Below are 60,948 nucleotides of genomic sequence, written 5' to 3'. Positions count from 1 at the left end.
GAATATTTACAGGTAACAGATTAAGGTTTATTGCTTCACGTTAGATTTACGTTAGACGTAAGTCTAATGCGAACTTCACGTTAGACGTAAGTATAGTGAAAAACCTATACTACTCAACAGGAAGCCCTGAGGAAGTGAGTGCTGCAATTATTGAAATGCGGTAGTTGTTGTGATGTAAGACAAGAGCACGACTTTTCAAAACTGGAAATTGCCCGGTGAGGTCAGTATAAAGAGGTACAGAATGTATCAAAGCAGGCATAAAACTAGTGAAATAATAGCACAAATAAAACCTTCAAGTTTTTGATGCACTGCTCATGGAATCAGTATCCTATATATCGTAATAATAATAAACAAAGGGTATTGGTATGCATCTACATCAGGAGATTGAAATTCCAACGGAGGACTTCTTTGGTAACGTGAAAGCACATGGTACCAAACAATATGGTTGGGCATGCTGATTATAAAATTAATAAAATAATGCTTGTCGCGATTGATGAACTTGAATTGTTCTAGTGACCATAAATGCAGTATAATTTTTGTTGGCAAGATATACGTGACATAGGAAGAATTACATGAAATAAAACTAACACATTGGAAACGACCACAAACAGGTGGCGCGTACATTAGGAAACAGTTCTGAACACTAACAAAATCCTCAAGCTCGGAAAAGCGTTAACAAAAAAAAGCACCGCCCATTGACCAAAATACCTAATGGAAAGCCCAAAACGACATATTCTTACCAGAAAACAATGGATGGATTTTGGGGTTTAACGCGCCGACGCAACGCAGGCGATGAGGCGCGCCGGATTAAGTTTGACCACGTGGGGATCTTTATCGTGCGCCGAAATCTCGTACACACGGGCGTCCTCGCTTTTCACCTCCATCAGAAAAGCGGACGCCGCGGCCGGGAATCGAACCCGCGACCTTGTGCTCAGCAGCGCAACGCCTTAGCCACTGAGCCACCGCGGCGAGTTACCAGAAAACAAGCTGCCACCGATATAAATGGGGGGCAAACATTCTAGAAAGGGTGTTCCGCAAAAAGCTATTTTATTAGTTCATCACTGCGTAGTAGCGTACGTGATTCAACTGGGGTAATGTTGTAGCGGGCAACAGGTTGAAGCAGGCCCCGGCACGGACGAACCTTATCTTTCTGTGGTTGGCGTATGCTCAAATAAACGTGAGTGTGTTACATGATAAGGAAAATATTTTGTGAAGCTGGCATTACGGAAAAATAGCGCACGTACGGCGCCTTGATTCTCGAAGCAATACATGACAAACACAAAAAGTTCTTTGTTAGTGAAACTCTCAATAATTTAACTGCGCTGCAACTGATAAAGAAGGGTACGTGGTTTTGCTTTGATTTCAAGCGTCGATTCACTGTTTAGTTGGAAACCCACATTTTTTAACGTCGTCAAGGTCAAGTAGCATATGATTAATTGGAAAACGAATATAGGCGGCATTCAAAAGTGACACTTGATGTGCCAAGTGGCAGTTAGCAACCATGATGAGAAAAACAACCTCCGCTATCTGAAATAGTATGACGTGTACAGTAATGCGCATGTTCCTAACAATCATTATTTTGTGCTATAAAATCTCTTCGACTGCAGCACAAATCGCCAAATACCGCTCGACAAGTACCACCATGTATCCTGTGCTTCAGGCTAGTAAAATTTGTCACCAATAACCTAGTGTCACAAATTCGAGCGTACGACGTCCAAAAGTACCGTATAGCTTTTTCATAATATTGTACAGTGCCTAATTATTGTTGCAGTCGTCCGATTCATTCAGTTCGGTTCTATTCGCCACGAGAAAACACTGGAACTCTCTCGAACGAAGCGGCAGTAACGCCGCTTACTCGCCCGCCCGCCAGCGAGTAAGTATTTTCTGGCCGTCTCGCCGGCCAGAAAATACTAAAATAAAAGCTCCGCCGCTCAGATTTCACCGAAGCTTCGAGTTCTTTCGGGGGAGCGAGCGTAGCTTTGCCAGTGCTGAGGCTCGCCGATGATTCCAGAAGGGAGAAAGAGGGAAGTTGTGCGGTCGACGGCGGCTGGCGCGTTGTATGTTCTGTCCTCTCTCTCCGTGCCGGCGCAGTTATAAAAAGAGAATCTGCGCCGAAGCAAGTCAGCTACGTTTGGACGTCGTGATGTGACAACGGCTTCTGCCAGTTTGTGCACCACACCATCGGTGACCCGCGCCCTGGAGGACTCCAACGTACTCCCGGGCCTCGAATTACCGTGATCGTCTCGGACGGCCTGGCCTACGACGAAGCCACGCTTCACAGGTAGCCGAATCGCCTCCGACAGCGGTGCATCGTCCGACCCGGTCGGTGAATGTTGTGGGACTCTATCTCTCATATGCATCGAACTGCTCGTTTTCGTTTTAGTTAACTGTTCTACTTCGTAATATCTATTTGTAAACGCTCGTGATTGTACATTTTAAAAGTATTTGAACTGTTTCCCACATTTGAATTCGTTCTAAGTTACCTCTCGTTCACGTTACATGTCCTCGTGCTTGTAAAGTATTTTGCCTGTTCAAATATACGTTGTTGGAACTTTTCCTTTTCTGCGCTGTAGCAGACGACGCTGCATAATCATCAGTTTCATGTGACAAACAAGCGGTGGCACGCGCTCGCGCTACACGCGAGCCAGTTCCATTAAATCCCTCATTATCATTCAGATGTGCGCTCTCCGCTCACTCTCTCGACGGCTTGGCAGCCGGAGGACCTCAAGGTTCATTACATGGTGCCGGAAACCCGGGATCTCGCGACAAGGACTACCTCATCGGCGCCCAGAGCCGCGCAAGCCCTTTGAACCGACGTGGCGCTGGCGACCTTGGCCCCAGAATCCCCGGCCGCCAGCTGATCGCCATGAACGGCTACTCTGGCGTCGCTAGAGCCTCCGCTCTCAGCTGGACGGCGCAATTATCGAAGGGGAAGTAGCGTTGCGAGGGCAACCTGGACTTTCGGCTTCCGAGGTGAGCGTTCTGGTTGAACGAATCGAAGCGCTCCACCAGCAGATAAGGAAGCTCGACCACCGAATTTTTGACGAGACGCCAGACGACCTGCTGGATAATGAGACGTCGGACGCTGGGAAATACGGCGATAAGGTCGTGAACACGACAGCGACCCTGCGTTTCGAGCTGCAGAACGCCCTTGCATCCAGACTACACACACGACCGATGAGCTGCCCAACTCCGGCCACCAGCAAGTCTAAGCTGCCTCAGCTTGACTTAATAAACTTCGACGGGAACCGGAAGAACTGGCAGCGCTTTTGGATGCAGTTCACGTCGGCCGTGCATAATAACGACGACCTGAGCACTGCAGACAAATTCAACTATTTGAGCACCCTCGTGACTGGAGCTGCCGCATCGGCCATCTCTGGACTCCAGCCGAGCGAGGATTGCTACAAAGACACGATCGATATTTTAAGAAAGCGCTTCGGTGACGAAAGGCTCATCGCACAAGATCACCTGAGAAGCCTTCTGGACTTGATACCAGTTTCGTCGTCGTCGAACGTGCATCAACTTCGACTGCTATACGACGAGATTCAAGTACACGTACGAAGTTTGAAGGCACTTGGAATTAGTACTGGTAATTACTGCCTAATGCTACGGGAGATCCTCTTCAGAGTACTGCCATACGACATGGGTCTGAAGTTTCACGAGTGCTTCAGCCCACCGACGCCTTCAACAACAGTATCCACCTCACCTCAAGTAATAAGGGACCGACAGAACCAGACGGCACAGCCCGAACAAGAGCTTCAACAGCTTCTCCAGTTAATCGAGCATCAAGTTCAGTGTCGAGAATCCGTGGAGCACCATATAGGAGTAAGGACCTCAGACGTCGCTGGGATCCAAGAAAAGCCACCTAGAAAGCAGCAACACTGTGACGTACATAGCATGTCGGCTCTACACCTTTCAGCGAACAACACTGAGTGGTGCCTGTTCTGCCAGTCCACAAAGCATTGTTCAGAGGTCTGCGACCTCGATGAATGGGCCATCACGCGAAAAAACAGCTGCTCACCATGGAAGGTCGATGCTTCCGATATCTGAAGAAAGGCTACTTGTTCACGGACTGCCGAGGTCGACTGCGCTGCCACAAGTGTGCTCGAAAGCATGCAACCACCATGTGCGCTGCAGACCCCCCGAGCAGCAGCAACGTGGCCTCTACTGGACTCACGGTCCTCCTCCAAACTTTGACCGCGACAGTAGCAGGCTCCGCATCCTCGGGACGCCACCGAATTTTTTTCTACGGTGGAAGTCAACGCAGTTTTATTACTGCCGATGCGTTGCCGATGCGTTGCAGAAACTAGGCTGCGAATTCCTGGAAGAGGAGACTTTAACTGTGGGTGTATTTGGAGGCCAGAAATCGACAAAAACAATAAGAAAAGTACGTCTCCTCATCGATTCCGAAAACACAGAAAGGCCCGTGCAAATCAAGGCACTTGAAATAGATGCTATATCCAACGAGCATATCCCCGTGCCAGATGACCAAGTCATCAAGACGATGGAAGCAATGCGTTTGGACACACGCGCACTCTGCGCACGAGGTTTCGAAGAAATCAAAATATCGACCCTGATTGGTGCGGACCATTACTGGGATGTAGTGACCAGCAATCTAAAACCACTGACCACTTCGCTCAAAGCAGTGGAAACGTTGCTGGGCTAGACTGTACAGGGCCCGCTGGCAGCAGGAGCAAACGTCACGCACTGTGCCAACGTTATCGTGCTCCGTGCGTGCGTGGGAGCCAACGAGGTGTCTAAGGTTCGGAACGGTTCGTCGCACGTTGGAGGCATAGGCGCCAAATGCAAGAACAAACAAAACTCGGGCACAACCAAACTGGCTATGCCTCACTGCCTCACGTGCCTCACTGGAGAGGCATTGATGGTGATTGGTCGGACGACCGCCGACGAGGCACTAGATTAACAGAAAGTCAAGAAGGCCGTGCTACTGTGCTTCATTTTCGTGGCGCAAGGATATCAGGAAAAGTTTAGGACGGCACGGGCCCAAGATGGCGAGACCGAAAAGAAAGTAGCTCCTCGGCTGTCTGGTTATTTGAGCATTGGTTTGAGATGGCCGAAGTACCGAAGACGTATGAGGGTCTCCTGGAGCACACGATCTCGGAGCAGTTCCTTCGTTGCTGTTGCTCGAAGCTCTGCTTTTTCTTAAAAGAGCGGGACTGCAAGTCTCTTGCTACTCGAGCAGCGTATACGGACTGCTTCCCGGAAGCCCAGTGTTTACACAACGTGAGAGAAGCTGCTGATGATGCGCGAGACACAAGCCAAAAATGACCTGATGGGAAGAAACGGCCACCTTCAAGGTGCTTCCTCTGCGATCGAGTGGTTCTTTGGGCTGCGGAGTGTCGTAGTGCACCAAAGGGCTGGCCGCCGAAGTGCCCGCATGGGATGAGTTCGTTGCTTGCGCGCTGACCAAGAGTTTTACCGCTCGACATGGCTGCCAAAAACTTCAGAGCCCCCAAGAATCTCGGCGTCCATACAGGCAAAAACGGCAAACACACGTGGCAGGAAAGCCCCATCTTCCTCGTGGAAGGCATGCTCGTGGTTTGAGGATATGCACTCGGGAAGAAAACGAGTGCTTTAACGGACACGGGAAGTAACACGGCTATCTTCCGAAGGACCCTGGTTCCAGACGACCGCCTGACCTGGCAGACCAGCCAAGTGCGTCTTGTCAATGGTTCAGTGAAGACCCTGCAGAAGGCGGTGATCCACATCGACACGCCTTACGTTTCCGGAAAACCCTAAAACTAAGTGCTGCTTTCATAGACAAACCTATTTAAGGTCTTGTCCTCGGCAATACAGCAGGTGTGCGGGCGCCTCCGAATCAAAATCCGGGCCGCGATGACAAAGGCACCGCGTTCAATAGGCCAAGAAAAGCTAAGGCTGATGAGCAATCCGCGTCTTAAGACAACCCCGTCATAGTTTCTGCCGTTGTCAAAGCAAAGACCTACCTAAGGCCTTCAAGAGTAACCTCAATAAGTGGCGTCGACGCCTCGAAGGAGCAACTCGCAGTACAACAGCGCAACGATTGCATCCTGAAAAGTTGCTTCCGAAAGACAAACGGACACTTTTCCTCAAGGAACGGCAATCGCTTCACTTTCTTTTTAGACGGCAACGTTTTGTACTGGCAATATGAACTTGGGACCGGACGAACATGCAAACAACTACTGGTCCTGAAACTCTACCGGGATGACATCCTCCGAGTGGTCCACGAGAACGCCAGATATGGTCACCTGGTGATCCGGAAAACATCAAGCCGCATTCTGGAAGAGTTCTATTGGCCGAGTGTGCGAAGTGACCTCAAACGATTCATAAGGTCTCGCGGTGGTTGCCCACTAACCCTCACCGACGAGCGAAACTCAGGAACTTTTCGCCAGATAGGAGACAGCTACGTCCTCCGTACTGTCCCTTACGGTAGCCGCAACTTCCCTGTGACAACAGCTGCAATGACGTAAAAAGAAATTCTAGTGTTATTAATGCAGTAGGAATTGCACCAATAAAAGTCTCTACGTTCGCAGGCATGTGAAGAGCTTTTGTTTGAGCGTTTGAGTTTACTTTTACACTTACAAGCGTTGGCATTCGCCTGCTTGTGTACTTTCAGTAAAATAGCTTTATCTAAGTGCTATACTTGCAACTTTCTCGCCTCAGAGAGTTGTGATTAGCATAAGTAAAATGCCTGTGACTTTCCCTATTTAGGGACTTCTGGGAAGGACATTGTTTGTGGTGTTTTGTGCTCCATACTCTACATATTCACCGACCCTCTTCAGTGATGGGGATAGCGAGTGAATAGTTCTTCATGTAAAAACTTTCGAGATCGGAGCGTCATTGTGATAATGTGGCCGAAAGGCGGCGACAAGCAGTACGTCCGCGGGCACTCCGGAGTGCCCGATCGAGAGGAAGAAGCCAGGGGTGTGGATCTGGCGGAAGGCCTGCGGTGGAACGTCTGTCGCTGTGAACGGTTCGGTAGGGAAGACGCCGGTGTCGGGAGAGATGACGAGTTCTGGAAGCAGCACAACAGGCTGGGCATACAATTCGGAAATCCGGTATGAGCGTCACACTGGTTCGAGTTTTCCGGTGCCTGGTGGTCCATGTAGCTCCGGGGCAGCAGTCGGGGCCGGGGCCTGCATCACTCCTGCCGCGAGGGCGACAACGAGAGATCGCGCTACGACCTACGAGGCGACGCCGCCGTGTCGACAGTACCCGGCTGCATCGCAAGTCTCATGTAGGACGTTTCGTTGTTTCGTGTGTTTTAGCTTTAGTGTTGAGTGAACCATCCCGTGCCGTGTTATCGTTCCTTGTGTAAAATCTATGTCCTTTCGTTTGGCTGCCTAATATAATCGCCTTCGTATACCTATGCCCGAGTGCCTGTCTAAAATCATCTGAAGGAAACCTAACGTGGCCAACCTTTTTACAGCTACGAACCCCTCGACGTAGAAGGTTGCGATCAAGCCTAGGAAGAACTTCAGCATTTTCTCGCTTCCAACGAAGACATTGCAGCCGACGCTCGTCAGCTGCGAAGGAACGTCTGTATTTACTGGCTACGCTTACCACAATCGCACCAACTCACTATCAGTATTGGTGTCATCTCTGGAGGCTGTCCAGCGACTGTGTTCCCCGAATTGTATTCCTCTTTCACCTGAGAAGATGCTGTCTATACAAGCGTACCTGCTATCAGGAACTGACATCAGGTGCAATGTCGTTTCCGGTTTGGGACCTAGGAGAAAGCCCTGAAGACCTCTGGTCTGGCATCCGGTGCGCCAGCCAACAGGGCTCCTTGTTCACTACATGGGCTCTGGCCGTACGTGCCTTGTTACTCTATAAGGCCCGCTGGAGACAACTGAACGTTTCCTGTACAACGGGTGCATACTTCGTCCACGTCCATACAAAGCCCGAGTAGTGCACTGTTATCAATGCTTTCGTCAGGGACACATGAGCAAGTCATGCCCATTTCCCGTACCAGTACCACCGGCTACCGATGGATTGGATCCTCCAGAAACGCAGTCAGCTGCATCGCCACAGACCGAGTTTAGGTGTGGTCTGTGCCTCTCAGATGACCATGCAATCACGGACAAAAAAGTCCCACTAAATGCAAAGATATTCGCGCTTACTGACGCGCGTGGCGACGCCAGTCTGGGGCCAGCGGAATTCCTATGTTTAACCGGTTTGGGTGCTTGGAGGATGAGGAGCCGACAATGAAAGACGACAATATGGAGCCTCCGAAGAGCTCCCAGTCCGTCACTACAGCATTGTCCCGGCCGACGTACTCCGACGAGCTCTGCCGCTCCCTCCGCCAGCGGAATAAGCAAAGCCAAAGTAAAAAGGAATCTCCGGATGTGGACTACCTGGTTGAGGTAGACCATCAGTTGTCCTTCGTGCAGGCTGAGGTCACTAAGCTCACGCAGCGCCCTGCTGGGGTAATTTGTCACCCGAAATGCCGGAAGCCTCCAAAACATCAAGGTCATTCCAATCAGTCTAGTTTCTGGTCCTCCAGCCTCTCCGCGTCACAGCCAGTCTCCTCTGCCCTAAACCACAAGAATTCCTACACCGTGTGGTGCAGCAGGTACAGCACTTGGTGTTAGCAGCCTAACTCCATTATGCCTGCACCATAATACGTAGTGCAGTGAAACTGTCGCAGGCTCAACAAAGAGTGGAGAACTTTGGGAACGTCTTCGCCTGGCAAACTTTGTGCTTGGGATCTCCTCTTACAACAGACTAATTGTTTGCCTCGCCTTCCCAATTTCACCGCTTGCGTTAATCCATCCATACCTGATCGGCGCTGTGGCTCCACCATCTCTCCGCCAGGCAAAGCCGCTATTTTTATACTTGCGTCTTTACCCCAAACTCCGATCCCCTCACACCCCTGGTGCACGGCATGGGAAGAAGTGGCTGCGGGTAAGGTGCAACTGCCCCGGTGTGCTGTGATTCTTGTGTCGTGCTATGAGCGCCCACGCAGCGGACGCGCATTTCGGCTGCGATTGGGCTGTCTATCCTCTTTGCGCCGCTCGAACACAGCCGGTCCCCTTCTTGTGGCTGAAGACTTTAATGCTCCTCAATGTAACTAGGGGTACCCCACCTCAAGTGAACGCAGGCGTGTGTTACTGGATGACTTTAGTAATAATAACTTTACACTACTTAACATTTCATGCCCTACGCGCCGATATATTCATCCTCAGATGTCACCGTACTCACCTGACTTTGCATGGTGGTGGGGGGCATACGGTATCATGGCAGCGAGAAGCAGGCTGCTGGAGCTGTGACAATCACCCCATTAGGCTTGACATTACCCCGGCTCGACGCGTCGACTTCGGCGTAGCTGTATGGGGGTGAATTGGGATGACTTTCGGGGTAAAACCAACACAAACTTGACGGCGTCCAGCCCAGATCCCATCGCTGTTATTAGGCATGCCCTGAATGATGCTTCTCAGGAAACTTGGGTACAGGAGTCCAGGTAAAACCTGACTTCTGCCCTTTGCAGAACTAGGCCCAGCGTATGCAAGCTGAAGTGGCTGCCTTACGAGATCCCTCGTCTGTGGAGGCTCTAATACGTTTACAACGTCTCACTGGGGCTGCCAGGCGTGATAAGAAGCGTCTATCAAGGCAGAGATGGCTCAGCTGGTGTGAATTTCTCTGCCCATCGGCGACTAGATCATCCATCTGGCGCACCTTTCATGCGATGGAAAGTAGATGCCACACTCCAGATGCGGCAGCCAGTGCATGCCTGGCATCCGGAAGCACTCCCAACCAATTTGCCACCGATGTTGCCCGCGCCTCGTATCCTACCTACGACATCCTTACAGCCAGCAGCCCGTGCCCATTTCCGCTGTCACACCAGGTTGGTTCACCGCCCTGTGACGACTCGTCTCACGGAATTGAACCAGTTTCTGTATGGCTGAGTTCCTAGCTGCGATTGACCACGCAAAGCCGGACGACTCCAGGACGGGATGGCAATACATATGAGGCGTACAAGAACCTGAACGAATGAGCCCTTAGCCATCTCCTCGACTTCATCAAAGAGATTTGGCTCTCTGCCCAAATACCCGAGTAGTGGCTCAACACCAATATTGTGCCTATACCGAAGCCAGGGAAGCAACCCGACCATCTTCCCAATTAACTCCCAATCGCCTTGACGTCCATGGTTTGGAAGCTTTTAGAGCGCACGGTGGCAGCCCGCCTTCAATGGTGGTTGGATGCCTTCCTATGGTACCACCCAGCCCAGATTGGGTTTTGACCTCGTCTGGGTAGAGAGGATGGGCTTGACCATTTGTCTTCAATGGTTTTACTAGGCGGTCGTTCATACAAAGTGTGGACAATTTTTTCCATGGACATCCAGAAGGCCTACAATACGTCAGCCACGAGGCTATTCTGGAAACTCTCCAAAGCCTTTGTCTCCCAGACAAGCTGTGGTTTTTCATCCAGACCTTTCTTACTAAAAGATCTTTTTCTATGCTAATTTGTGGGAGAAGCTATGGCAACTTCACACCTGTTCGCGGAGTACCTCAGGGGTCAGTATTTCCCCCTCCTATTTATTATTATGATGTTGCCGCTTGCCTGGCATGTGGGCTTTATACCGCACCTAAATTTCCTCGTCTACGCGGACGACATAATGTTATGAACCGTCCACCCACATCTGCATCGCCAAAGCGTGTGCTTTCAACATGCCTTGAAAGACACGCAGACATGGTGTCAATACGCTGGACTGACACTTTTAACAGACAAAACAGCCGTTCTGCCTGCGGCCAGTGCTTGGGGCAGTAGCAAACGGGCGATTTCTCCTCTCACACTCCAACTTTCCGGCCAACCCGTACACATCGCCGCATCTCTTAGCGTGCTAGGGTTGGACATTTCTGCGTCTGTGTCGGCTGCCATGTGGCTTCGATTTGCTCAACAAAAAACAGTCCGGATGTTTCACCTGATTCGACGCATCTCGCAGAAGTCTGGTGGCTCCTGCTCCAAGATGGCTCGTCTTCTGGTGAGGTCAGTACTGCAGTCTCGACTGGTTTATCAGGGCAAATTTCAGTACATGACTCAGACGGAGTGGGCCCGACTGGAGGCTATTAACAGAGCAGCAATGCGCACCATCACCTGCCTCCCTAGAATGACCCGATACCATCGCTCCAAGCTGAGGCTCAACTGAACACACTTGACGAACTTGTCGAACAACGTCGGTCAGTCCGTATGCATAAACGTACTTTTTTTGCGGAAGCAGCGGCCTTAGCTAGTTATATGGGGTGTTCCCTACCTGCTTCACCAGATGGCCCTGTAACCAGGCCGCCATGGCTCTATCACCAGGTTACCGACAATCGACCACTGACTCGACTTAACACTCGATCTACCCGAAAAGCATGTGCGAGAGGATCGAGGCTGACGGCTGAGACCCAGTGCAAGGTATTAGAGGCTTTAGTGGACGCTGGGGCCCAAGATGACGTTTTATCTACTGCGATGCAGTGTCCCGTCTACCCTGAGGCCTCTCAAACGTGCCTCTACCAAACCATTTGCACCCTGCTATCTCTACTGGTGGAGCTCACAGCCATCCGGGATGGCCTAAAGGCACTAAGCCGGCCCTACAGCGCGCCCCATGGGTTCCATCATGCATCTTTATAGGGACTCTACAGCGGCAATACGAGATTTATGCCGAGTATCCAACAATTGTACTACATCAAGGGACATCCACACACTACTACACACGTACCCCTGCCCTCTCCGGCTGTTGTGGGTTCGGCGGAATACGCTCCCCACTCACACTGCAGCGGATAGGGCTCATCAGCCTACGTATATTCTTCGGCCACTGCCAATGTTAACAACCAGTGGTATTAGAAAACTTCCTTCAACCGATGGACAATCTGCGTCGCACCACACGTGCCCTCATCCCACCGAGTGGAACGAACCTCCCCAGTAGACTTGCTCGCTGGGAAGAGGTGTTGCTTCACAGACTTCGCGTGCTGTGACCCGGTCATGGCCACGACGCTACTATGTCCTGTTAGATGACACCTGCCCCTTCTGCACAGATCCTGCCGAAGAAGCTGATGCGGACCATCTGATACGGGTGTGCCCTTCACTGAACTCAGCCAGAAAGCGACACCTAAGGGGCACAGGCCTACATCATGGAAGACCCCCCGAGCTCCAGCGGTGGCTGTGGGAACCCAACCACCGCTCCCTTATTGTGCTTTCCTTGGAGAGACGGGTTCCACCTCTGCTTGGAAATAGGTTATTTTAAGCCAATGGGCATTTTATCGCAAAAATATTAGCAGCGCAACACGGAGAAAGAAACTCACAATACGAACGTTGGACATCAACTTCGTCCTATGGGCTACTCTGTTCGTCTGTGTGTTCTTTTCGCAGGTAATACGTACTCAAACCAACACTAACTCGGCAAATTTCAGCCTTATTTCTAAAGCTTAGCCAAAGGAAAAAAGAAGAGTGTGATAAAACAATCACCAGAGTTTTCTTACAGAATTAGGTCCTGCATCTCATCCAGAGCAGCCGCTGTTTTGGAGTGTCCGCAGAAAGGCAAACGGCGGACAAGTTTTCGCACTGTGTTGGGCCTCACATCAAATGATTCACCACTCCTTAAACTCATGGAAAGCTTCTTGTTGATATGGTGCAGTTGTCGTCTGAAGGCATCCATGTTGCGCAACCGCCGCCGGAGCAAGAAGTCTGCGACGATATTCGTGATGCAAGCAATCGTCAGATCCTGCAGGTGTTCTGGTTGTCCGCTTGTAGCTCCAATGCGGTCCGTGAATCGGCTGATTTCCACCTGATCGGAATAGAAACAATGGTAGGGGACTTCAGTTATAAAAGCTAAGCTGCTATTATAAAATATAAGCAATAATTTGTAAAATATATCCGTATGCACTATACTACATAAATACTATATTATATAATTATTGTAAATGTTAGCTTCTTTATTAAAAGGTATTATATGCTTGTAATTGACTGAGTGAAAAACACCTTGTTTTAAGAGTCGCGTGTAGGGTAAAGGTAATGGATGTTTAAAATTGGCATAAATACTAGACATGCAATCTCTCAACTATTAAAATAACTCTATCGTATTTTTGTTTCATGTATACGAAGAAAAATAAGGAAGAAGGTAAATATATCTGAATTCTATGCACTGCCCAGCTGTGAAGTTTTAAGAAGTTTTATATTTTCAGTAGTAATGTCAATGCTTGTACACAGGGCTTTATTTATCTTTGTTGTACGCGATGTTTTTTGATGCACAAAGTCACACTGCTGCTTTTGATCAGCAAATAGGTCATCTATACCTGACTTTCTCGTTCGGACCAGCACTTACCGGTTGAAACCTTTCTCGCAACAGAAAGAAAGTATCAAATGTTTTGCGACTATCTAGATATCCCCTTAACACTCAAATTTTAAAGCAGGTAACCCAGAAAATTAATTTCGGCTAACTTATCCGGTTTTAAGGGTTGTTCGTTGAGAAGAATATGTTTATGGGGTTGGATTTGTCATTGCGGCATAAAAAGAGGACAAACGCAATCAAACACCAGCACTGAATATTGCCCAGTTAGAGTGGCTTCATATCTCCGGGAAAGTATTTATCGAACACGGCAGCGTTCTCGGAACTAAAAAGGTCTGGAACACACGGTTGAAGAGAGAATGCAGTGCTTCGTAAGTTGGCGTGCTGGCATTGACACAAGGATGTCGCCGTTGTGATATTAGCTTCATTGAATAATTCATGTAGGTAACCGTCAAGTACCGGACCATCTTCACTAACGTGAAACGCGGGGAGCGGCGAAGTATACAAAGATTGTATGTCTCTCTCTTGCCCACTTGCATGCCCTGTTATACGCGACATCCAAATTACGAAGACGGAGAAGATGTGAAATTCGAACCGGAGAACCACAAATTGTAAAATTAAAGCGAGTACGGAGCGAAAAAGAAGCAAGGAAGCCAGCGCGACCGAAAGACCAGTGTATCGGCGTGTTGTTTTAGTAACGCGTTTTTGCCCACGAAAATAGAACGTTCTAGCGCAGAGCATTGAAAAACGAATTTCCTGGTGTGTTCTTTTAGTACGCGTTACGTACTAGCGCGAGGGATCGGAAAACGAGTGTGGCTTTGTTTTAGTACCGTCACCACACGCGAACACGACCACATAAGACGACGACTGCCCGAGCCCCTAATGGGCGGCGGCCATAAAAATGCGAACCTTCACATTTATTCAGCTTTCACGTCTTTCTGTCAAGAAAGGGAACGTATAAACGTTAGAAGTATGAATCTCTGAATTCTCTTCTGCATACAAGCTGGTTTGAACATTCTACCTTTTTTGTGCATAAAGCTGAGTCACAGCGGAGCATAGGAGGCCATTGTTTTGGGCGTAGAGGCTTCCAGTATCACGAACTGCTTTTGGCGCGCGTTTATCATCTGCAGCTAGTCATCATCATTAACCTGTTGTACCTTGTTGGTACGGAAAGGGTCTCTCTGCTTGAGCCCGCTTAATAAAAAAGCCATTGTCATATTGGAGCAGGTAGCATTGAGCGGCCGTGGCGGAGAAGGCGAAGGAAGGAGAGATAGGCGCGGGTGATTAGCGCTGTCCGCCTATTCTGGTTGACTTGATTTGATTTAACGCGCCGATGCAATACAGGCGATGAGGCGCGCCGTAGTGGAGGGCTCCGGATTAAATTTGACCACATGGGGTTATTTAACATGCACCCAAATGTCGTACACAGGGCCGCTTTTGCTTTTCGCCTCCATCAGAAAAGCGGCCGCCCCGGCCGGGAATCAAGCCCACGTCCTCGTGCTCAGCAGCACAACACCTTAGCCACTGGGCCACCGCGGCGGCTTTCACTTACTCTACAAGCACTCGGCAAGCAGCTGCCTGAGATTGGTGTCGACTTTCCATAGCTGCGAAAACAATGGGTGGCTTGTTCGAGTGGACGACCTAGCGTGAGTCTCGAGAAGGGGCTTTGCGGGGCGGGCGAGTTTGAACCTCTGTGAGTCCTAGGTCACGTGCAACCACGGAGGTCCGGGTTGCGCACCACCAAACACTGCTGTTGCGCCCGCCATCGCGAGCCGGATCACCCTTGGTCTGAGGACGGAAGGAACCAGTGTCTTCGGCCACCAAAACGACTCCAGTGCCGACAGCCGACCGAAAAGTACCGCCCTTTCCCGTGCTAGAGCTAACCGTCGTCGCGGAACTGTTCCTGCATACGTAACGGGCATTCTTTGACGACGTACGTGTGCAGAATAGCGTGCTCTATGTGTTGCTTGTTTCGCGGCATGAAGTGCTGTGTACCGTGAGCGTTCAGCGTGTCTTGCACAGAGTAAAATGCTTGTCGCTTTGGCTTTGTCATTGTAGACCTGTCTTCTCTGGCTAACATACAGGCAGCCGGGATTTTTATTGTACCTTGACAGCAATAACTCCGCAGGAATCAGGCGCATGTAGAGAACGGTGAGCGCGCACAAATCGATGCTTATCAATGACACTACCTTAAGCTAAAACGAGTGCTTGAATTTGAACGTGCAGAAATAACCCTACGGAGCAAGTATAACTTCACTGCAGGAAGCGCGGTGATAGCCTTCATTGAAGAAATTTTCATCAGGATTTGTATACGAATAACGACGCCATTGCAGGTCCTTCGTCCAACTACTCGCAGTACGTCTTGTCGCACTCCTAGCCCCTATGCACGCAGTTGTACAGGTTTGGCGCTCTTCTCGACTGGGTGCCACACAATGCTTTGTACCCAGCCTTACTTTCTGCGATGCTCCCTGAAGCTGATATTACAGGCCAATCGCCCTCTATTGAATCGTTTTCAGTGTATGCACCATTCTTGGGTCTGTTGAAATTTCCAATTCTCGCAAACTCCATCACTCTATCTTGCCTAGAATTGTCTCCCACGCTTGCATCACGCCTCGCCTTCCTCCCATTTCGAATTAGAGATTGCATTTCTTGGCATAACCCTGTGTACATTCTCTGAAGTTTTCTTTTCGAGAGCGGTGTCATCTCAGCCCAAGAAGACAAGGAACATTGAAATGATACAATTATAAGTATGGACGATGAAGGGCCAACATACTTCGCAAATCACGAATGTTCTCGCAAGTGGACTTATTGGCAGTGGCTAGTTCATTCAGTGCTCTGGAGAGAATTCATCGAACCAAATCGGTACAGATTTAAACCGTCGCATATACCATGGTATTGGGTTCTTTCCCTTTGCATATGGGGAAGACGGTTTAAGGTTCTGTTTGTTGGTAATTCTGTGCCCGTTGATTCTTGCACTCACCGTCATGCGTTCTTCTCCAGACGCTGTGGCGAATCCAACGTTCTTAAGCGTGCTCATGCAAAATTTCTTGTTTTCAGCCCATGCCTCATCATTGAGAGATACGAGTCCTAAAAGCACCAAATTGAGTTGAGTTATTTCCCCAGTCGGTTCAGACCCTTTTGCTATTACTGTCAAAAAACAAGCGCTTTTGCAGGCACACTGAGGCAACAGAGAACAGAAATTTGTATAAAAATGGCCGCGTATGTGCTTGCGTTGCAGACCATGACGTTAAAGGCGAAGTCAAATCTCTAGTGCCTGCCACGCAACACCTCCCTCTCCCATCTCAAGCTCTTCTCTCCTAGCCCTCCTTCCATTCAGCTACGATCTGCCCCTATCCTGCGCTGCCTTTACCACGCCCACTTAAGCATCCCTTTCTCGTCCTGCTCTCGTTTCCACGTCTCCGATTTGCCTCCGATTCACTACTCACTCCTCGCTCCCCTCCATGGCCAGTCGCCCTATTGTCGTCCCATCTTTCTCTCCCATCCCTCGGCTTCCCACCTTTGATTGATTGATTGTGGTGGTATACTCTTTGAAACTTGGTATTGTCGTATCATCTTACCAAGTTAAGGACTAATACATGTATGTTTTGTATACTAGCGCTGCTCTGAGGGCAGGCGCAATTTATTTTCTTTTTATTGCAGGGGGTAGCTACCCTCCGCATTATGCCCATCTCTGGTTTTTGTGCACCAGCATTCTAATCTTCTTTTACACAGCTCGGCAACCTTGTATTTAGGTTCCTCTGTTCTACCCTGAAATCCTAGGGCTTCTGCAAGCCGGATATTTCCCTCTTGAAGATTTGGATGCATAAACTCACATTCTAAAACTATTTGCCGCATAGTTTTTGTTTCTTTTCCGCAGACCACGCATACCCCATCATTTTCTGTATTCATCCCCACAAAGCTCTTATTTCTGAACACCGGGCTCGACCCCCAAAAAGCGCAGTGCTGCCATTGAAATAATCGTAGAAAATTTCCTTTCTGATGTAGAATTTCTCTGCTCTGTACACCTCTAACGACGTTTTAGCATCCCTTTTTGCTCTCCATTTATTCATTTCTACCTACCTTGCTTCTTTTTTTGTTACCTTGGATCTCTTTGATTCTCCCCTGTTCTTGCCGTACTTCATCGTTAGCCTTCGAGTTTTCATTAACCACTGCTTGTCCACGCTTTTCATGCATAGGTGCCCAAAAACTTTAGCTGTGCACCTACGTTGATCCAGTGCTCTCAGCCTCCTTTCATAACATACTTTACTCTGAGCTTCTGAAACTTCAAACGACGCCCGGCCCATATCTCTTTGCACAGCTTCGTTAGTTGTTTTATCATGTGCTGCTAAGGCCAAACGGCCTACCGTTCTCTGGTTCACTTCAAGGCATGAAACAGGGTCTTATTTTAGGCAGAGTACTGCATTCGCAAATGTCAGGCCCGGCACCTTTACTCCTTTCCGGGAACCATTTCTCTCACTACTTCATATTTGTCATACCCCCACTGAGCTCTATGCTTCGTTATAGCTGCATTGCGCTTTCCTTTATTATTAAGTTGCTCCTCGTGAGTTCTTAAGTAGTTGTCCGCTTCATTTACCCAAACCCCCAAATATTTATATTTTTTGACTCTGGGTAATTCGCCATGCTGAATTCACACTGAGCCAGTGCTGGTGCAGTTGAAAAAAAATTACACCCTCTTCTCGTAGGAGAACCCTGAGTAGTATGCGAAGCAGCCATGGGGTCGACTGAAGTTCCCATTAGTTTTCAGTTCGTCGTTTCCGTTGACGTTCAGTTTCGAATGCCTTCGTTGTACCAGTAGCTTCTTGACGTAGTTAGAATGCGTGAAGGACATAAGGCGCGTTCGTAGCACATGCTCCCGTCTGGGTTTCTAGCGCAATGGGAAGAGCGCCACGTACCTCCCGTTGCGGCCAGAGAGTCGTGGGATAGAAACGGGGCACCACCTAACTATTTCTTTTTATAGTGGACTGCGCTGACGTCATCCCAAACGCTGACGGGGCTGAAGAGACGCGCAAGTGCAGTACATTGCGGACGGCGGACAACGACAACGAGGGAGGGAGGGACACAGTCCCGAGCATGAGATGCTTTGCATCTAAAACACTGTTCCCAATTTTTCAGAGCTAAACCTTAATACCCGAGGTCTGTGGCTTCCTGGCCACTAATATTTATGAGCCGTGGCATATCGCTCTGATTATCAGGTATTAGAACAATGTCCATGTCCTCTGCGTAAAACATTCCCAGAATACTCTGGAAGAAAACTGGAAGAAAGTCAATGACTTTCTTCCAGTTTCTTTTTTAAGCCCACCATGTAATGCATAAACAGTATTGGGCTCAAAGGGCATTCTGTTTCAGTCCTCGATGGTTGTTGACCCGCTGGGCGCATTTCTGCCCTTGCGATGTCAGGTGCACTCTATTGTCTTTATAGATTGCTATAAGAAACTATATGAATCCTAATGTAAGCCCTTTAGTTTCAGCCCAATCCACAGCAGTTCTCTGTTTAAGTTGTCATGTGCACGTTTAATATCCAAGAACGTAATCCATAATGCTCTAGTCTGAGCTTTCGCAATTTCAATGTACTGTGTTTTCACGAATAAATTATCATCCGAGCGTCTGTCTTGTTTAAACCTATTCGGCAGTTCCCCAAGTATTTCATTGTCTTCCATCCATGCTTGAATTTCAGATTATATCGCCTGCAATACGAACCTATACACCACTGACGTTACTGTGAGTGTTCTGTATAAATAAATACGGGCTTGGTTACCTCTGCCTTTATATAATAAATTTCTCCCACTATTTAACCAATACTCCGGTATTTGTTTTGTATGTATCACCTTACCAATTGCCCTCTTAAACGGTGCCTTACTTTTAGATCCAAGCAGGTTTATCAGCTGCATTGGTATTCCGTGTGGGCCCACAGCTGCTTGGGAGTAACGTTTTGTTCCGATTTTTTCCAATGAAGGTTGCTGACACTTATTTCTCTTTGCGCAGTCTTCTGTGGCGCTGATGTCATCCGAGCAGGCTTCCCTGTCTCTATTGCTCTAAACGTCTTACTAATCACTCGATGAATGTGCGCCAACGAGTGCAGTCATTCTAAATGTTTCTCCTCTTCATCAATCAATAATTTTTGATGGATATCGTTCCTTAGGCTCAGTGATTTTACATAGTTCCAAAGGTTCTTGAATGCGCTTTTGTCCTGCCTTCGTATTTGGCCACCCATTGTTCGCTGTTTTGTTTTCTCTTCGCTTGCACCTTTTTCTGCACTTCTAGTTTTTTCTCTCGGTAGCTATACTGTTTTCCCTTTACTACCTCAGGTTCCATACCAGTTTCTTTGCCTCTATATGCTCTCTCGACACCATTTTTCGCTCGTCAATAGCCTTTTTTATTTCCTTATTCCAGCAGCTTCTTTGCTTTCTCTTCCCTTTCCGCCGGTTTTGTTGCTCAGCTTCATCTGTCTTCCGCTTTATTAACCAGATATTTACGTCATAATCCCAAGTACTGTCTGGGTACGTTTTGATTTTTAACTGTTGATCTTTACTGTTTAAATGATCATATGTAACTGTTTATGGTTCAAATTAGTTCCCCGGCTGTACCGATTTCTAGATTTGTGAGGGTTGTGCCTCCAAAGTGCAAGGTAAGCCGCTTGTGGTCGCTTCCTAAGCTGCCTTTTCCAGTTTCATTTATTCTCATTTCCCGCAACCATTCGTACACTGTTTCAGAGATTTGACCGTAGTCAATGCTGGACTGTCTGTTACCGCTTTCGCACGTCATTTGTCCGCCACACTTGTTTTCTTTGTTTACTACTACTAGCCGGTTTTCCGCATATGGGTTTATTAATACAGAACCATCAATACAGAACCGAAATCTTCTCTGTGGGCATTTATATCTCCTACTAAGATTATTTCACCTGAATCTTTGAACTCGTTTATATCACTTCTCAAACAGTTTACCATTTCCTCATTTTCCTCCCTAGCTCTACTTGCGGTGCACATATACAAAACCCCTAACCATGTGTTTTTACCCGCAATGGTGCCTTTAACCCAAAGGTGCTCTTTACAGCTTTCGTGCACTCTCTGCCAGTCGGTCCTTTATTTAGTGAGCATGCCAACGCCCCCTCCCCATCTCTTTATTCCTGTGGTCCTGTTGCATCCTTCCCAGACATAATTGTCTATAACAGGTGGGGCTTGTATGTCTCGGAGGCGTGTCTCGGCTAAGGCGCACACTTTCATTTCTTCCCGTTCAAGTTGGTTTTTGATTTCTGCCCACTTACCAGGTTTCCTTCGCTCTGCATATTTATGTAACTCATTAAATATTCATTGCATTTCTTTTTCTCTTTTAGCTTTTCACTTACGTGGTTTATTTCTGTGTTTTACTAAATTGTTCCCGCTATTGTTTCCACTTGAATCGTCTTTGTCCGTATTCTCAGCTATGTCTATAGGTTCCCCGGTAAGCTTTTGCCCTGTCTGTCTCCCATCGTTGAGTGTGCCTAAGTCCCTCGCTTCCCATTTTTCGCGTAGGTCGCCTTCCTTAGCTTTGCGGAGCCCCCCCAAAAAGCTGCCGCCCTCCCACCTAAGGGCCACCCTTCCTTGTTTCCTAGCCTGAGGCTGATGCGAATCCTGCCCACTGAACAGGTTGCCTGTGTCTAATGCTGCCCAATACCCTGTTTACGTTTACCACTTCAATCCGAAGTTGCCTGCCACTCCCTTCGATCTCGCTGCTAGCAGCGACTACTGCGCGCAGCGAGCAGCGAGTACCTCTTTCTCCCAAAACTCTCACTCATAATTTCTCCCTCACCCCATCTTCTCTACTACTTTAGAATAATCCTTTCTGCCACATTTCCAGCCTCTCATCTCCTTCCAGCTAAGGAGAAAAGAAAGAAAAAGGAGGATAAAAGGAGGGGTTCCCTCATATCGATGATGATGATGATGCCCTCAGTTTTTGGCATGTACCACAATGGGGGTTTGGCCAGTGCTAACTTGGTTGTTGAAATACGTGAGGACCTCAAAATACTAATTTATTTGCGGAAAGACAGATGCCGTAAAAGGAAACTTCGTTATGAATAACACCCGAATTATCATTAATTTGCACCCTTTAGCAATTCAAACAAAAATGTTGAATGCAAATATCTATATGCTTCTTTGCATACTCCAAATTTGTTGTGCCATTAGCTAATATAAGTGGAATTAATAAAGACAACCCCAAACACCAAATTGGGTCCTTCAAAAGAAGTTGTCTATGTGCTGACAAACGGCGAGAGGCGAGAAAAAAATGTTCGATGTTTGAGGGACCTGGCACCGCACACGTAGTTCTGTAGGTGAAAGCCCTGATCTGAACAGATAGAAATTTAGCCTTGGAATCCTGCAGCGCAGCTCGGTGAAGGTAACTTCGCATTGCGAGAACCACAAAAATGAACATTCCAGCCGAATTGTAAATGTTGATACTCTTCAAATGATAGGAGTGAATCTGAACGAGTAGCGCCTAAAGGCCAATATCGTCTTAATCTTGGAGAAACAAAAAGAGCCAGATTAGGTATGCTGAATTGAACGAGAGCTGTGACCGCGAGATTAGCTATATGGTCTGCTAGCTCGTTGCCCCTGATGTCCGTATGGCCAGGGACCCAAGACAAACGTACCTCCTTGACGTACCTTGGAACAAAAAACTATAATGTGCGGTACAATGGAGAGTCGGAAGAGGTAGGTAATGCCTATATAACTGACATCTAATCGGGTAATATCATGATTTATGGTACATGCTGCGGTAATTTCCACAGAGTGAGAGCTATTGCTAAAAGTTCTGCCATAAAAATGAGTGTGTAGTCCGGGATTTGTAGCAAATTACTTCAATCTAGAGATTGTGAAAAGATGCCAATTCCAGCTTTCCCGCTATGTTAGATGCATCAGTATAAATAACAGAAGAAGCAGGATACTTGGATAAATATTCATTTAAAATAACGGTTAATAGAGAGCGTGGGAGAAGTTTTGCAGCCGAGGAGAAGGGGTTTTTAAAGAAGAACTCACTTTCTCGCTCAGTAGTGGATACCGGAATAACTTCATATAGCTTAACAGAAGTGCAATCCTGGCACGTTTGCATGAATAGCACTTCCGGGGAAATAGGTTTAGGCCACAGGGATGTAAAAAATAAACTCGTATCCCAAATAAACACTGGCTTGGCAGCTACAGAGGGGGCTCCGTACATGGGGAGGTAAGTTTGAACCGTCAGCAAGAAAAATCGGACCCTGAGTTCAGAAACGCGTGCCTCTAAGTACAAAGCCCGGTTCGAGACGAACCGGGGGAGGCGAAGGCGAAATCGAAGAATGCTCCTCTCCAAAAGGTATAACGGTCGCAGTTTGTAGATAGGGCAATTGCAAAACAAGACGCAGCCAAACTCCATGACTGGCCGGACGTAGGATCGGTACAACAGCACAAGTGTGTCCTGGAGTATTCCTGCTGGTTTTCCACATAGCCTTTGAATGCGACCAAATGCTCTCTCCGCTTTCGTGACTGATGCGTTAATATGTGTATGGCAATTAAGAGCAGAAGTGTATGTAATACCATGATACTTCATCGAATCCACCTGCGGAATGACTTGATTTTTGTAAGCGAGAAAAATTGAAACTGGTTCTGCAACCGCGAAGACAAGTAGAGCATTGTTCGACAGATTTAACCTTAAATGAATGCTCTCAAGCCATGTCTCCAACAGAGATAAATAGGCCTTAAAACGTTCATATAAAAAATGAATGTCGACTTCGGCCGCAAAGAACGCAATATCATCCGCATAAACGCATGTTGTTACATCTTGGAGAAGACGAATGTCACTTATAAGGATGTTGAAAAGTAAAGGAGATAAAACCGATCTTTCAGGCACACCTCTAGTTTGTGGAAACCCTCCTGAAAATAGCCTTCCGTTCGTACAAAAGAATTCCCGATCGGCAGAAAATTCCCTAATCCAAGCAAACAGGTATGGAGGCAGGTTTCTGCAGGCTAGTTTGTTGAGTAAGATACTATGCTCGACACTGTCTGAAGCTTTAGCTGCATCTAAGGTCACTAATGCCGACACCATTTTTCCTTTTTGTGCTAAGCGGATCCTCGCCTCTACCTCCACATGAGCATTCCAAATAAAACATCCCCGCCTAAAGCCAATCTGTGCAGGACTAAGTACTGGCCTGTCCTGCATGACCCAAGCCATTCGTTTAATTACTATTCGCTCTATTAATTGTATCAGGTTAGAGGTCAGAGCAATGGGCCTTAAGTTGTCTAAATCGAAACCCTGACCTGGCTTTTTTGGAGCAAAATTATCTTGCACACTTTGCAGTTGAGTGGCATCCAATAAAACTTGAGGGATGAAATTATTATACTACATTCAATAGAACCGGTTCAAATTCCTCAGCCAAAAATTTAACAGCACCAATAGTCACGCCGTCAAGCCCCGGCGCCGCAGATCGTGTGATGGACAAGGCCGCCGTCAGATCAAAAGATGAGACTTGCATAAAATCATCCGTTTCTGGAGGACCGATAAGACGGAAGTTATTACAACGAGAAGAAAAGCGAACCGCAAGACCTCTAGCAGAGCGCTCAAGAATGCGTGCCTCTTCAGCAGAAGTCAAGACCTATGATGATTGTAACTGCTGGAGAGAAACCACCCGGTTGCTCGCCATGAACCTATATCGCGCTGCGTTATTTTTAGAATTCGAAAGAAAGTCATTGACTTTTATTATGTGATCCATTTTAGCTTTAGCGACTATACGTTTGAACACTGCTTCCTTGTACTTATAGTTTATCCAAGTTACCGGACAGTGATTGTGCAGGAGAGACCTCAGAGCTGCTTTTCTACGGTGATTATCTCGGCTACAATCAGTGTTCCACCAGTTAAAGACATTTGTCTGGGCGGAACTGTGACTGTGAACTCAGCGCTTTTTGCTGCTGCCTGCAAAGCCTCCATCGTTCGCTCAGCTTCTACAATGGAATCAGTGGTCTGCATTGATGCAAAGCAATCCCACTATGCCCCCTGATAAAGTTGAGCATAAAAATGTTTTGTTTTCTGACCTCAATTCTAATTAGGGGGATACCGGCTGTAAACTCAATAGGAAAATTATCACTGCTGAACCGCATAATAATGTACCCCAGGACGAGACTTGTACATTGCCTGAGGCGAAGGTCAAGTCCAAGGCGGATCGAGATCCCGCACGCGAAAATGCCATTGCCCGGGAATTATGACAGCAAAGACCATGCTGCTCCAGCTAGTGCCAGAGCTCTAAACCATGAGTATTTGTTCTGAAGCCCCAAGAAACGTGGTGAGCATTGAAGTCACCGGCCACAATAACTCTCGATTTACTGGCTATAAAATTGTCCAGTTTAACTACTCTACGGAAGTCTACCGGAAAGTACACATTTCCGAGGGAGATCGGAGGACTCCCAGGAAGAACCAATTTTACCGCGTGAACTTCGCCACTGGGTGACATCAGTTTCAACGAGGTAAATGCTCTATGACAAAGGTTTGAAGAAACTAAGGTTAGTAATCCACCCCTCTACTATTGCGGTTTAACCTGCGGACCCAATAATTTCCCAAAGCAAAACATTTGTGTTTAGTAAGCCATGATTCTTGAAAAATGACAACATCGGGATTGTAATTTGCAACAAGACACTTTAAGAAGAATTAATGGAAAAGAATTATTGGACAAAATTACCAAAAGAAGAATTAATGGAGAGGCAGTTTCCCTGAACAACCTTCAGAGATGCTATACTGGCTCGAGTACTGTGGACGCAACAATGGCGCCCAGCATATGAGTGCCATTAGTTGCAGTCGTTGGGGATGCCTTTTTGCTTGCTCGTTGTGCCTTTCTGCTTGCTGGTTGCTTGCGTGCAGCCTTAGCTTCATCTAGAGGGAACATACGCCTCTTATGTTTTGTGGGGAGAAACGTAGTTGCAGAAACGTCATTCACTTCTATGACGGAGGAGCCGTGGATGTCGACAGACGGGGCAGCTTTTGCAACCTTGTCATTACTAACAACCTGAACTCCCTTTGGAGCGACCGACTCGTCGCTATCCCAGTCTGAATCTGATACCGCTGTATTCCTTGAGGAGCAACCTGCAATGGCCTGGGCATCATGTGTTTCAGACTGAGTTACAAGCTGAGGTTCAGAGGTAGAACATTGGGCCTGGTGGTCAATAGGAACAACCATAAGTGAGGATCCTAACTTTGTCGCCAAAAGGCTTGTGATATGAGTCAGCGTGAGAAGAGACTTGATAAGCAGAGCGACCACTTGCTGCATTACCTGCGTGACGGACGTTTCAATTACTGGAGTTAGAGTAGCTGGAAACGCGGCGGCAGTAGCGGCACTGGTTTTGTGAACTGCAGCGCATAACCCTGAGTACGACTTTTCAACAGACCCGACGCCTCAAACCTATAGAGCAGCGGTTTTTTCCCGTTATCTCTAATAAGGCATATTCATGAGACGTGGCCGTTCAGTTCGAATACGTTGCTTCGTGGGCTCCCTTACAGGGACCGCCGAATTCGATGTCTGATCGGCAGGTTTGGGCATCATGACTGTCTGCACACTTTTTGCACCTGAAACTTGACTTACATCCCCGAAATGTGTGGTCAAATCTCCAACTCTTCCAGAACTGCAGTGGCCTAGGCTCCAAAGGGTCTACCCTATGCACCAGCGGCCATGCCATCCCCTCAGAGGACATTTTAGTCCTGCAAAAGTCATGATAATGGACGCGGTAGGCATCCGCTTTCCATTCTTCACTATGCTACAGCGGTAGACTGCCGTCATACCAACCAATTTGAACTCCTCTAGTACTTCTTCAGGGGACTGTGGGATCAACGACCCGAACAATTCCCTTCACAAGCGAGGTGCGGCGGAATTAAGGCGTTCACGGGAACCGAGGCAAACGATGTGCACCGCAGCAGGTCCGTTACACAATAGTGGTCTTTGGATCGGCACAACAGGCCTGCCCTGCAATATTGCCGTACTTCTGAGATGGCCATGTAATCCTGGCTCACTAGTTTCAGCTGCTCTTGAAGGAGCTTGGAATTTTTCCTAATTTTTGTCGCCTCCTTCTATTTTCTCCTCCTCTCCTCCTTCCTACCTACTTCCCCTCCCATCTTATTTGTTACTTCGTTGTACCCCCTCGCAACTTTCCTCTTCGCTGATTCGCTCGCCCTTCAATTGCCGTGATCAAGGCCTATATTCTTTTCCACTCCACTCTATCCACATCATTTTTCAAATACGAATATACGAAACGCAGATTTTAATGGCCAGTAGCGCATCTTGAGGGAATGTGCGTTCAAGTATAGCCAGTGTATTATTGCCGCCATCGAGAACATTGCAATATAACCTGTCGCAATTTTTACTAGGTCAGTAAAGTTTAGCAATAACATTGATGCTAAAAACGTCAGCTTGGCTCGTAAGAATCTGACGCGGTGATAGCCAGGGTGAAGGTATTAAACTTAAACGTGGGTAATTTACGGAATGTTACTCTTCTAGAAGGATACAGCGAAAATCAGATTCTTCATTAGAAGCTACTTCAATCTGTAAATGTTTGTGCCTCTAAGCGTCAACGCGTCGGTGCCAGCTATGATGACGTCTATTTAGCTATTTCTGCATGGACGAGGGCAATTATGACGTTAATTTCAGTGATAGCATCAAATTTTCCCAAAGATTTGAGTGAACTTTGCCGCTTTTGTTGCAGAGTGTACTTATGTTGTTTATACTTTGGAGAGATCCAAATTGGCTCACTTACCCGGGTAGTTTTCAAAGTCCAGAACATACCATGCAGACCGATTTAGTAACTCGTCTTTTAAAAAGAAAGGTCTTATAGTTTCGATATTGTTCAGTACCACCACATACTTGAAGTTCTGCCTAAGTCTGAAAGGGGATTCAGGTGATGGGTATAGCAAATACCAGGAAGAATATCAGGAAGTTTCCAAGAACCACCGACCGGGTAAGGACTAGTGCGCTGCTGCTATTAGTCTGGAGTGTTCATCTGGTACACGTTTTATACTCTTCCAAAAACGGCACCAAAGCTGAATCACCATTTCTATACACTGCCAAAATGTTGCAACGCCTTCGAATGAAGGCAGTACCATTAAGCCGCGCAGCGTTCCAGGTAGCGAGAGTGCCAACACTGGCGAAGCACTAAAATGATGGGTGCCTGATGACGGATTTTAAAGGGGCCCTAAATAGGTCGCGATGTCAAGTGCGCTATCGCTGATAAGCACCCTTTTGTTTCCGTGTTTACATGTAAAGTCTTGCCATCACTCAACGGAGCTTTTAAGTAGCTTTTTTGCTTTTGACGTCGGCCCTTCGTCGCAGCGAACAAGGAAGACTACAGCACCGCGATTGGCGGGTTTCATCAAATGCTGCAACCAATCAGTGTTTCCGGCTCTGGGTGAAGCCGCAGGGTGTTTCGGCGGCTCCGGAGGCATCTACGAGAGCGATACTCCGGCACGGCGTATGTTTGTAGGGACGAATGTCGACCGTCACCATCCGTCACACGAGATTAGCTGAGTTTATCGATATAGCGCGCCGTTTACAAGTTAAGGTTGCAGCGGTGGTGTAGAGGTAGAGAATTCGCCTCGCGTGCAGAAGGACAGTGGTTCAAATCCCGGTGCCGGATAAGTCCCACCGGATTAAACAAAGAAAAATCCGCGTGTTGATGGAATTTCAGAATGGGGCTTGAGGTGCGGCCTGACCCCGGCGGCCATTGCCGGTAACGCACACCCTCACCAGAGCAGGATTGGCCATTCTGGTGTAGATTAATGGCCACAACCTCCCATGAATACGCCAATTAACCCACGGCCCTCAGTCTCCAGTGGCTGCGAAACAACTGACAACGGTGGCGGTCCGACCTGTTACGCAGCAAAGGGTGCTAAAAGCCCTAGAGCCGGACAGGCTGCCATTGGAATCTGAACCTGGCAACGTTTAACACAACTCTATCCAGCAAAGCAAGTGTAGAGGCGTTGTCCGAGAAATTAGAGGGCATTAAATGGGATGTCATACGGCTCAGTGAGTTTAGATGGACAGGTGAAGCCTTTACGATGCTGAAAAATGGACACGTCCTATGTTACCATGGTCTAGTTGAGAGAAGAGAAGTGGGAGTGGGATCTATAGTCAATAAAAGCATAGCTGGCAACATAGACGAATACTATAGCATTAACGAAAGGGTAGCCGGTCTTGTAATTAGGATAACTAGGAGGTACAAACTCAAGGTGGTAAAGGGCTACGCGCCCACATCCAGCTACGACGACCAAGTAGTGAAGATGTTGAATCGACAATGGCTAAAGTACGAACACAGTATACTGTTGTTATGAGAGACTTCAATGCTAAAAGTAGGCAAGAATCAGGAGGAAGACAAGGCAGTTGGGAACTGTGGTCTGGGCTGTAGGAATAACTGGGGGGACCTACTAGTCAAGTTCGCAGAACGGAATAATCTACACATCATGAATACTTTATTCTGCAAATGGGAGAGCCAGAAGGGGGGGTGGAAGAGTCCGAATGGGGAGCAAGAAAGTGAAATAGACTTCATATTGTTCGATAACCCTGGCATCGTGCAGGATGTAGAAGTGCTCGGGAGGGTAAGGTGGAGTGAACACCGTATGGTAAAATCTCGAATTAGGCTAGATTTGAGGAGGGACCGTGACAAGCTAGTACGAAAGTAGCCCATTATTGAGCGAGCAGTAAGACCTAAAGTTGAAAAATTCAGAATCGCACTGTAGATACGATATTGAGCTCTTACCAGGAAAGCAGAGTTTACGACACCGGAGCCAGCGACAATCTTACACGTATTATCACGGAGTGTGCAGTAGATGTCGGGGACACGATGGCTAGACAGGATACTGGTAAACTTTCCCAGGCGAAGAAAGATCTAATTAGAAAACGGCAAGTCATGACAATCACCACCTAGCTGACAGAATAGAACTATCGGAGCTTTCGAAGTTAATCAATAAGCTTAAGACAGCTGACATACATAAGTATAATATGGAGATAATTGAATATGCTGTAAAGAACGGAGACAGCCTGAAAACACTGAAGAGGCGTCTAGGCGGGGAGGAAAATCAGATGTATGCACCGAAAGACAAGCAAGGCAATGTCATCACAAATAGGCATAAAATAGTCCTACTAGCCGAGGAGTTCTAGAAAGATCTGTACAGTAGCCTGGACATCCAGGATAACCCCGAGCGAGAAAGTAGTTCAGAGGAGATGGACATCCCCCCAGTAACGACAGAAGTAAGGAAGGCTTTGAAAGAAATGAAAGGGGGCAAAGCTCCTGGTGAGGATCAGATAACAGCCGACCTCTTGAAAGATGGCGGAGAAATTGTTCTTGAAAAACTGGAAAACCTGTATACGCAATGCCTAATGACCGCAAGTGTACCGGAATCTTGGCAGAACGCGAACATCATCCTAGTCTATAAGAAAGGTAACATGAAGCACTTGAACAATTACAGGTTGATCAGCTTACTGTCACTCGTCTGCAGGGTACTTACCAAGGTAATCGCTAACAGAATTTCTGGCACCTTAGATTTCAGTCAACCTAAAGAGCAAGCAGGGTTCCGTAAAGGCCATCCAACAATGGACCATATTCACACGATCAATCAAGTGATAGAGAAGTGCGCTGAGTATACTGAACCCCTATATACAGCCTTCATAGATTATGAGAAAGCATTTGACTCGGTGGAAATCCAAGCAGTTATTCAGGCATTACGGAACCAGGGGGTAGATGAGCATTGTGCAAGAATACTAGAGGATATCTAGAATGGGTCCACGGCTACCATCATCCTCCATAAGGAGAGCAGTAAAATACCTATAAGGAAGGGCGTCCGACAAGGAGACACAAAGTAAAGGTTGTAGAGGTTCGATGTTGTTCCTTGAAGATGATGATGATCTGCGTTGGTGCCTGATGGTTGCGGCACTTGACGACACGACGACGATGGTTGATGGAGGGTTTTTCAAAACTGTATATTTACACGGAGATACATATACAGAATATTTACAGACTGAAGATAGACAGAGTAAGAAATAAAATGGGGTTATAGGTCAGCTAAAACGTTGTGCACGCGGCACCCCCGTCAGCGACGGACCCTGACCTTAAAGCTACCCAAGTGGTGCGGTCCTCCCTAGCCTAACCTGGCTAGCCCGGCAATACGCCGGCCGTGCATATCACATTAAACCTTGAGGATTCGACCCCGAGACCTCGTGTCTCGTGGTTTTAATGGGTTACTTAGGCCCCACCCCCGATGCACAGGCCAATCAGCATCTCTTGGCGATCTGATTGGGCGGGTTACCACATCCGGGTTTAAACCGCGGTGGGCAACGCCCCCCGTAACCCTGAGACATCGGTCACCCTCTCTCACAACAGGAAGAAGGAAAATATCAAAAGCAAACCAAACACAGCAAACACTCAAAAAACCCGCGAAAACAGGTGCAAGCGCCAAGGACACGATTCCACGAACGTGGTCTGCATGCCTGTTCCCACGCATCTCGTCCGAGACAGGACAGCTATTCAAGCCAGCTGAAACCCATAAACATCCGCCTTGACGACCCGGCGCGTCCCAAGATTCTCCGGCGTTGACAGGCGATGCCCCGTTAATTGGACCGTGGGCCAGAAACAGCGCGTAGGGACAAAAGGACGCGGCGGCCGGCTCAGGCGTCGCCTCTGCCGCGCCCATCCCGGGCCGCAACGCGCGCTCCCTCGCCCGCCTCCGCTCCGAGCGCGCACTGGCCAACAAAAGGAAAGCTATCGCCGTAAATCGGCCGCTGTCTAACCCCAGTTGACAGCTCCACGCTCCCCGTCTCCAGCCGCTCGACGGACCAAATGATTTTACAACCCGCTAATGGAAACTGCGGTGGGGCCCGAGCCAGCGGCCGCCATGCCCTCGGGGTTCCATTTGAGTCGCCAGGCTACCAATGTTTTTCCACGGCTACACCACGCACTTCGGCCAAAACGACGCGACAGCGCAGCTGCGACCCCAGACAATGTGTCCTTCCGCGAACGGCATGACCCAGAGACCGCTTGCTCTTAACGAGCTGGCTGCCATAAAGTCATTCATTCCCACTTCTCGGAACCGCCGCTTCCCACGCGTTCGACTTTGCAGCGTCGCTGGCGCCTGGAACCCTTACACGCCCGTCACAAGATTCACGTAGGGGCCCACTGGTCACTACGGGAATAACACCAACTATTTACAAGACAGGCGAGAAAAGCGGCAATGCAAAACCACACGTAACCCCTCCGCACAAGGAAACTCCCAAAATCCTTAGAGTTCCACAAGGAAGGAAATGTCTCCAGCTCAGCACATTGTTCGTAACTCGACTTCGAGTCCACTGCGCCCCGCTGATCACTGGCACGCACGCACACACCACTTCCACCGTTGCCTCTATCAGCAACGTGGTCGGTCACTGTTGCAACCCTGAGTCCTCCCTCCCCGTCACCCAGTCACGAGCACTGCCGTCCGAATCCCAACATGCGTTCGGAACCCGTGACAACGCGTCAGCATTGTCATGAGCGCTTCCCTTTCTGTGCTGTACAACGACATTGTACCTTTGTAGGGCTAGCGCCCAGCGCGTTAACTTGGCGCCCTGAGGCGTAGTCAGGGTGAGGAACGAGAGCGGGTTATGGTCGGACACCACCGTCACCTGAGCGCCGAAGAGCCAAAGATCGAACTTCTTCAACCCCCATATAACCCCGAATGCTTCCCGTTCGATTGTCGACCATCTGGTCTGCGTGGGAGAGAACTTATGGCTGGCGAACGCTATTGGGCGCTCAGAGCCATCTGCAGCACGCTGCGACAGGCAAGCGCCCACTGCAAACGCGGAGGCGTCAGTGTAAAGCCAAAATGGCTTGTTTTGGTCTGGCGTTGCAAGCGTCACTGCCTCAGAAAGCGCTGCTTTGAGCCGTTTGAACGCGCTTTCGGCTTCGGCGGACCACGGTATCTTGTTAGAAACCCTCTTTCCCGTCAGTTCTGTCAACGGCCTCGCCACCTCGGCGTAGTTCGGAACGTAGCCTCGGTAATAGCCGCATAGCCCCAGCACACTACGTAGTTCCTTTTTAGTAGTTGGTGCTTGCAAGCCCTGTATGGCCGCTAACTTTTCTGGGTCTGGCGCATGCGTCCCTGATCCTACCACGTGCCCTAAGTAGCGTATAGAACCACATGCGATTTGACACTTCTCAAGCTTAACCTGAAGGTTTACCCGCTCTAAGGCCGTGAAGACCGCACGTAAATGCTGCAGGTGTTCCCCGAGCGTCTCGCTGAATACCGCGATATCGTCCAAATAGGCGCAGGCGTACTCGGAATGCGGCAGCAAGAGCTCATTCATTGCTCGCTGAAAAGTCTGAGCGGCATTTTTGAGACCGAAAGGCATAACCCTCCACGCGAATTGCCCTCTGGGACACACAAACGCGGTTAGGAGCTGAGCCGATTGCGCCAACGGCACCTGCCAGTATCCCCTCCGGAGATCGAGTAGAGTTATGAAACGTGCCTTGCCTACTCTCATTATCAGCTCCTGCTGCAGGGCCATGGGATACGCGTCCGCTACAGTGCCGGCGTTCAACCTACGGTAGTCCACGCATATCCTCAATGAGCCGTCCTTCTTAGCAACACATACAATTGGATGTGCATGTGGGCTCTCACAAGGGAAAATCAAGTCTCCCTCAAGGAGCTCATCGACCTGCCTGCTCACCTCCCCTTGTAATGCGGCGGGTACGCGGTAGGGCCGACACGATTTTGGGGTGAACCCTTCCTCTAACAGAATGGAGTGTTCCCTCACCTTGGCCATTCCTGGTTTGTCCTCAAACAAGCCCTCGTGCTCTGCGAACACTGCTCGAATGTCAGCTCTGGCTCTTTCCTCCAGATGAGCTGTCATGCTTTCTGGGAGGACCATGCCACTGGAACGCTCATCTGTCAGCCGAGGCGCATAGTCGACCTCACCAAAAGCCCCGTCCTCGTCAAACATAACACCCACTGTGCTCACTCTGCTTTGGTAGGGCCGCAATTTGCTGGCATGCACAAGCTTTCTCCCTCCTTCTGGCATTTCCACGAAGTATGAGTGCTCCCGATGCCCTCCGACGACCGTGCCGGGTCCTTTCCATTTAGGAAACATTTTCCCGGGGCGCTGATCGTCGAACACCAAAACTGCTTCGCCCGCTTGAAAGCTCTTGTACGCAGCCCGTTTATTGAATTGGCTCGCGTAGGCGTTTTGCTGCTTCCTGCTCATTAGCTCGGCCGCCTCGGCGGCGCGATCTAGCCTCGCCATCATGTCTCTCATGTACGCCGATGGGGACGGCCCTAGAGCCGCCGGCACGGTGCCCTCTCCTTCCCACATGCGCCTTGCTACGGAGAGCGGGCCGCTTGGCGTTCTCCCGTAAAGCATCTGAAAGGGTGCAACCCCCGTCGTATCGTGCGGGACCTCCCGATAAGCCCACAACAGGAACGGGACGAACTTGTCCCAGTCCCTCCCTTCTTTTTGTATAGTGTGGGCCAACATGTTCTTAAAAGTGCGGTTCCACCTTTCGACGGCTCCGTTACTTTCGGGGTGTCCCGGCGTCGAGAACCTAGGGGAGCAGCCCAGTTTTCCCAGAAACTCCTTCGTGAGCTCCGCGGTGAAGTTAGTTCCGCAGTCAGATGCGATAACCTCGGGTATGCCCGTCCTGGTGAACACGCTCAACAGGGCGTCGCAAGTCGCCCTGGCACTCAAGGAGCGCATGCACACCACTTCCGGCCACCGTGTGCACAGGTCGACAATGCACAACGCGTACCTGTGGCCCCTAGCCGACGGCGGCTCAAGTGGGCCTATCACGTCGACATTGACCTGCTCGAAAGGGTATTTCGGCCGCACCAGTGGCTCTATAGGTACACTGTCGGAGTGTCGGAGGTCTGCTCTTGTCTGGCACCCGTGGCAGCTGCTGCAGTAGCGCCTAATCTCGTCTTCCATGCCTGGCCAAAAAAAGTTGTATTTTATCCTGGCCTTTGTTTTACGGAAGCCCAGGTGACCCCCCCAGTTAGACTCGTGAGCCACCTGGAGCACTTCCTTTCGCCTACCCTCGGGAAGGACGAGCTGCCTCACCGGCTGCCCCAGTAGCTTGTCTTTGTGGTAAAGGAGCCCTTCGCGGATGATCATTCCTCCCTTTCCTGTTCTGCCGTTTTTCCACGCGCTTTGCAAAGTCTCGTCGCTTTGTTGCGCCCTCCGGAATTCGGCGGACGCACTACTTTCGCCCGCCTCTTCCAGGCCCGATTGTTCTCCTCCGGCATTATCCTCCCTGCTCTGACTGCAGCCACCCTTCGCGCCTATCTGGGAAACCGCAACCCGGAGCCCTTCGGTTCCTTCTCGCGCCTCTCCGGCCTCGCGCCCCGCCAGCTCGATCTCCGCGCGCGCGGTCGCTTCCTCCTCGCCCACCGTTACGAGCCCTTTCATGTCGCACTCATTTGTGAGCGACTCCCACGCTTCTCGGGAAAGCAAGCAATCTGTTCGTGAAACGAGCTTGTCAGTTAGCGCGCAGAGCACTGGCACTGTCTCTCTTATCTCGGCGAACACGCCCGTCTCGCGCGCAATGTTTAGGGGCACCACCGCCAACTTGGCGTTCACTTTCTCCCCAAAGGCGGAAACTAGGCCAATGGTGCCATGCGGCTTAACTAACTCCGCGGGAACGGCACTCTCGCGGAGGACCGTGATTTCTGCCCCCGTGTCGAGGATCGCGCCGATCTGGCTGTTCAAACATTTCAGAGTGACTGGCTGCAGCTCACTGTGCGCGCCCTTGACCCCCTCTGTCGCCACCCGCGCCGACAAGCTGTTGTTGGTGTTGCTCGGAGCCTGGCTTGGCTGCTTTTTTGTACCGTGCGGGCACTTTGCCTTTTGGTGACCGAGAGCCCCGCACGCGAAACATCCCCTTGGCGCCCGCTTATCACCGAACTGTTTCGCGGCACCCTGCTTCGGCGGTTCTTTAGCTCCCTTCTCTTGCCGCACATAGGGGAACTGGGCATCCTTTGCTTCTGCTTTCTTGGATGCGCTGCCTTTCCCCTCCGTTTCCTCAAATGTTTGCAAACGGGCCGACAAAGCGGAAGCTTTCTCCCATTTGTTCCCTTCCTGCAACGTCACGTAGCGCAGTGCGCCTTCCGAGAGGTTATTTTTGAGCTGATCTGCTACTAGTAGCTCCACCAGCTCATCGAACGTCTTCACCCCTCTCGCGTCCAGGTAGAAATTGAGGTAGCTCTGAATACGCGTGGCAAACGGTCGCCACCCTTCGTTTGCCCTTTTCCTCGTCGTGAGGAACCGCCTGAGATACTCTCCTGCTGAAAGCTTAAGCTCTTCGAGCACAGTTTTCTTGAGCGTCTCGTAAGCTTTGTGTTCCGATGGTGTGAGGCGCGTCGACAAAAACTGCACTTTTTCCGCTATTAGCGGAAAGACAATTTGGCCCCACAATTCCCGTGGTACCGCATACGCCTCCAGTGTGTTCTCGACGGACTCAAACCACACGGGCACTTCTGCCTCTGTGGGAAATTTCGGTAGCGCTCCCGCCAGCAGCTTCGAAAAGTGACGGAGCTCCGCGTGTGCGTCACGGCTAGGCGGCGTACCTGAATTCTCTCCCGCGCCTGTTCCGGAATTTCCTTTTGCTCTTGTCACCTCGAGCTCAAGCTCGAGAGCTTTACAACGCTGGGACACCAGCCTTAGCTCGAGCTGCATCTTTGACATCTCAGGGTCAGATGAACCTCCCCCCTGCTCTCGATCCTCGTCCCCGCTCATCGTTGCAAGCCTACACTTGTCCGGGTTTAAATGCCCGAAACGCGTGTTCATGAAACACCAAGACTCAATGCGGACAGCAGTGCTCGCCCCTGGGTGACAGAAAAAGGGGACTCACCTTCGGATGTGTAGTCGCCCGTCGCTTCTCCGTCTTTCTCCCGGTGGCTTCTTTCGCTGCTGCTCGTCGCTGCACTGTCCGTGCCCAGTCTTCGGTGTCAGCGGTCGCTCTTGCGATGCGCCGCTACCCCAGCAGTCTCTCCGATGACGTGTCAGCGGTTCCGTCGATGATGCTGGTCCCGGCGAGCTGTCGCTCGCTCGCCGTCCCGCTGTCTGCCCGGGCTCCCGGAAGACGAGGTCTTCCCCGCGTTGCAGATGCGGCTCTTACTTGTTCTTCAGTCAGTAGTCGCCCTCCTTGTTGCCGTGTGTCGCAGATCCTGCCGACTGCGCCAGCAAAGGTTGTAGAGGTTCGATGTTGTTCCTTGAAGATGATGATGATCTGCGTTGGTGCCTGATGGTTGCGGCACTTGACGACACGACGACGATGGTTGATGGAGGGTTTTTCAAAACTGTATATTTACACGGAGATACATATACAGAATATTTACAGACTGAAGATAGACAGAGTAAGAAATAAAATGGGGTTATAGGTCAGCTAAAACGTTGTGCACGCGGCACCCCCGTCAGCGACGGACCCTGACCTTAAAGCTACCCAAGTGGTGCGGTCCTCCCTAGCCTAACCTGGCTAGCCCGGCAATACGCCGGCCGTGCATATCACATTAAACCTTGAGGATTCGACCCCGAGACCTCGTGTCTCGTGGTTTTAATGGGTTACTTAGGCCCCACCCCCGATGCACAGGCCAATCAGCATCCCTTGGCGATCTGATTGGGCGGGTTACCACATCCGGGTTTAAACCGCGGTGGGCAACGCCCCCCGTAACCCTGAGACATCGGTCACCCTCTCTCACAACAGGAAGAAGGAAAATATCAAAAGCAAACCAAACACAGCAAACACTCAAAAAACCCGCGAAAACAGGTGCAAGCGCCAAGGACACGATTCCACGAACGTGGTCTGCATGCCTGTTCCCACGCATCTCGTCCGAGACAGGACAGCTATTCAAGCCAGCTGAAACCCATAAACATCCGCCTTGACGACCCGGCGCGTCCCAAGATTCTCCGGCGTTGACAGGCGATGCCCCGTTAATTGGACCGTGGGCCAGAAACAGCGCGTAGGGACAAAAGGACGCGGCGGCCGGCTCAGGCGTCGCCTCTGCCGCGCCCATCCCGGGCCGCAACGCGCGCTCCCTCGCCCGCCTCCGCTCCGAGCGCGCACTGGCCAACAAAAGGAAAGCTATCGCCGTAAATCGGCCGCTGTCTAACCCCAGTTGACAGCTCCACGCTCCCCGTCTCCAGCCGCTCGACGGACCAAATGATTTTACAACCCGCTAATGGAAACTGCGGTGGGGCCCGAGCCAGCGGCCGCCATGCCCTCGGGGTTCCATTTGAGTCGCCAGGCTACCAATGTTTTTCCACGGCTACACCACGCACTTCGGCCAAAACGACGCGACAGCGCAGCTGCGACCCCAGACAATGTGTCCTTCCGCGAACGGCATGACCCAGAGACCGCTTGCTCTTAACGAGCTGGCTGCCATAAAGTCATTCATTCCCACTTCTCGGAACCGCCGCTTCCCACGCGTTCGACTTTGCAGCGTCGCTGGCGCCTGGAACCCTTACACACAATCTCTCCAATGTTATCCAAAGCATGTTTACAAGAAGTATTCCGAACGCTGGATTGGGAACAGGTGGGAGTAAGGGTTAATGGAGAATACCTCAGTAACCTCAGATTTGCTGATGACGTTGCCTTGCTAAGTAACTCGGGGGACAAATTGCAAAGCATGCTTACCACACTGGACAAACAGAGTAAAACCGTGGGCCAGAAAATATTATGCAGGAATTTAAAGTAATGATCAATAACCTCGGGACAGCACAGCGGTTTGAGATAGGTGGTGAGGCAGTGGAAGTGGTAAGTGAATATATCTAGTTAGGCAAAGTTGTGACCCCGGATGCCAACCATGAGCCAGAGATAATAAGAAGGATAAGAATGGGGTGGAGTGCATTCGGAAGGGATTCTCTGATAATATATGGCAGCCCATTATTGTTTCTGAAGAAGAATGTGTACGACAGCTGCATCTTACCGGTACTCACCTACGGGGCAGAAACTTGGAGGCTCACTAAGAGGGTTCCACTGAAATTGAGGACGACTCAGAGGGCAATGAAACGGAAAATGATAGGTGTAACACTAAGGGACAAGAAGAGAGCGGAGTGGATCAGGGAACAAACGCGTGTTAAGGACATATGAGTAGAAATTAAGAAGAAATGGACGTGGGCAGGGCATTTAGTGCGAAGGCAAGATAACCGTTGGTCATTAAGAGTAATAGAGTGGATCCCTAGGGAAGGCAAGCGTGGCAGGGGCTGAAGAAAGTTAGATGGGCAGATGAGATCAAGAAGTTTGGGGGGATAAATTGGTCGCAGTTAGGGCAGGACTGACGTAATTGGATAATAATGGGAGAGGCCTTTGCCCGGCAATGCGCGTAGGTAGGCTGGTGATGATGATGATAAGATATAAATAGCGCTGGCAAGCGCATAGAGACTTCTGCAGGCACAAACGCTGCGCGTGACCGCGGCAACCATCGGCCTTCCCGGTGCATATGGACCGCGCACAAATGGGCACACCGCTGCAGCTAAACCTCGTCGCGGTCCGGCAGATCCGGGCTATTGCTGGAATTCAGGTTACAAATACGTGAAAGGGGATAACAGCGGGGTGAAAGATTGTGCTGGGGATCGTAGTAGGCGCGGCTTGATAAAGCGGTGATAGAATAATCGCGGCGATGGTGTCTTTTTTGAGAGAACTTACTTGCCATTGCTAGCACGGCCGGGGCGAAAAGTAGTGCCACGCAGCCAGTAGTATAGGGAGCATGCGCGGCACCTGCTAAAAATAAAAAAGGCGGACGCACCACTGAGCGGAGCCAATGGCTGCGGGTACCCCGGAGTGCAAATGCTCTGACCTCTACGCAAATGCTCTGCTCTGACCTGATCTCTGAAAGGTGCCTCTATGTTGTTTTGCTCTAGCTTATTAGCTCGCAGCATCCACAGTGCTGTGAGGTGCGAGGAAAGAGTGAAAGCTCCAAGCCTTATAACATTCGGCACATGATTTAGGGCCCCTTTAAAATGCGAAAGGAGGAAAATATTGCTGACACAAAATTGCCTTGTAAAAAGCTGTGCAAATAGAATCCGAAGAATACTGAAACAAGAAATTTCACCAAACAGGTAAAGTACCTAGCTGCCCACCAAAAAACGTGCAAATTGCTGCAATAAGCGTGTTGCAGCTTGTCCATACTTCTTTTTGAAAACTCGGCAGCTCTAAATAACAAAATCGCACGGTATCTCATGTTACTCTTAAGACTATTATTCGAGAAAGAGTGAGAGGCGTTTCATTAAAAACGGACAGGTGATTGACTTGTTCCCACATATCCTTTTTGAATATTCACGTCCAAAATTGACATACCCTTCTTCTTCCTTCGTGACCATTTTGTAATGACCCCTATATTTACGCCTACACAAATTCTCTTTCTCGTCCACATTCCCCCGTAAATTATTCAAGCTGCCGGCTTGTATGGCACAGGGTATTTACGTTAATTACATATTTGCGTTAATGTTTACATTAAATAGATATTTAATTACCCGCGTAAATGAGTTGCCGTCATCAGCTGATGTTATTTTTGTCAGCTGATGTTATTTTTGTATTTACTTTGTCATGTACCTCAAAAGACTGCATTCTTCACTGTAGCTTCTTAGTCATCCGTCCTAAATAATTTTGATTATCTTTGATACACTTTGATTCCCAATAATTCATTTATGTGTACCGGCGCTGAAGTCCACTTTGGTAACTGGCGCGACCGAAAGCTTGTTAACGATTGTATCACGCTTCAAGACACGCCTACCGTTGGAGTGCCTTCAGGGCTCTTTAAATAGGCTACATTTTAACAGATAGAGAAACCCAGCTAAAAGTATTCGAATCACTTTAAGGACGCCTTTGGTTCGTCGGAACCTCTCGTGTACATTTGTGCCTGTGTTCATAAACGTAGAACCCAAAAATAAAATAAATGGCAAGAAACAGAAAAAACAGTTGGTTATTGAACAGTGCGCCTGGACGTGGAGCAAAATCGACGCGAAACTGACCGGAAGCCTTACCTGAAAATTGGTCCGTATGCCTTGGCCCACTTCATTGCTTGATTGCTGAAAAAGTCTGCCCGTGTAAGCTGCAGGTGGCCCCGAATAGATCGAGCTGGCGGCATCTTTGGTAGCCGGGTTCCGAGAGGTAGTGTACGACTTTTGTTCCTCCATAAAAGCGGTACCACGAAGCAAACCGCCGAAAGCACCGCCAGCACGATGTGAAGCCATGGTGTGCAATTGATTGACCAATACCTTAAAAATCAAACACACAGGCATTTCCCCAGTCATGTGTCTTAACATGCAGCATCAACAGCAGCGAAGTGAAAATAGAAATCTCCACTTAAGGGAAGTTTGATTATTACAGATTTCGTACGCAAATGTTTTAGCATCTTGAAGTGCAGAGGTGCGCTGCCTTACACGAAACGTAGGACAGGGTTAATACCACAAAAACAGATAAGGTGAGGCGCATTATGGGGTATTTTTGTGGTATTAACCCTGTCCTACGTTTCGTGTCAGGCAGCGCACCTCTGCACTTCAAGATGCTAAAACACCAACTAGCCCACTCCCAAGCCTTGCAAATGCTTTCTTTTACTTCATGGTTTTGTTTTACTTCATACATGCCAGCAGCTTTTGTGCGGCATGAAGTGCTTGGGATATAAGCCAACAAGCGCTGGTGTTGTGGGGGGCAATGGCACGATGCAAGGTACTCCTTTAAACGAATAACTTTAGTTACATGTATACTTCAGGAAACTGGCATTGTGTTTTGGTGTAACGTTGCCTGCTGGGATAAAGCATAGAACCCCCTCACGATGTTGATTACCTTATCTCCGGTGCGGTGAGTTTTAAGTCTTTCTTCCTACTGAGATTACGTAGTCTTTGGAAATAGCAAGCTCTTTCTTCGTCGCAGTTCAGCTTGTAAATTTTGTAAGTTCACTTCATTAATATCGTGTTGTAAGTTGGGATATCGGAAACGTTGCTTCTATTTCTCAGTATTGATAGTTCCACCAATTAATTTTTCTCCTCCATTGTAGACGCCTTATTATTTGTGTATTTCGCAAAGCGGCATCTCCTTTCTGTCCCCTTTTTTCGGGCTATGTTAAGTAGTCGATTCCCCTAGCAGCACTCCACACCTCGTGACAGCGGCCAGCGCAACACTAGAGAGGAGCGTCCGCATGCGCTCTGTATCCTAGCAGCGCCGTTCGCGCGGGAGCTCGCGTCGTCGTACGCATGCGCTCAGCATCGTACCAGAGACCTCGCGCACAGCGTCTTCACAGTTCTCCGCATGGCCCGGCCGCGGACAGTTGGCATGGCCGAAGAAGAGGCCGCGTTCCTAAAGGAAGGGCTTGCTACTGAAACTAACTACGTGACCGTCAATGCTCACCTACAACAGCTTCGCGATTCAAGTCTTGAGCATAAGTGCAAGCTTCCCTGAATTTTTTTAAAGAGGATAACCGAAGCAAATGTAAACCGAAATCTCTGCTCGTATTTTTTCCTCTGCCACGCAGAATAAATTTGACCCTTAAAACGTCCAGCAAAGGGAGAATACTGCAATTAAAGTTTCGAAGATTCGGTTTCTAATTTCACATTTATTTTAATTTTGTTTGGGACTGAGAAGAGTGCGTTTCGAAGTGCACAATTTTATTTATTGCGCATGATGGAAAATGCTATCACACATTTACTGAACTTTGCTCTAAAAACGCCCAGAAAACAGAAGATGATTACACTAGAGACAGTAAGAATTGGGCTTTCAATTGGCGATTAGATTTCAATGCATCATGGTGATGAATTATATTACAAGTTGGCCGGATTTCTTTAAAAACTTGTATCAGCAGGAAGACGATTGGTATTGTGGCGGAGGAGATTGGGCTTTTAATTGGACACGATATTTCATCTCGTAAGGGTGAGAAATGCTATCAAATCCATTGAATGTTTAGACATTGTGTCGCAAGTTGAAGAAGTTTACTTTCTTAACAGGGAGTACTGCGTGTCGCATTGCACAATTCCAATGTATTTGGTTCCGGTAATAAATGATATCTCATGTCGTCGTGCTATTGATAAATTCTAGAACACATTGACTGGGTTTCCCTACGAAAACATGTAGAAAATGGGACGCGGTTCCTCCCGTGACACGCAACATTTTGTTTCTAAGTGGACATTTTGGAAAAGAAAATAAGGACCATCACAGGCTTCTTGGCTTTTTGCTGTTGCGTTGTTATTGGGTCATTGAGGGGGTATTGAAAAAGCAGCTGAAACCTGAAGGGAATTTCCTAAATAAACCCTTACATATATCTCCAATGGGCTAGTGATAAGAATTAACCACAATCCATGAAGAGGAATACTGGTTTACCGGCAAACTGAAAAACACCTCCTACTGACGGAAGCGACCGTGCACTAAAATTGACATGACGCGTTTCCGTGCTGAGCCAGAAATAAAAGAGTTTGATGAGAGAATTGTTTTCAGGGGACATATTAAATGGTATTATTTTTCGGTAAGCAGTGTGTGTAACAGTTGCAATGACAAGTCGCGAAGAAACTTCAGAATGTGCCAATACCTATGCCGAGCGTTGTTACTCCTGAACATCAAATGTACCCTCTACAATCGCGGCAATTATAAGGGCATTTGTGGGAAAGTTGTAGGTGTGAAATAACAGACGGGTCAACTACGAAACGCTGCAGCTTTCAGCAGCGAGAACTTTGGTCTGACAAGATCAAGAAAATGAAGCAAGCGCACACGAACGCGTAAGAATTGAAGGTATCGAAGCTGTACTCAACCTTTACGACCATCACGACGGTTTAAGTCTACAATTGCAGCCGATTCGCGTCTTCTTCGCTGCTGCAGCAACCATTACTCAATAATTTATGCTATAGGGGTAAGCCTCTTTCATTTTTTTGGAAGTGTTAATCATTGGACATCACCTCGGAGGGCGTACGCTGTGAGGTGTCTTTCTCGTTCCGAGCAAGTGGTGCCCCGATTACTGCGAACACTGGAGTTTGTTTCGGACGATCTTAGTAAATCTCCCCAAGTCGGTATGCTTGGCTTAACAAACATGAGCAGGGAGCGCTGGGCGGTCGCTGCGCAGCACGCACACACGACCGCTCGGCATTTTCTTGTTCTTTTTAACTGCCGGCAGGTCGCCGCAGTCTTGGTCAATCTCCCTAAGGGTTGCCAATCAAGCGCAGGGGACTCTTGGTGGTCGTCGCGTTGCGTGCGCACACGAGCGTTAGGCATTTTCTTGGGATTTTTAACTGCCGGGCCGTCAAGTTCAAGTTCAAGTTCAAGTTTATTCAAAAATATTAAATACAGTATTGTTGAATGCAATAAACATGCTACAGAAGGAGGTCCCAAAGTTCAAAAAACTGTCGGGGGGGGGGGACCTCCTATGACAAAACAGATTTAGGGAATATTACATAATAAATGCAGTAATTTCTTAGAAGTAACAAAAGCAGAATTAATATATAAGTATAGACAAAGCAAAAAACACTTTAAAGACAACATATATGCATACCATTATTAAAACACAGAAGAAGTTGTTTAAATACAATTTTAGCACATAGTGACTTATAAAAATTCGAAAAGATAACAATAAATAAAACATAAATAAAACACCAGTATTTGTGGAGAGATGAATTCGAGTAACTATTTAAAGCTGAAAGTAATGAGGCTAAACAAGCAGAGTAGATTCACGCAGAGTCATGGGAAGTGCTGAAGTGCGTCTAGCAAATATCTTTTAGTGAGATGAGTTAATGAATGAACATTACGCGATGTTTTGATTTCAGTGGGAATGGTATTCCATAGGGATATGGCAGCGAAAGCGGTGGTAAATTTGCCGTAATTTGTACGCGCGTTGGGCAAAATAGGGTTATTGCGTTGAGCAAACCTAGTGCTATTGCTATTTAAAAGATAATTAATATTGATGCCGTCAAGTGCGCGTCATTATTAATAAGTTTATACACAATTATTGATTATTTTAACCGGAATAACTGTTGAATCGGAAGAATGTTTAGGGTATGATAGATTGGTTGCGAATGAGACAGGAATGGACTAAATGTCATTATTCGAATGGCTTCTCTTTGTAGACGCTGGAGGTGATCTAAATGCGTAAAACGTGTTTCCCCAGCATGATAAGCAATAAGAGAGATGACGGTGAATACACGTATAGTACAACGCTCGAATAATATGGGGTTGAAAGTATGAACGCGTCTTAATATTTACATGAATACCGAAGGAAACGTTTCGGAGCAGTGATTGAGCGTGATAATAATATTTAAGTTCCTTATCTAAAATTACACCAAGAGAATTTGGCTGTCTCAGAAATTTGTATTACGTGGTTAATTAATGATACAGATGGTAGAGCGTTTATGGTCATTTGAGGTGAAAGAAATAACATAAATGTTGTTTTTGTTGGATTAATAAATAAGAGGTTACTACTGCAGCACAGATTCACGTTATTTAGGTCTGTATCAAGTTGGTGTGCTAGTGTTGCGGTGTTTTTATGATATGCATAGATAGGCGTATCATCCGCATACAGAAGGCATTTGGTGTGAGTGAGTGAAAGGGGTAGGTCAATTATAAACACTAATTAATAAACGTGAGCGCGGGCCCCGAGGCCCACGTTCACGTGCATGCGTGCGGCAGTTTGTTGACATTTTTAACTGCAGTCACGAAGAATCACGACTTGCTCAACAACATCATTGTTAAAGATGAAGGGCAGTTAGAACGGTTAACGGTACGTACGTGCATGTTGCAAGCAGAAAGGCTGCAAGAATGGCGGCGAACAGTCTTCCGGACATATTATATAGAGCCAAATAAAGCTAATTTAAATATCGCTAACGTTACGTAAACCACTCTTTCGGTTTTTCTTGACGCTCAAACATGCTTCGTGGCTGTGAGAAAATAACTGGCCATCAGTTCACCGCTACCACCTGAGGTGCTCTGAATCCCCGCGACCGAGTTTTACGATTTCAGCTCTTGTCTCTGCCTTTCTAGCAGCCAAGCACAGGCACAGCTGGATGTTTATATGTGATGGGGCCTTCTTTGTGCAGTGGACGTAAATAGGCTGCTGCTGACGATAAGGTTGGTGGTAGCCATTTTGCTTTATTGCCCTCTCCCTTGCTCATACAGTGCACGGGAAAAGCAAGAACATATTCATCTATAAGTTCGCATCCTGCGTACAAAGCCCCTGTCCCCCCCCCCCTCCCCCCAAACGACAACTCTTGACTTGGTGCCGGAAGCTGCAGCTGCTATTGAGCCTTATGTTTTCGAGAAGTCGCGATCTGGCGCTGTGCTATATCCCGTGTAAATGGTGAACTGTGGTCGCCTGTAGTATGGCGGAAGTGCATCACAGCTGTCTGCTATCGTCAAAGGAAGTCATTTACGTTGCTTTGCAGAGAGCAGTGTACGGGACATGACCAAGAGTAAAACGAAGCTATCGTGCTTGACAGAGATCGGCTAATTTATTGATTCCAGGAAGCTGAATGCGAATAGCCCCGCTCTGCAAAACACGGATACAAACACCGAGGTCAAAGCGTGACTATGCCAAAAGTTAAGCAGCCGCACGAGCTCAATGAACGTTTCAATGAATAAGAAATGTGTAAACCAGTGTGTGGTTGTTCTAGGTGAATATGGAAAGAACAGGGTGAAGAATAAAGGAAGTGGTGGCTTCAAGGGCGATGAATGGCGTCTTATCTCTCTTGTTTTTGCCCGACTTGGAAGGCTGGTGCAAAGTTCTCGCGTGGGGATAACCTCCTTCTCCGTATGAATACAAGGTGCCTCTTATTTACAATGCGCCACACTTCCCGCCGCGAGAGGGGAGGGATAGTAAGAATTCTCAGCCCACAATCATTGGTGCTTCAATCGTAGCCAGCCCCAATTCCTTTCAATAGTGGCCTGTCACGGGCTGAAGTGTGTCATTTTCAGGCACTTTTAATACCGAAGTATTAGGTGCCCTATTCTGCGTAAACCCGCAGTTGTCGTCCGGTAAACATTAGCATGAATTCTGAGAGCACATGAATAAAAATACGTGTGATGATGCTAGAATCTAATCCGGGTCTCCACAGCACTAGCCCGACGTTATCTGATTGGTCTCGCCAAGCACCTATTTTCTTAATTGCATAGAAAGCTACCTTCAAAGATATAAAATCACAGGTTAAATACAGGAGGAGCGCATTGACTGACGTACTATAAAAAGTCTCGTCTTTGAAGCACGAAGCGTTTGCGAATTGTTGGAAAATGAATGTACGGGTGTGTTATTTCAGTTAGCGTTACGTTCTAGCGCGAGACTTTGGAAAACGAGTGTGCCGGTATTTTAGCAACTTGCGTACATGAAACAGATGACAGATCAGTGGTAAGTGGAATACAACACTGTTGCTCATTAGGGCTACGTAGAAAAATCTGCCCATAGGCTGATTATAATCGCACGGAATGCTGTCGCAGAGTGAACATTCACAGTTTTTCTCTCAAGGCACATAATGTCTTGTCTCAGTGACCTTGGAGTTCACCTTCATCAAGCCTACTTTTTATTCATCTGCATAATTATGGTAGTTTTGCACTCACGTGCTAAGAATGCGATTTGCTAGCGTCTGGCGGGGTGCCACAGATGGTTAGTGTTTGTTGAGCTGCGGTAATAAAGCTTCAGCGTTGGCGTTGTTCATTTAAACAATTATCACCGAGATTAACCTTCTACCTCAATACTTAAGCAAGCTAGCAGTGCGCTAGCCGGCTCTTAGGGATATGTTCAGACTACCGACGTAAGAGCCATATCGTGAGCTATGGACGTAAAAAATGGGGTGCCACGCAGTTCGGTTGGTTGAGACATGGAATGACGTCATTCTTTAAAGATGTTACGACAGTTGCGACAACAGTCTGAACACGGCCTAACGTGCTTTTTGTATAAAGTATGCAGTTGTGTTATGTTTTGCTGATATGGTGTACAAGAACTTGGCTTGAAAGTGGGCTACAAATACCGTCAGAAGTCAACACGCAGAGTCTATGAAAATTTAGTCTCACAATCTTCAAGGATAAGAAAACGGATTTGCGCTTCGCGCATAATATTTTCGTTTTATGTAAAAGCATTCGCCTACTTTTGCCTCATCGTTGATAGAAGGCGATGGCGAAGACGAAACCAGGTTCGTGCGATTCGGAAACAAAGTCTGATTCTCCGTTCATCTCCTGACCAACAAAGGCAAGATACAATACTGCAATTTAAACCGATGATTCACTCTAAGTTACAACCACACCACAGCCGTAGTGACGCCAGGGGCAAGCGCTTTGTCTAGCTACCGCACGTGCAGAGCAACGTGAGTGGTAGAAGTCAGTGCATTCATGTTCCCGCCAAAAAACTTCCACAAGCGGCTAAGCACTGTCTCGCTTAAACAAAACGCTTAGGCAAAATTGTCATCACATACTGTGGAAATTAAATGTTTTAGTTTATGCGAGCTCAATATTATTTCCCTTTATTCGTAAACTAATATCTCAGTGCTTTGATATGAACCCGTAGGAAACAGAGGTAAGCAAGCAAAAAGGAATCACGCGATCAGCGTGGTAGGCTTGGTTCTTGTTTGTTCTCGCTTCATTAGACTCGCGGTGATCTAATGCGTAGTTTCATAAAGTTTCGGAAAACTGCAGAAAACGCGGTTTCTGCGTTTAGCCTAATTTTGCTGGATCGACCTCGGGAAACTTGCAATTACACACCATTTGCATTCTGCTTCATCTTGAGTGCGTATCGAGACTTCTGAAATTCTAGCCTTAGTTTACTGAGACGATTGCCGGAGCTCACGCACTAATTGAGTGGTTAACGGAAGCCTCTCAAGCAGGGTTTGGTGATTCATGGCTGATAGGCTGAAAAAGGGAACAGTACCAAAGGGAGGAACGCTAAAAGGAACCTGTGACGCAGAAGAATAATGGCAACATATTCATTGCACCTCAGGAGTAGGCTTCTCTGTCATCGGGCGGGAGTTATATCACCCTGACCAGATGCTATTTCAATGTAAGAATAGAGGATCATGAACATGCCATCCAAAAGAGGGAGCTATCACATTCGGGAACCCACTGCAGTGATTACGGATGTTCGCCAACATTTGAAACCACCGCGTGACGGCAGAAGCGTAGAGACCAATGAAATAGGGAAATAATAGAAGCTCACGCGATCCGAAAACACGGAGCGAAATGCATAAACCAACATCCCCGAACTATCTCAAAAACCAATATGGTGTTTTCACGAAATATGGAAGAGGTGTGTCCGGTCGCCATCTTTAGTTTTGACGACAATTTTGTATACAGGCCCTTGTGCACACGAGAGAACAAATGTTAAGTTATTCCGTGAAAAAAAAATTCCGTTCCTCAAAAAAATTAAACGAAATTCCCAGGCCTTTTCGGGTCACTTGCCCGTTGAGCGGCTCGCGGAACATTTGATACGTATACCACTGTAAACCAAAACTGCTGCAGAAATTGCCCTAGTTCTTTTTATGTAAACACTTTGCATACCCCCAAGTGATTTAACGTATTCGTGTTTGGCTTCCAGAATGAATTACATTTATTAAAAACTCGCAAATTAGAAAAACGTTTTAAAATTGGACAAGTGTGAGGCCTTTTTTCTGTGAATATGTACAAGCTGTGTGGTTCACATTTTTCAGTGCCATTCTTCTGCGCTTTGCGCCAATTTTTGTTTATGTGGTAAAGCCGGTTGAGTTTGAAAAAAAGCACTGTACTCCAGCTGGCCACAGATTTTGGTATATTTTTAAAGCAAATTAAAAAAAGAACATCTTCCATTCTTTTTCGAAATTTAAAAATTAAAAGCAAGGTTGCTTTATATCACCTATGTAAAAACATGTGGTACTAGTTTTGTTGTTTTCTGCTACAAAGTGTCAAATATGGTGTTGGTTGTCAGCAGTATTGAGATGACCTACTCATGTGGTTTGCAAGAAGCATATGGCAGCAATGGTGGGCGAGAAATGGCCGTTACAAAGATAAAATCATTAAAGCAACATCTGGGTGAGCATGCTTTGTTGAAATCGGATGTAAACAAAGAAAATTGCATCTAAGTGTCATGTTGAAGCTCCGCCTTTCGATCCTATGTTTGGTCGTATGTATTATTAACTGTTAGCGTCGCAACCGTGCAATTCGAGACCCGGCCTTTTTATGACCGCTGGGATTTCAATGACTGCTGTGATATTTTGGATGAAACACAACCGAGGCAGGGTGGATTCTAGAATATCTTTGATAAACCAAAAATACCAATTATCCTGATGTTAGAATTATATGCATTTCATTTGTCCGATCTGGTACTCGCGTTCTCTTCAAACTTCAGGAAGAGCACCGTTGTGCAATTGTGGGGTCATTGAAAATATGAGTCCGCATGAACTGGTTACGGAGGACCTCTGCGGCACCATATGCTACTGCAGAGCGCCTAGCACCGACGAGGCCATACGTCTTCACTGTCGTTCGTTTGGGCAGAGAGGTGAATGCAAGTACTCAATGCAGGGTTAGTCGCAATCAAAGCGTTTTAGATGCTAAGAGTCCCAGGGTGGACGCCGCCTACTGATCCTAAATACAAAACAGGATGTACATGTTGGTTAGTTGGACCTTGCCTTCCAGTGTCCCGATCTTTCACGCTACGGAAGTTCCTTCTTGATACAGTTTTTTGCTTATGTCCTCTTAAATAATCAGCACAAAGCACGCGCTCCTCACTACTCATGGGCCATTGAACCTCCTGCGGCTCCTCACTGTGCGTGAAACGCCGCTGGCGATGATTAGGCAGGAAGTGTCTCCAGCCGGGGCGTTTTTTTTCAAGCCGCCTTTTGTTATCGCTCACGGCGGCTAAGGTGATGGTTATATGTTCTGTTTGATGCCTTTAGTTTTCCTGGGAAGCATGAGATCATCCCTTACTAAAACTAAGCAGGCAGTACTGCTGCCATCCTGCAGTGCTTATTTATTTCTGCCGGAATGTCCCTTGACGCTGCAAGTAAGACACAGCTTACGCATAGCCTGTGCTACGTGTTCGTTCCCGAGAGGTCCGGATCTCATATGTTACCACCTCTGTTTGTGCGAGCGCGCCTAGACAGAGCGCACAGATGATGATGATGAATAAATCGCCACGAATATTGCGCATAAGCCCATCCATCCGCCTTCGGATAATGTCCTGAGCAGAAATCACACCAAAAGGCAGCCGGTTAAAACAAAGCAGGCCTTTTTGCGTGTTGAAGACTGTCATCGTCTTGGCGTCATCCAAAGGTGACTGGTTTTAAGCTGGACGTATGTCGTGAAGACTTATAATCACTTTTGGTTGCCAAAGATATCATCCACTGGAGGCAACGCATAATGTTCTGTCAGCGTTGGTGCGCTTACTGTCCTGCGAAGCTCTCAGCACACTCAGGTAAAATCATCGCCCTTAACGACGGGTACAACTGGTGTCGCCCATTTGGCGCTTTTCACAGGTGCCAGGACATCTTGGGAAACCAGCTGCTCCGGCGCGTCCAGCATTTTATTCCTGAACGCGTAGGATACAATGCGGGCATTTCAAAACCATGGACATAAGTTTTCCTTCAGCTGAAACGTCACCAGTAGTCCCTTGCAGAGGCCTAGCTCCGGAGCAAACACCGCGGCGTACTCCTTGTGCATCTCCTGTAGTTCCGTTCTGACAGCTTTTATGTCAACCGGTTGCAAACTCGCGATATTATAAGACAAAATTGCCACACACAAGGATAGTCAGGAGCTGCCGACTACTAACTGGGCTAGCCACATCTTTCCCTGCACATACAGCAGTCATACTAAGTTGTCCGACAACCGAAAGTTATCCAAAGAGACAAGAGAGTCGAAGCTGTGTTTTCCGCAAGCGCGGCCACATCGCCTTGCACTTCCAGAAGAACGTTTCGGGGATAACATTTACGGGTGAAAACGTATCCACCAGCATTCTAAGAGGGACGTTATTTCATGTAATGTCTATGTAAATTGGTTTAACCTTGTGGATGCTGGTTTCTTGGTGAAAAACCGCTGCTATCGGGTGCAGAGCTTCATTTTCGTCCAAGTTTGTGGGCGCTTCCGCTGTCATTGCATACCAGCCCTGGCGCCATTGTGCGCACATCCGGCGTGTGTGTCATTGTTTGCGGCAGCGGTGGAAACCGGCAGAAAGGTGTTCACATTCATTCTCTGAATGGGATTCGAAACCCCATCTTCCACAGGTGTGGCCCTTCTCCTGTTTAGGGCGTGACTTCCACGGACGGACCTTTTGTCGGGGAAAATGTACCGCATCTGGAACTCCAAATTGCGTGCTTTTAGCGATCTCAACCGCGTCCTGTGCTGATACAATAAAGTCTTCAGCCTGCTTCAGTGTTAGCTTTCCTTGCGTCAGTAAATTTCCCCGTAAGTCTTCATCCCGAACACCGTGAGCATGAGCTCCATTGAAGTTCCTCAGTTATACTTCTCGGCTAGCATTCAAATTTCCGCAATAAAATCTTGAGCACTTTCACGTTCTTGTTGTGAGCACCGGAAGAAAGCATAACTGGCACCGATCTCGTTGACTTGAGGAGCGTAGTAATCTTACAAATGCCCGATCACTTTCTCGCAGCTGAGCTCATGGACCTTTTTCGGGTGACATCGTGCTTGCCCCACTCGCACCGCAGTGTCCGTCAGCGAAGCTATGAGCAGCGCTCGCTCCCGCGTCGGCCGCTCGATGCTATGATCTTCGAAGTAAGCTTCCAAGCGAACCCGGGACGTAGGCCATGTACCTTCTTCGTCGGTGAATTCCGGTGGCCGCCCAACACTTATTCTTGCGTGGGACTACTCCCTTAGCGCAAGCGCGATCCTCGTCGCCACCGCTATGTAACTCGCTAGCGAATAATATATGAGAGCACCAGCCACGATGGGGCAAGATGGAAACCGGTTTTATTCCATTCAGTAGAGCTTGATGATGCTGATGACGTATCAATATAGGATGAGGCACATTTAGAACACTCCCATCGGCAATGCATGTTATAACAAGCTTCGTATTGTTCTCAGAGCTAGTGTGCATACCTTGCGTTAAACAGAAACACCTTCATAGGAAGCTGAATTTAATCTACAAGCAAAAGAAAGAAAAAGGAGGTAAGATGCAACACCTTGATTAATAACGGTAACCGTGTGCCAACCCCAAATTATCTGTAGGAAACAGACGACTGCCGCCCTTTTTAGTAAACACAAAGCCAGGTATCATAGTTTGCGTTTTGATTTTCGAGTGCAAAGAAAAAAACAAAGAGCGCAGGGAGAATTCACTGAGTGGGCAGTGCAGACGCTCACCCAGAACGCAGTAAAAAAAAAGAGGCCCCTTTCACTACAATAGAAAGTCTGTGAAGGCCCAGTCCTGTGGATGTTGTATAGACATTGTACTGGTATCCAATGTACGTATTCGGCATCTTCGAAGTGGTGGTAGCTCTGCTTCGATAAATTTGATTTGATTTTATGTTTTCTTGGTCATAATGGTGTCAGATTTTAGACTTCTAGTTTTGCCGTATTATGGGCGCCAGTCGGTATTTTTAATAAAAGAATACCGACTCACGCCCGACTTCTGGGCAAGTTGGTATTGCCTGGTAGACGAAAAAGCGCAAAACTTACATGAAGGACGCGAGTGGACAATAGGGACAACATCTACTTCCTACTAACAGCTATTTTAAAAAAAATGTTCTTATCTATACAACAAACGTGTATATGAAAATTCTATAACGCACTACAATGTTGCTGAAGTTCAGTGTCCTGAGCTGATGGAGTAAATTCAGTAAGGTGTACGTATTATGCCGACGAATGACGTTACTGAGCCAAAGCAAGTGCTCTGGAGGCCTCATTTTTGAATATGTCAACACCATATTGTCATATATACCAAAAGACAAGTTGTACAGTATTTTTTATTGGCCAAGTGCTGTTTCTGTTTGCGGAACAGTTAAGGTGTTTGAAGAGTGGGTGTGCTGCGTAATCTTTTTCACTCATGTGGGATATACGTTCAAGTTGTGTGGAAGAACTTGATAGTTAAAAATGTTATTTCTTTTGTAAAAGACCAGGTTTTGTGTAGGTGTAAGAAAGGTTTTAGCAATAAATGCTGGTTGGAAGTACCGTGTCTTCCTGTTTTCTGCTCTCGTCCTTTTTGTAATTTTTCCGCTTTACTCTTGTACCAGGTATTTTTTTAAAGTTCCATACTGGAAAGGAGAAAACATGTTTGAAAAGAAGCGCGAACGACTGATGGTATTGCTTTTGGCTGTTCTTGACAAACATGCTATCGTAAAACCATTAATAAAAAGCGTGGTTGGGAGCAGATATTCTACTGGCAAATATTTAGTCTCTCTTTTCCCTGAAATAAACGCAGCCTACTGTGATGTCAGTGCATTCGTAACTGTACTCAAAGCACCATCAAGCAGTTCGACTTCCCCCGTTTGTGCCCGTGGTTTGTACGTTACGATAAGCTGTGATAAAACGTCAGTGCTGCCGTTGAAAAAAAACGGTGTTAACACAATCCCATGACTGGGGATACTTTGCAAACTTTTTTGTATTTTTTGTGGGGTTATGTAAGTAGGTGTCTAAAACACACTAAACGCGCAAATGTTAAGCCTGCATGATCCGCTGTTTTTTGTTGCGGAACAACGCTCATTTCAAGATCAGCTCCATTTCAAGATTTTCAAGTTTGCCAGCGCCGCGCCCATGAAAGTATTTGCCACACTTCGATTTCGTCATTTCCAAAGCTACCATTTCCACAGATGTAGGCACAGGATTCCGCAGCAAGGAGCCCTTTTATTGAAGCCTCACATTATTAAACACGAGCGCAGACATTCATACACGGTTCAACCATTACGTACGGAGGTTTGCCCTGTTCGTGTGTTTGCGGCAAAATTCTTTCGGACCAACACAAAAGCGAAGGTTCATTCACTTTACATTAGGATATCCTTTTTGCAAAGGATGGTTAGCGGAGAAGGTTCGTTTAGTTGTACAAGCTCTAGTTTGAAAGCGCAGCACTGGTCCTGAAGTTACGATGTTTTAAGTTCTTTGGACGAACAGTTGAAGCACTGAGTTTACTTGGAACGCAATTAACGCCCGCCACTTGCAAGCCTACATACATGACAGACGGTATTGCACTTCCATTTCAAATTAGAGGAGGCAAAAGACGTTCTTCTAAATGTCACAAGAAGCGAAATACTGTGCGAGTGCTGTGAACAGTAAGACGTAACAGCCTTTCCAACGGAAATACTTGAAGCTTATACTGTACTCAGCTTCCGTTAAAACTTTGCGTTCGGTCACGCTGACAGTTAAACTTTTAACCGTTTCTAGGTTAGATTTGACCTTTTCCACGCAGTTAGTCTTTTTTTGGGGGGAAGCATTAAAGAGGACCTAAAAATAGAACAGACCAAAAACGGTTATTAAAATGCGCGCCCAACACTAACGAGCAACTCATCTATGTAATTGAATGCATGGGTAAGCAAAGCAGGAAATGATGTAGCAAATGCCGCTAAAGGCTGTGCCAAGTTATGCGCATGCTTTCCGCGAGAAGAAAGAAAAAAATGACGAATGAGATGCCCGGGATTGGTTTGCAGCCAGGACATGTGCAAAATACAGAAACAAAAGAAATCACAAGTTGTTGAGTAGTTTTGCATGATCAAGTGCTATTTGTGTTAGCGCAACAGTTGCGTTGCTGCTTCAAGAGTGGGTGCACTGCGTAATTTACTTTATTGTTGGGGATACGTTATGGCTGTGCGGAAGTAGTTGATCGGTCAAAGAGCCTATAAGGGGTCACTTTGTTGTGTGCTAGGGTTTCTGAATTTTGTGTGGTTCTCGGAAAGTTTATTGAGCTTTTTCAGCAACGTCGTTTGGGTCACACTTTTCCCATAAAGAAAAGAGGTTACTGAACTCTGAGTGAATGTCTTTATACTGATCAGGCTTTCATGCAGAGGAGTGAAGATGAACTTGAAAATTAAAGCAGGAAAGTGATGACCGCAGCCGGACACCCAGAGCAGGCATACGCGAAGAAAGAAGACAGAACGGACGATACCTTCAGAATTCCGGCTGGTGGTAGATTAGTGCCTTGACGTGGCTGGGAATTGGTCGGCTGGTACCCGATTTGAAGTCGCGGTTTCCTCTCAAACGGTCGTGTGAACGGCCAGAAGAACGAGCAGGCCAAGTGGACTATGCGGTTCTTAATACGGACTTTCGGTCGCACAGGTGCGATGGTAAGGGAGACTGGCTGCTCAAGAACCGGTGTAGGCCGTGTTGACCCCCGGGGGTCAGCGTGACGGCAGGCGGAAGGAAAGCAAGCCCCCATCGCTAAAGTTGCGCAGTCCTGTGGCCATTCCTTTAGTTACTGCCGTAAATATGCCTATAATAAAGATCACTGAGGTGCTGCTGCACCCCCCTGCCCTCACGTAACCTCCCCAACTATTCTTTCTGCAGTTCATTCTATAAAGCCTCGAAGGTTTCCTGTTAGGAATTTGTTTTTTTTTATTTTGGAAATTCAATTCTCTTTTTCGGTATCCGTTCTTTGGCTTGCCGTGTTACCTTAGCAAGAGACGGTCATATCCAATCACCTCTTTTTCTTTGTTTTCTGTATTACGCGGTTTGCTATTTCAAAGTGCGCGTGCTTGCTGTGTTTTGATAAAGTTCCTAAAGCTTGTGAGTATGTGCAATTTTAATTCTTCGGCTCAATGGACCGTTGTATTATCTTCCAGGGCGCCGGATATAGTTGTTAAAGTTAATTACTCCATCACAAGAGAAGTACAAGCTGAATGGAAGATAACTAAGCTACTAAGAAGCGTAAACATGTTAGATGCGACGCTGAGAGGAGGATCTCTTGCAGGCGGCCCTGTCCTTCCTGCGTCGTCGTTGTCCGCGTCCGCACAGCTGCGTCTCTCCTCCGGTCACCCCCTCTCCTCTCGCCGTGATGGCGCTCCATCTCGCCCAACATCTGTGGCGCGCTCTCTCACTCCGCCGGTGGGCGGCGCTGCGCGCGGCGCAAGCGCGCTGTGCGCATGTGCAGCGCCCTCTCTCTCCGCGGTCTCCTCTCCGTCGGGCGCGCTCCGCATATAAGCGGAGTGCCGCGCTCCGGCCGGTCTCTCAGTCGACGGTCGTGCGCGCTACGCTTGCTGTCTCTCTCTCTTTCTCTCGCACCCGACGATTGCTCACGCAATTCGTGTAATCGACCCAACGGAAACGCACAATGAAACCCCCTTCAGCGTCGCATCATACCAGGGTTCCCGCGCGGGGAGGTGGGCGTAATTTTTTGCAAGCTGGGAAATAACACTGCGAGGCAGGTAAAAACCGTCATTGGGGAACGTCTGCGCCGACACATATTTTTTCGGTAGCCATAATGAAATGCAGGCGGGAAGACAAAACCAGGAAGTGACGGGCATAGCGAGTTTAACTACTGTGGCATGATCTTTTTCTTGAAAATGTAGGTAAACCAAAGTAGTTGCAATGAAACTGAAGTTAAAAGTGCGGCCTTGCAGTCACCCCGTAGAGGTAGTTGTCTACCGATGCCGTAAATGGTTGCAGCTTTGAACAGCAAGGAATGATTTGGAGGTTGGTTTCACTTTTAACGAACAATTTATTGCTACATTTCCTAATTGCATAGTTCTTGTGAATGAGGATACACTCACACTAGAATCTCAAACGTAGATCTGGTGTACGCAAGGGCCTGATTTTGCAAGCTAATATTGAACACTCCCAAAAAGCATGTTAGAACATGGGGAACATTTACGAGTGAATAATTTCTCGCAGGTTAATTTCAGAGCTGAACGTTAGTACCGCGGGCATACCAATGGCAATTTAACCAGCGGAGAGTGCTCGAAATGTGTGGTGGTTGCACAGTAGAGGAAAGAAGCGGGGGCTGGTTTTACGAGAATACTTTAGTCAGCAGCTACTAGTGGATGCTTCTTTTTCATTTCGTTTTCGTCGCGCCTGGTGGGGATCCATCCGGCTGCTGCGCCACATTCGCGAAAAAGACTTCCCAAATGTCGGTTTAGGTTTAGATGATGAGGTGCATTTTCAAAGTGTCCCCATGAAATTAGCTTTTCTTAGGTTTTGACTATAGCTGTGGTGCATTCGATATTTGTTTGAGAACAACGTAATATCCTTCGTCGCTTCGATACACTTGTTACTGGTGTTACTTGTCTGTCTTTCTAGAATCTACCAAGTCGTCCTAGATACATTTTGTTTTGAGAAAGACGAGTTTTTTCATTTTTTACTGTCGTCAGCATGTGCGACGAGCACTTGAGAAACGTGGTGTTAGCGAACTGATGCTTGATTGTAGATTGAGATTTCTGTGTATGAGTGCTCTTTCCGTGATCCGATCGTAGGAAAGGGGGTGCGGCAATACGATAAGAAATAGCAAAAGAAGACTCGGGGGCACTGGCACTGCATTGAGAAAGCAGAATATTCTGATGCCTTAAGTCAGCGTTTTGTAAGAGTTCGAAAAGAACCGTTATAATTAAAGGCCGCTGCGCATTTCTGAAGCATTCCTTATGGCGTCCTTATTAAAGGTGCTCTCTCCGGAGGACGTGAGGATCCTGTAAACCACGCTAGCGAGCGACGTGCCAATCCGCGTACGAATTCTGGGCAAGACTTGACCCTCGCACCAATAGGAATGGACGCCCCATGGTGCCAGCTTCGAAGCGCTCAGATTAGCCAGCTACGTTGGGGGCCAGGCATCCAGAAAACTTTAAGCTTAACATCTCTGCTAATATTTGATCGACGCTTGCTCTACGGTCGCGCTCGACTATACTTGGCGTGAAATTTCACCATAGTGTCCTCCACCTTCTCCCGTGCGTAACCTGGCTTTTCCGATTGGCTGCATTCTGAAAAACGGCGATAACTGTAGACGACCGGGCCGGCGTTCTTCTATGCGCGGAAGAAGCGTCTTGGTATCGCCGGCTGGCCGCATAGCGCGCAGTACGAGCCGGTGCGCGGGTGTTAGCATGGCCCGTGCGTGGCGGCAGGTGGGTGCACGGATCATTTTTTTTGTTAAGGCGCCGTCATTCTGTACTGCTTTATAAATTTCTCGCGAACGACGCGCGAAATCTCGCACTGCAGCTAAGATTTCATCGTAATCCGCGATGTTGGTCAGAAAAAATTCGCTTTCAGGATAGGTTGGGAGCTACCGTACGAAGCATTTTCTTTTCGGGGCGGTAAGTTCGCGAAAAGGTGCCCTTTTAATTTACGGCCGGTTATCGAAACGCGTTAAGGCGCTGAAAGGTGTTGGGAGGCAAAAGAGATACTTCAGTTAGGTTTGTGAGTACAGACGTAAGACTTCCACGGGTATCCTGTTGTTTCCAGAGAAATTGGAGCATGCTGTGAGCTTCATAGATGGGCAGCAAAACCGTCGTAGTTTTAGGCCTTTATGACGGGCTCCGTTTGCGGTTTCCGAAGATCCAATTGTATATATGTAACCACGATTGGGTGCAGCTTAAGCTTGCGGCCTCTTTGAGCGACGTTTCGCAATTCAACGTCGCCAAGACTGTTTAGGGTCCTCGTAAGTGTTAATGTTGTTTGAACAGTACCTGTCAAGTGTCACATGTTTTATAGCTACAATAATGTACAGAGTTTGGTGGGTCACCCACATAATAAATAAAACAGCGTTCATTACATCATTTGGGGAAGAAACTTTAATGTAACTACACCTTCGACATCTCAGCTGAGTTACAGTTTTTCTTATCTTTTCATTGATTAGCTAGTTCCAGCCGTACTGCAGGATAGCCTTGGTTGCGACAGCAAGTGCGTCTGCACCAACTTGAATTGGGACATCCGTAAGGTTGTTCTGCTTCACACATTGCTGAAACAAAATCCATAAAGGTAAGGATGGAGCCAAGATTGAACCTAGACATAAAACCGAAATCTAGCCTCAAGTTTGGAGCGCTTGGTACAATGACACAATGTAAATGAATGGATATAATATCATAGCCGCTTCCGCCTGCGCTGTCTTGTGTCATAAGTAAATGTCAGTGAAAGAATCTGAGGTGTGAATGTGCACCGGGAGGAAGCACAACGGGACTCGATTACTTAGTGCACAAAATTAGGGCTGAAAGCAAATCGTTTTCACCGCACTGTTTGGACTCTCCGAATCCTAGCCACCGTGGCGAATTACCAAGCTGTGTTATGGCAACCAGAAAATGACCGTGTACTAAGGCATTCGAACCATTAAATTTATTTATTTATCGATTTATTTATTCGCAATACCCCTAAAGGCCCCAGTGAGCAATTAATACATAGATGGGAGGGGTTATATTTTCACATATATTGCTTAAGACAAACAAAGAAATCAGAGAAAAAACAAACAAACAAAACTGGAATATTTAAACGTAGAACGCAAGTATATACACGCATTGTGACCTTAAAAATAACGATAATGCAAAATCACATCCATAAAAACAATGAAAAAACACACGAATGCAATACAACTGGTTCAAATATAAACGCGAACACAATGTACAATCGATGAGCACAACAAAAAGGAAAGGAAAATGGAACATACAGGGCGAAAAAAGAAACTTGCGCCTGTTTTGAAACAAGGGAAACAAAATCGCTGAATGGGAGCAAAGCGTTAGATTAGCTCTTGGATTAGTTCCTGAAATTTTGCGTTGTCTTTTTGAGAGGAGATATGTGATGGTAGAATATTCTATTATATTGCCGCGAGTTATTTCATTATTCCATTACCATTATATACATAGTTTCTCCATCTGTATTGTTACGCGGCGGAATCCTCAAGATGAGACGAACCTTGTGCGAGGGTCAAGCAATGTATTTACAAGATGAGGCAATTTAAAAGCGGCCATTGTTGTCCCCCCAAAACTGTGATGTGTCCACTCCTTGCGCAAGGTCACTTTACACTTCTTTTATTTGTTGTTATATCGTAACAAAGATAGTGACCATCCCTAAGAGCAGATGCCTCTCCGAACAGGTAGGTTTTTTGCTAAGACAGAGGCTGGCCTTTCAAGTCGCATGAATGTCCCTTTCGGATATGTTGCACTCACGGGCAGATAGGCAGCTTTATCGGGAGCGCTGCTGCACAGGATCTCCCAGCATAGTCCAGACCTCGTTTGAACTCAGAGACGGTCAAACTTCGATGCCACCTTGCACAAGCACTGCCAATAAACCTCATTATATTTTGTGGAGCTATGCCACGGAACAGGGCGGACTATCCCTATGAGCCATGGCCCACTGTCAACGATGATGACGACGAGGAAGAAGGGGTGTACGGAGGCAGCCACCACTGGCTTTGCAATCGCCACAGTGTAAGTAAACTGAATAGTTCGCTCACCGTCGTCCTTCATGGTGTGTGTCATTGCACCTGCGCGCACACGTTAGAATACACATTGACACACACACAGGTATATATATATATATATATATATATATATATATATATAAATCTAGAGAAAGATAAACTCACAAAGCGCGCAGAAATAGTATAAGTAAAGAGTCGGATACACAGCAAGAACAATAACAAACAATGTTTACTTACGTAGCGGCAACGGGACTTGCCTTCATCAGAGTAAAGTTACATGATTTTGATGTCGCAAACATTTTGAACACATTTCTTATATAGGTTTGCATAAAACTGAAAAAGAGCGGAAAATGTTTCGGAAATGGGGAGTGTGCATACAGTCAGGCTACGCCTATGTTACAACATCAACAAACAAACAAGAAAAATAAAAAAGGAGGGGGGGGGGAACGAGAGAGAGAGAAAAAGGGGTCGTGTTAACAATG

At 47.6% G+C, this 60,948-nt stretch overlaps 1 protein-coding gene and 1 long non-coding RNA gene across 2 annotated transcripts; both read right to left on the bottom strand.

Annotated features, from left to right (window-relative positions):
* Positions 1-12,478: 12,478 nt before the first annotated feature.
* Positions 12,479-27,121, bottom strand: LOC144142116 (uncharacterized). The gene is made up of 3 exons (XR_013316844.1): positions 27,028-27,121; positions 16,251-16,357; positions 12,479-12,769 (listed from the first exon to the last, which is right to left on the bottom strand). It is a non-coding gene; the product is annotated as an uncharacterized LOC144142116 (long non-coding RNA).
* Positions 27,122-32,032: 4,911 nt separating this feature from the next.
* On the bottom strand, positions 32,033-36,017 carry LOC144143402 (uncharacterized). Its single transcript, XM_077675162.1, has 2 exons — positions 33,048-36,017; positions 32,033-32,083 (listed from the first exon to the last, which is right to left on the bottom strand). Exons 1-2 carry the CDS (start codon positions 36,015-36,017, stop codon positions 32,033-32,035), a joined length of 3,021 nt encoding a protein of 1,006 aa, XP_077531288.1.
* Between the last annotated feature and the right edge of the window lie 24,931 nt (positions 36,018-60,948).

The sequence above is a fragment of the Haemaphysalis longicornis genome, unplaced genomic scaffold (genome assembly GCF_048455015.1).
Source record: "Haemaphysalis longicornis isolate Haplotype H1 unplaced genomic scaffold, Haemaphysalis longicornis Haplotype H1 scaffold_6, whole genome shotgun sequence".
Lineage (NCBI taxonomy): Eukaryota > Metazoa > Arthropoda > Arachnida > Ixodida > Ixodidae > Haemaphysalis > Haemaphysalis longicornis.
Note: the sequence above shows the minus strand (reverse complement) of the source record. Positions and strands in the feature narration are given on the sequence as shown.

Bases quoted from the DNA above. Each gene is read 5' to 3' on its own strand.
- LOC144143402 (XM_077675162.1), bottom strand. From the start codon at position 36,017: ATGAGCGGGGACGAGGATCGAGAGCAGGGGGGAGGTTCATCTGACCCT. The intron at 32,084-33,047 runs GTGAGGGAACAC...CCGCGTTTGCAG, and splicing joins ACAAACCAGGAATGGCCAAG to TGGGCGCTTGCCTGTCGCAG.